The following is a 72,089-nucleotide window of genomic DNA, read 5'->3' as shown; positions in this document are numbered from 1 at the left end:
AACAGTAGTCTCGGGGACTACACCCAGTGGGTGCACTTGGCGTGCCCCCACTGGTACTCGACTTGGTCAGTCCAGTCGCTAAAAAAAGAGAGAGAGGCAACAGTTATTCTCAGACCGCAACCGACTGCCCATAGTCGACCGCAGTCTCGGGGACTACACCCAGTGGGTGCACTCAGCATGCCCCCACTGGTTCAAGTTCCACTCGACATGGTCCGCCCAAACCGAGTGGAAGAACTGAAGAACAAGATATTTTTATCAAGACCCCTGCCGAATCACACATTCGACGGTGGCCTCCGGGACTACACCCAGTGGGTGCACTCTGCGTGCCCCCACTAGTCCAAAGATACAATCGACACAACCTAGTCGAATCAATTGGAAAAACTACTCGGCGTAAATTGAAACACCCAGTGGGTGTATAGATGCGAAGTATAGACTGAAAAATGGATGCACAATAAAAGTTTTCAGGTAGCATATCCTAACAGAACAAGCGTCAAGCTAGGAGATCAGTCAGAAACCAACTAACCTGGACATTGGCTTGGAGGGCTGCACTGGCATCATAGGCAGCTTGGCTGGTCTCATAATCCATCGTCATCCGCTCCATCATCAAGCCTGCTTGGCGTATAGCTTCCTTAGCAGCACTTGCCTGGTCCTCTGGAACATGATGGGTGAAAAACAGCGGAGACGGGGGAACAGTTGCAGCAGCTTGAGGATTTGAGGCATGGTGTTGTATCGGTGAAACAGGGACTTGTGTGCAGTCGACGATGAAGGACGTTCACCCGACACTGGAACGGTAAAAGTAACAGAAGCCTAGTTGAGGTCTCCGGACTGCTGAATCACTGGTTACATCGCCGGCGTCAATTGGGACGTCTTGCTAGCTGGCGCGTTCCTGCTCGAAGTCCTGCCCCTCCTTCTAATGGGTCTCGATGGCACATCTTCATTGTCATCTGGAAGATCGATAACATTGGGCGGAGTTGCAAAGCAATCAATTGCAAGAGTTCAGTTGACCATCAAAATGGCTGGTAAAGTAAAGACAAGATGACAAGAGTTATACCTGCGTTGGAGGTGACTGCGTCTTCCATCTCCTCGTCGTCATCATCGTGGTAAATAGAAGTCCCAGAGGTAGCAGCACTGCAAATTCCAGAATTCACTCGGTCAAAACAGGAAAGTGTGTCGACCAAAGATCGAGTCATGCAAAAACTAAGAGATCGAGCACAATAATTACCTAGAAGCGATGGGGACGGCCACTTTCATCTTGGGCAAGGCCTTCCGGGGCTTTGACGGCGCGACTTTGGGCTGCTTCAGAGCTTTCTCAGTCGGCATAGGAGAAGACGTTCGAGTGCGCTTTGAGGTATGTCCAGTTGGTGGAGTCGCTTTGCCACGAACACTTGCTGGGTCCTGCCTCTACTTGGAGCGTCTTTCTGTGCGAGGTGGAGAGTCGACCTCCTCACCACTGCTCGAGTATTCACTCTCCTCGTCTCCTCCTTCGTCAGAATGCCAGTCGCCACTGTCACCCCCGCTCGCCTCTCCCTCCTGCTCCTGCTCTCCGTTGGGCATCGAATACATCTCAGTGTAGATCTGCAAGGCACGGAGTCGAGTGGATATCAATCAGTTTCAAGAACAAGTACATGTCATAACAAAAGACACTCGTAAGAAAAAAGTCAGACCCTGTCTGGTTCGTTGGAGTTGTCGAATGGAGGAATCCTCCTAGACCCCCTGGGGTTGTCCTTGTTGCCGTTGATGCCCTGCAGCCACTACGCCACCATCTCCTTGTCAATTTCCTCCAGGTGGATCCGAGTGCTATCATTAATACCCGAGTACATCCACATTGCGTGATCACGAGCTTGGAGTGGTTGGATGCGTCGACTAAGAAACACCTCTAACAAGTCCATGCCAGTCACACCGTCGCGGACAAGTTGGACTACTCGCTCAACCAACATATTCACCTCCACTTTCTCAGCTGGAGTCACTTTCAAGGGAGAAGGCTTCTCAACTCGCTCTATAGAAAATGGGGGAAGGCCAGTTGACTGACCCAGGGTCGGTTGGTCCTTACAATAGAACCAGGTCGACTGCCACCCTCTGACTGAGTTAGGAAAAATCATAGCAGGGAAAGTACTTTTACTCCTCATATGGATCCCTAGACCTCCACACATCTGGATCACGTGTGTCCTCTCATCACTCGGATTAGCCTTTTTTACAGACTAAGAACAACAAGTGAAAATGTGTTTGAACAGACCCCAGTGCGGTTGACAACCCAGAAAGTTCTCACACATGGACACGTATGCAGCAAGGCATGTGATGGTGTTGGGAGAAATGTGATGAAGTTGGACTTATAAAAAGTTCAGAAAACCCCGGAAGAAAAGATGGGGAGGCAAAGAAAAACTGCGGTCGACGTGGGTCGCGAGAAGGACGCACTCACCCTCCTGCGGCCATGGCTCAGTCTCGTCCTCCGAAAGCCTCCAAGAATCGTGAGGAATCAATCCCCCTCAACCAGATCCTCCATATCTTCCTGCTGGATCGTCGACCGAATCAAGTCGCCCTGGATCCAGCCGGGCGGCAGGCCAGTCCTCGACGAAGGCCCTCCCCGGCTCGTCTTCTTCCCCTTCGCCTTCCTCGTCACCTTCTTCACGTGCTCTAGAGTCACCGTCTTGTCCTTCCCCATCGCGGCGGGTTGAGCTCGGGCTGGGCGGCGGCGCTAAGGGCGGAGGCGAATGAAGTGGAGGAACAGAGGAGCAAGGAGGAAAATGGGGCGCACTGTGCAAATACACCGACCCAGATGCCTTATATGGTCCTATTCCCGAGTTGACTTATGGGCCCAGGAAATCCTGTCAACACGCAACAGACGTGCGCTGGATACATAGCAGAAAAGGTGGCGTGAGAATCAAGGCGCCTCTGCCTAATCCGCACCGCTTACTACGGCTCTCTCCGTCCCGCACGCTTCCCCAAATTTCGAATCCCGTGAGATCCGAGAATGGCAGTGCAGTCGATCACGCCGAAGATTTTATGCCATATCAGCATTTGAAGCTTATCAGCTAAGTTCCCTCGACAACCTCTGAATGGATCAAGGCGACTGAAAATGAAGTCAGAATTTTTGCATGGTTCGCCAATCCAAGTAAAATGCTTCCGAAGCATGAACATTGGGTCGGAACCATCTTCAACTCCATATCCACTCGGACCCAGAACCATTCGGGGGCTAATGACGATGACATATACCTCGGGTAGGGCAATAGACCTGATCTAAGCACCCTTCCCAAGGACACTGCCTTACAGTCAAAGACATTCAAAGGACGGCAAATTCTACCGACTGGAATAACCTCAAAATGCAACTCACTCGACCATGGTTTCCACTCGGAGAACCCAATTCTATTCGACCAGGATATAATCATTCGACCACATCAGAAACCACTCAAAGTACAGAAGATCTGAGGTCACTCTGGATGGCAACGGTCAGGCGTTCACTCCGTAGTCTTAATGATCATTTGTCCCACTTTAATGCTGACGTTACCAGTAACGTCTCCTCTTTATGTACATTGAACCTTATGTAACAGGGGATGGCTGGGGTCCTGGCGCACTCTATATAAGCCACCCCCTCCTCTGGGACAAGGGTTCACACCCCCTGTAAATTCACGCATAATCCAATCGATCAGCCTCTAGGCACCAAGACGTAGGGCTGTTACTTCCTCTGAGAAGGGCCTGAACTCGTAAATCTTGCGTGCACAACTTTATGATAGCTAGGATCTTGCCTCCTCATACCTACCCCCATTCTACTGTTAGACTTAGAACCACAACACCCCCCTTCCTAGTCCAATTCGGACTCCCTATAGGGAGGGGGCGCGGCTGCCCCTTGTGGGCTGCCTCCCCTCTTCCCTATGGCCCATGAAGGCCCAACTTTCCCCGGGGAGAGGGGGGTTCCGGTAACCCTCCGGCACTCCAGTTTTCTCCGAAATGACCCGGAACACTTCCAGTGTCCGAATATAGCCGTCCAATATATCAATCTTTATGTCTCAACCATTTCGTGACTCCTTGTCATGTCCGCGATCATATCCGGGACTCTGAACTACCTTCGGTACATCAAAACATATAAACTCATAATACCAATCGTCACTGAACGTTAAGCGTGCGGACCCTACGGGTTCGAGAACTATGTAGACATGACCGAGGCACGTCTCCGGCTAATAACCAATAGCGGAACCTGGATGTTCATATTGGCTCCCACATATTCTACGAAGATCTTTATCGGTCAAACCGCATAACGATATACGTTGTTCCCTTTGTCATCGGTATGTTACTTGCCCGAGATTCGATCGTCGGTATCTCAATACCTAGTTCAATCTCATTACCAGCAAGTCTCTTTACTCATTCCGTAATGCAACATCCTGTAACTAACTCATTAGTCACATTGCTTGCAAGGCTTATAGTGATGTGCATTACCGGGAGGGCTAAGAGATACCTCTCCGATACACGGAGTGACAAATGCTAATCTCGATCTATGACAACTCAACAAACACCATCAGAGACACCTGTAGAGCATATTTATAGTCACCCAGTTACGTTGTGACGTTTGATAGCACACTAAGTGTTCCTCCGGTATCCGAGAGTTGCATAATCTCATAGTCATAGGAACATGTATAAGTTATGAAGAAAGCAATAGCAACAAACTAAATGATCATCGTGCTAAGCTAATGGATGGGTCAAGTCAATCACATCATTCTCTAATGATGTGATCTCATTAATCAAATGACAAATCATGTCTATGGTTAGGAAACATAACCATCATTGATTCAACGAGCTAGTCAAGTAGAGGCATACTAGTGATATTATGTTTGTTTATGTATTCACACATGTACTAAGTTTCTGGTTAATACAATTCTAGCATGAATAATAAACATTTATCATGATATAAGGAAATATATATATATATATATAACAACTTTATTATTGCCTCTAGGGCATATTTCCTTCAGTCTCCCACTTGCACTAGAGTCAATAATCTAGTTCGCATCGTCATGTGATTTAACATCAATAGTTCACATCTTTATGTGATTAGTTCACATCTCCATGTGACTAATACCCAAAGGGTTTACTAGAGTCAATAATCTAGTTCACATCGCTATGTGATTAACACCAAAAGAGTGATCATGTTTTGCTTGTGAGAGAAGTTTAGTCTATGGGTCTGCAACATTCAGATCCGTATGTATTTCGCAAATTTCTATGTCTACTGTACTCTACATGGAGCTACTCTAGCTAATTGCTCCCACTTTCAATATGTATCCAGATCAAGACTTAGAGTCATCTAGATCGATGTAAAAAGCTTGTGTCGACGTAACTTTTTACAACGAACTCTTTTATCACCTCCATAACCGAGAAATATTTCCTTAGTCCTCTAAGGATAATTTTTGACCGATGTCCAGTGATCTACTCCTAGATCACTATTCTACTCCCTTGCCAGAATCATGCTAAGGTATATGATAAGACTGGTACACAGCATAGCATACTTTATAGAACCTATGACTGAGGCATAGGGAATGACTTTTCATTCTCTTTCTATTTTTCGTTGTGGTCGGGTTTTGAGTCTTTACTCAACTTCACACCTTGCAACACAGGCAAGAACTCCTTCTTTGACTGTTGCATTTTGAACTATTTCAAAATCTTGTCAAGGTATGTACTCATTGAAAAAACTTATCAAGCGTCTTGATCTATCTCTATAGATCTTGATGCTCAATGTGTAAGCAGCTTCACCGAGGTCTTTCTTTGAAAAATTCTTGTTCAAGTATCCTTTTATGCTATTCAAAAATTCAGTATCATTTCTGAACAACAATATGTCATCCATAGGCTTCCACTCACTTTCTTGTAAATACAGGCTTCTCCAAAAGTCTGTATAAAACTATATGCTTTGGTCAACTCATCAAAGCATATATTCCCACTCCGAGATGCTTGCACCAGTCCATAGATGGACCGCTGGAGCTTGCACACTTTGTTAGAACCTTTAGGATTGACAAAACTTTCTTGTTGTATCATATAAAACTCTTCTTTAAGAAATCCATTAAGGAATGCAGTTTTGACATCCATTTGCCAAATTTCATAAAATGTGGCAATTGCTAACATGATTCGTACAGACTTAAGCATCGCTACGAGTGATAAAATCTCATCGTAGTCAACACCTTGATCTTGTCGAAAACCTTTTTGCGACAATTTGAGCTTTGTAGATAGTAACACTACTATCAGCGTTCGTATTCCTCTTGAAGATTCATTTATTCTCAATGGCTTGCCGATCATTAGGCAAGTCAATCAAAGTCCATACTTTGTTCTTTATACATGGATCCCATCTCAGATTTCATGGCCTTAAGCCATTTCGCGGAATCTAGGCTCATCATCGCTTGCTCACAGTTCGTAGGTTCGTCATGGTCTAGTAACATGACTTCCGGAAAGGATTACCTTACCACTCTGGTGCGGACCATACTCTAGTTGTCCTACGAGGTTCAGTAGTAACTTGATCTGAAGTTTCATGATCATCATCATTAGCTTCCTTACTAATTGGTGTAGAAATCACTAGAACTGATATCTATGATGAACTACTTTCCAATTCGGGAGAAGGTACAATTACCTCATCAAGTTCTACATTCCTCCCACTCACTTCTTTTGAGAGAAACTTCTTCTCTAGAAAGGATCCACTCTTACCAACAAAGATCTTGCCTTTCAGATCTGTGATAGAAGGTGTACCCAACAGTTTCTTTTGGGTATCCTATGAAGACGCACTTTTCCGATTTGGGCTTGAGCTTATCAGGCTGAAACTCTTTCACGTAAGCATCACAACCCCAAACTTTAAGAAATGACAGCATAGGTTTCTAGACAAACCAGAGTTCATACAGTGTCGTCTCAACGGATTAGACGGTGCCCTATTTAACATGAATGTAGTTGTCTCTAATGCATAACCCCAAAACGATAGTGGTAAATCGGTAAGAGACATCATAGATTGCACTATATCCAATAAAGCACGGTTATGACGTTCGGACACACCATTATGTTGTGGTGTTCCAGGTGGCATGAATTTGTGAAACTATTCCACATTGTTTTAGTTGAAGATCAAACTCGTAACTCAAATATTCGTCTCCACGATCAGATTGTAGAAACTTAATTTTCTTGTTACGATGATTTTCCACTTCACTCTGAAATTCTTTGAACCTTCAAATGTTTCAGACTTATGTTTCATCATGTAGATATACCCATATCTGCTCAAATCATCTGTGAAGGTCAGAAAATAATGATACCCGCCACGAGCCTCAACACTCATCGGACTGCACACATCAGTATGTATTATTTCCAATAAGTCAATTGCTCGCTCCATTATTCAGGAGAAGGGAGTCTTAGTCATCTTGCCCATGAGGCATGGTTCGCCAGCATCAAGTGATTCATAATCAAGTGATTCCAAAAGCCCAGCAGCATGGAGTTTCTTCATGCGCTTTACACCAATATGACCTAAACGGCAGTGCCACAAATAAGTTGCACTATCATTATTAACTTTGCATCTTTTGACTTCAATATTATGAATATGTGTATCACTACGATCGAGATTCAATAAAAGATTTATATTGGGTGTATGCCCATAGAAGGTTTTATTCATGTAAATAGAACAACAATTATTCTTTGACTTAAATGAATAACATTATTGCAATAAACATGATCCAATCATATTCATGCTCAACGCAAACACCAAATAACATTTATTTTAGGTTCAACACTAATCCCGAAGGTAAAGGGAGTGTGCGATGGTGATCTTATCAACATTGGAATCACTTCCAACACACATCATCACCTCGCCCTTAACTAGTCTATGTTTATTTTGCAACTCTCGTTTCGAGTTACTACTCTTAGTAACTGAACCACTGTCAAATACCAAGGGGTTGTGATAAACACTAGTAAAGTACACATCAATAACATGTATATCCAATATACCTTTGTTTAGTATGCCATTCTTCTTATCCGCCAAGTATCTAGGGCAGTTCCACTTCCAGTGACCATTTCCTTTACAGTAGAAGCACTCAGTTTCAGGCTTGGGTCTAGCTTTGGGCTTCTTCATGGGAGTGGCAACTTGCTTGCCATTCTTCTTGAAGTTCCCTTTCTTTCCCTTGCCCTTTTACTTGAAACTAGTGGTCTTGTCAACCATCAACACTTGATGCTTTTCTTGATTTCTACCTTCGCTGATTTCAGCATCGCGAAGATCTTGAGAATTACTTTCGTCATCCCTTGCATATTATAGTTTATCACGAAGTTCCAGTAACTTGGTGATAGTGACTAGAGAACTCTGTCAATCACTATTTTATCTAGAAGATTAACTCCCACTTGATTCAAGCTATTGTAGTACCCAAACAATTTGAGCACATGCTCACTGGTTGAGCTATTCTCCTCCATCTTGTAGGCAAAGTACTGTCAGAGGTCTCATACCTTTCGACACGGGCATGAGCATGAAATACCAATTTCAACTCTTGGAACATATCATATGCTCCATGTCGTTCAAAACATTTTTGAAGTCCCGGTTCTAAGCCGTAAAGCGTGGTGCACTAAACTATAAAGTAGTCATCATACCAAGCTTGTCAAACGTTCATAACATCTGCATCTGCTCCTGCTACAGTTCTATCACCTTGTGGTGCATCAAGGACATAATACTTCTATGCAGCATTGAGGATAATCCTCAGATCACGGAGCTAGTCCGCATCATTGCTACTAACATCTTTCAACTTATTTTTCTCTAGGAACATATCAAAAATAAATGGGGAGCTACATTGTGAGCTATTGATCTACAACATAGTTATGCAAATACTATCAGGACTAAGTTCATGATAAATTAAAGTTCAATCAATCAAATTATTTTAGAACTCCCACTTAGATAGACATCTCTCTAATCATCTAAGTGATCACGTGATCCATATCAACTAAACCATGTCCGATCATCACGTGAGATGGAGTAGTTTTCAATGGTGAACATCACTATGTTGATCATATCTACTATATGATTCACGCTCGACCTTTCGGTCTCAGTGTTCCGAGGCCATATCTGCATATGCTAGGCTCGTCAAGTTTAACCCGAGTATTCTGCATGTGCAAAACTGGCTTGCACCCGTTGTATGTGAACGTAGAGCTTATCACACCCGATCATCACATGGTGTCTCGGCACGACAAACTGTAGCAACGGTGCATACTCAAGGAGAACACTTATACCTTGAAATTTAGTGAGAGATCATCTTATAATGCTACCGCCGAACTAAGAAAAATAAGATGCATAAAGGATAAACATCACATCCAGTCAATATAAGTGATATGATATGCCCATCATCATCTTGTGCCTTTGATCTCCATCTCCAAAGCACCGTCATGATCACCATCGTCACCGACTTGACACCTTGATCTCCATCGAAGCATCGTTGTCATCTCGCCAACTATTTCTTCTACGACTATCGCTACCGCTTAGTGATAAAGTAAAGCAATTACATGGCGATTGCATTTCATACAATAAAGCAACAACCATATGGCTCCTGCCAGTTGATGTCTACTACACAACCTTCTTCTTGTAGACGTTGTTGGGCCTCCAAGTGCAGAGGTTTGTAGGACAGTAGCAAATTTCCCTCAAGTGGATGACCTAAGGTTTATCAATCCGTAGGAGGTGTAGGATGAAGATGGTCTCTCTCAAGCAACCCTGCAACCAAATAACAAAGAGTCTCTTGTGTCCCTGACACACCCAATACAATGGTAAATTGTATAGGTGCACTAGTTCGGCGAAGAGATGGCGATACAAGTGGTATATGGATAGTAGATAATAGTTTTTGTAATCTGAAAATATAAAAACAGCAAGGTAGCAAGTGATAAAAGTGAGCGTAAACGGTATTGCAATGTGTTGAAACAAGGCCTAGGGTTCATACTTTCGCTAGTGTAAGTTCCCTCAACAATACTAACATAATTGGATCACATAACTATCCCTCAACATGCAACAAAGAGTCACTCCAAAGTCACTAATAGCGGAGAACGAACGAAGAGATTATGGTAGGGTACAAAACCACCTCAAAGTTATTCTTTCCAATCAATCCGTTGGGCTATTCCTATAAGTGTCACAAACAGCCCTAGAGTTCGTACTAGAATAACACCTTAAGACACAAATCAACCAAAACCCTAATGTCACCTAGATACTCCAATGTCACCTCAAGTATCTGTGGGCATGATTATACGATATGCATCACACAATCTCAATTCATCTATTCAACCAACACATAGAACCTCAAAGAGTGCCCCAAAGTTTCTACCGGAGAATCACGACGAAAACGTGTGCCAACCCCTATGCATAGGTTCATGGGCGGAACCCGCAAGTTAGTCACCAAAACATACATCAAGTGGCACGTGGTATCCCATTGTCACCACAGATATCCACGGCAAGACATACATCAAGTGTTCTCAAATCTTTAAAGACTCAATCCGATAAGATTACTTCAAAGGGGAAACTCAATTCATTACAAGAGAGTAGAGGGGGAGGAGAAACATAAGATCCAACTATAATAGAAAAGCTCGCGATACATTAAGATCGTGCCAAATCAAGAACACGAGAGAGAGAGAGAGATCAAACACATAGCTACTGGTACATACCCTCAGCCCCGAGGGAGAACTACTCCCTCCTCGTCATGGAGAGCACCGGGATGATGAAGATGGCCATCGGAGAAGGATTGCCCCCTCCGGCAGGGTGCCGAAACGGGTCTAGATTGGTTTTTGGTGGCTACGGAGACTTCTGGCGGCGGAACTTCCGATCTATTGTGTGTTCTGGAAGTTTTAGGGTATATGGAGTTATATAGGCAGAAGAAGCACGTCAGGGGAGCCACGAGGGCCCCACGAGGCAGGGGGCACGCCCCCCACCCTTGTGGGAAGCTCCCGTATCTTCTGACGTGGGGTCCAAGTCCATCAGGTGTGTTTCCTTCCAAAAATAACTTCTCCAGTTGATTTCGTTCCGTTTCGACTCCGTCTGATATTCCTTTTCTTCAAAACACTGAAATAGGCATAAAACAGCAAATCTGGGCTGGGCCTCCGGTTAATAGGTTAGTCCCAAAAATAATATAAAAGTGGATAATAAAGCCCAATATTGCCCAAAACAGTAGATAATATAGCATGGAGCAATCAAAAATTATAGATACGTTGGAGACGTATCACCAGTTGCCGATAACTGTGATACAAAACATGATCATCTCATACAATAAATTTAGCATCATGTCTTGACCATATCACATCACAACATGCCCTGCAAAAACAAGTTAGACGTCCTCTACTTTGTTGTTGCAAGTTTTACGTGGCTGCTACGGGCTGAGCAAGAACCGTTCTTACCTAGGCATCAAAAACCACAACGCGGTATAGTGATTTCCTTTTGATCTTCAGAAAGAACCCTGTTCATTGAATCCGATTCAAGGAAAGTTGGAGAAACTGACACCCACCAGCCACCTATGTGCGAAGCACGTCGGTAGAACCAGTCTCGCGTAAGCGTACGCGTAATGTCGGTCTGGACCGCTTCATCCAACAATACCGCCGAATCAAGAATCAACTAGTGACGGCAAGCAATATGTATATACCCACGCCGACAACTCCTTTGTGTTCTACTCGTGCATATAACATCTATGCATAGACCTAGCTCTGATACCACTATTGGGGAACGCAGTAATTTCAAAAAAAATTCTACGCACACGCAAGATCTATCATGGTGATGCATAGCAACGAGAGGGGAAGAGTGTTGTCCACGTACCCTCGTAGACCGTAAGAGGAAGCGTGATGACAACGTGGTTGATGTAGTCGTACGTCTTCACGATCCGATCGATCCTAGTACTGGAAGTACGGAACCTCCGCGATCTACACACGTTCGGCTCGGTGAAGTCCCATGAACTCTCAATCCAGCTGAGTGTCGAGGAAGAGCTTCGTCAGCACGACAGCATGATGACGGTAATAATGAAGCTACCGGTGCAGGGCTTCGCCTAAGCACTACGATGATATGACCGAGGTGGATTATGGTGGAGGGGGCACCGCACACGGCTAAGGGATCAATGATCAACTTGTGTGTACTAGGGTGCCCCCTGCCCCCGTATATAAACGAGCAAGGGGAAAGGTCGGCCGGCCCTAGTGGCGCGCCAAGGGAGGAGAAATCCTCCTCCTAGTAGGAGTAGGATTCCTCCTTTCCTAGTCCTACTAGGAGGAGAAGGGGAATGAAGGAAGGGAGAGGAAGAGGAGAAAGAAAAAGGGGGGCGCGCCCCCCTCCCTAGTCCAATTCGGACTGCCTATAGGTAGTGGCGCGGATGCCCCTTGTGGGCTGCCTCCCCTCTTCCCTATGGCCCATGAAGGCCCAACTTTCCTCGGGGGGGGGGGGGGGGTCCGGTAACCCTCCAGCACTCCGGTTTTCTCCGAAATCACACGGAACACTTTCGGTGTCCGAATATAGCCGTCCAATATATCAATCTTTATTTCTCTACCATTTCGAGACTCCTCGTCATGTCCGTGATCATATCCGGGACTCCGAACTACCTTCGGTACATCAAAACATATAAACTCATAATACCGATCGTCACCGAACGTTAAGCGTGCGGACCCTACGGGTTCGAGAACTATGTAGACATGACCGATACACATCTCCAGTCAATAATCAATAGCGGAACCTGGATTTTCATATTGGCTCCCACATATTCTACGAAGATCTTTATCGGTCAAACCGCATAACGATATACGTTGTTCACTTTGTCATCGGTATGTTACTTGCCCGAGATTCGATCGTCGGTATCTCAATACCTAGTTCAATCTCGTTACCGGCAAGTCTCTTTACTCGTTCCGTAATGCAACATCCCGTAACTAACTCATTAGTCACATTGCTTGCAAGGCTTATAGTGATGTGCATTACCGAGAGGGCCCAGAGATACCTCTTCGATACACGGAGTAACAAATCCTAATCTCGATCTATGCCAACTCAACAAACACCATCGGAGACACCTGTAGAGCATCTTTATAGTCACCCAGTTACGTTGTGACGTTTGATAGCACACTAAGTGTTCCTACGGTATCCGGGAGTTGCATAATCTCATAGTCATACGAACATGTATAAGTTATGAAGAAAGCAATAGCAACAAACTAAACGATCATTGTGCTAAGCTAACGGATGGGTCAAGTCAATCACATCATTCTCTAATGATGTGATCCTGTTAATCAAATGACAACTCATGTCTATGGTTAGGAAACATAACCATCATTGATTCAATGAGCTAGTCAAGTAGAGGCATACTAGTGGCATTCTGTTTGTCTATGTATTCACACATGTACTAAGTTTTCGGTTAATACAATTCTAGCATGAATAACAAACATTTATCATGATATAAGGAAATATAAATAAAAACTTTATTATTGCCCCTAGGGCATATTTCCTTCAGCTGGCAAGTATGGCTTGTGTGTGTCAAGGCAACATAGAGTGGTCATGAATGTATTAGCAATCATATCATTATTAGTTATGAACGTAGAGGGCGTATGATAACTGGAACCGAAGCACGTCCATCTAGGCATCTAGCTAACTGAAATACTCAACATAAGCCACTTGGTCCAATGTTATTTTGTTGACTGTTCCATTTTACATAATCCAATCAAAGAACTGAATTTTATGGGCACAAATGTCCTATGTGCAGAGAATTCTACTACATAAGCAGATTCGGTAAATGAATACCGAGGCATATGCCCTACATGAAAAGAAGGATCAAAATAAATTTTCCCCTTAATCGATATATGGCCGTAGCAAATAGTGAATTTTGGGGACATCAATGGCTAGTATAAACACTGACATGTGCAAGATTTCCACCTGAAAATAACTATGGGTTTGTGTATCTGTGCATCAGAGTACAACATCTCCAATAATTATCCAACAGACTACTACAAATATATACTTGTCCATATGATGGCTTTTGTCACATATATATTAAGTTATACCAATCCATGCACCATATGTACTCCAAAACTAAGCCTGGTGTTTGTAATGTTTATTAGCATACAGATGTTCTCACGTACTCACAAGTATCTATGCTAGGTTGTGGTAGTGGGCTGGTAGCAGCGGGCTATTGGCAGCTTGTTACATCCGTGCGAATGTGCACTCCTTGTTCCAGCTCTGAGGTTGGTGTTGACACAATTGCTGACAGAAAAAAATAATCATGAAGATGCGTTAGACACACGACAGTTCAAGTCCTACAGAGCACGTCAACATATTGCTCATTGGTGGATGAATACAAAGGTACAAATTGTATGCATATTAAGAACGATGTATACATTATGGATACTGTGGCAACAACAAGTACTTTGTCGCCTCCCAGTACAGGGTCCCTTGCAACGACTGGGCATGACTTCACATGTTTTGTACTGTAGAATCAAGACACTGGTTGCCCTCTAATGATTTACACAGCCACCAACACATCACCATCCTAGACCAAGCAGGAAATGCTCATGTTGTTTCCACACAGATCTTATGAAAACATAAAAGCGATATCGAAAAGAAGATATAAGGAAAGAAGAGTTTTGAATATAAACCCTAGCCAGATAGATTAAACGACATGTGCATCTACAAATTTGTGTTGCGACTTGGAGAGGCAATGCATCGTCTTTACCTCTAATAAAAAAACAAATACTGAAAAGTGCAGTTGCACTTTTTGGTGAAACCGAGTGCATGCACGCCGGCCATCCAATTTGTGCATGTGATGATGCATGTGTCTATTTAACACAACGTGTGTGGGGATGATATCTGCATGAATGTGGACAGTCAGTGCTTGTGCGTATGCATGTACTGACGTTACCCACTTATTGCATTTTTTTCAAAAAGCTACAACTTTTGAACCGAGTATCAGAACGAAGAACCGTTTTCACCGTTGGGTTTCTCGTGACAAACTATTGAAAACTAGATCTCATGTGGATATGGTTTGATGATTTTATTTCTGAAGGCAACTTTAGTGCTAGATGAGGCAACTTTAGTCCTAAACAGGAGCAACTTTGATGTTAGATGAATTGCACCATGTGTATTAGTGAATTCTCCTATTAGCTTCCTAATTAGGTATTTGCAATAGTGTAATAGATGGTTACCATGGTTGTTAAGTTGCATACATAGAAAACTAAGTTCTAAATAGTTTAGTTTGCTACCATACTGTAAAAGTTGCTTACGGTAGAGTGAAATGTTGTCTAACATGACTTCTAAGTTGTCTACCTCAAAAACCAAGTTGCCTACGGGTGATCCTCAATTGCCTACAATACTATGGAAGTTTTCCATCAAGGGACCTAAGTTGCCTACAACATCGAATTTTTTTGTGTGATCTAAGTTTTCTATCATGATTTCAAATTCCAAAACTATGTGGGGATAGATGGTATGAAAGCCTTATGTTTTTCTTTTCTGGGGTAGTCTGCCCACCAACGCTACTGAGCGTGTGGGTGTTGGCTAGCCAGATCGCAACGAGCTTTTCAAAACTAAACCCCACATAGATATGTTTTGATAATTTTTTAAAAAGCAACTTTGATGATAGATGAGGCAACTTTAGTGCTAAATAGAAGCAACTTCACTCTATTAAAAGAAACTAATTAGATATAATAAGAAACTAACTACTAACAGTGAAAAACTTCGAAACAGGGGTAGATAACATCACATCACCTTCATGAGAAACTTTTCTTCTACTAGAGGCAACTTTAGTTCTAAAAATAGGCCACTACATTTTGTGTCTTACTTAATTTTATCTAACATTCTCCTAACTTCCTCACCGGTACTTCTAAGTTGCCTATTTGTTCATGCTTGTATATCGTTGTTTCTAAATATTATGAAGTCACCTATCGTTGATGCTCTGTTGCCTGCTATTGCTAGTTATGGTAGATAACTTGGTGGTGAATCTAGGAAAGTTCAAAGTGTTTGTAGGCAACATAGAAAGATAATGGTAAGCAACTTCACAATATTGTAGGCAACTATTTTTTAAAGTTAGAAAACTGAGTAACAATGGTAAGAACTAATTACCAATAGCATGCAACTGCGCATTAATGGTAGGCAATTTAGGCAATTGAGCATCAATCGTATGCAATTGAGCATCAATCATAGGAAACTGACCATCAACAATAGGCAACTAAGTGGCCATCATAGGCAAGTTAGGATAATGTTAGCAAAATTTCACAGGTACGCATAGTGCAATGAAGTTGCTTGTGTGTAGCCCTAAAGGTGCCTCATGTTTTGTGTGGCTTTTCTCCTTTTATGCAAACCAACCTAATAGGTTGTCTTACTAGATCAAAAAGAAGAAGTTGCTTCCCTATAGCACTAAAATTGCCTCCATTGCACCCAAAGTTGCTCAAGAAAAAAAAGTTCAACGTAACCTACCCATATGGGATATAGTTTTGAAGAACTCCTCGAGGGAAATCCAATGGTGAAAACGGATTTGAATTCCGACAAGCGAATCAAAAGTTATGGCTTTTTAAATTTTTGGAAACTCCAAACAAATGCATGTTAGACAAGATATTGACTATTGCTTGGTAGGCGAGCATAACGGGGGCAATGGTGTAGGTTTTTTCCAAATTGTGTTAACCATGTGGGACAACTGGTACTGAAAAAGTTAGACTTTCTAAATATGGGAGGTATGTTCATTATTGTCATGGAGCGCAAGGGCGCTCCCTAGTCAGGTCCATAAAAAATGAGATTAATACAGAAATGTCAATCGCTGGTAGGTATAGCCGATGGTCCCGTGTTACAATTTGTCATCCACGGTAGAATTGGTGGAGGCAGTAGACGACAATTTCAACCTGTGTACTTCTCAACCTTGCTTTTTCCGAGATAAAATCAACACATAGTGGAGAGACTAATGTCAATGGGATGAAGAGGAGGCATCTCCCCTTGCTACCAGATCAATTGGTGGAGTATTCATGAGACGCACATGTTTTACTGCCAGATTGAACTCGCCGCCATGACCGGATCAATAAAAAGGCTTGGATCGTAAGTTCATGACGACCGATGAAGGTGAGAAAGGGTTGTGGCCGTGTGGCGAAGAGGATTGTCCATGAGGGGAGGAGGCTCTACCGTGTGGAATCTAAATAGTTAGCTAGATTAGATTGGATCTATTTCTTCTTCCTTTTTTTCATAGTAAAATCAGAAAAAAAAATTCCAATTAAAACATCCAAGGGGATTATTAATAGATCTGAACCATAATAATTCAGGCCCACAAAATCAATTGTGCCTATTTTTCCTGTTTTCTACGATTAATGTGGGAATTTCTAGGAAGTCCATAATTAGTATAAGTATTTTTAATTCCAGGGTTTCTCTGAATTTGGAAGTTACCACTTAGCAGGTTTGCATACCAGATTTAAAGGTTGAAGAGGAAGAAAACAGGCAGTGGTTGGTTGCATCGTCTCCTGGATTGATGCGTGGAAGAAGTGAAGGGAGGATGAGCGATTCTAAGGGATTATAGACGCGACCTTGAAGCCTCGTTGGGGCAATGGACTCTTGAATAGGTTTGCACGTGGGACAGCAACAGAGGACTCTTTCATGCACCTCGTCCAATGGTTCTAATTACCTTATATAGAGATTGGATGGACAATTAAGAGACCGTTGAGAGAAAAAAAATCTTACATGAATGGATCTCTACTGTAATAACACGATTCTATCAGATTAACGGCTCGTAAAATCTAATTAACGTGGGTATTTCTTGAGAGTCTAGAATTAGTAGATAGATAGATATAGATATAGATAGATAGATAGATAGATAGATAGATAGATAGATATAGATATAGATAGAAAGATTTTTTTTCGACAAATGGCATTTTTTATTAACTCATAATATCGCATCAAGTGGATACAAACATACTTAAGTATACATCCGGCCTCTGCACAATTAGGATACACACAACCAAAAAGAAAAAAAAAGAAAAAAAAGACCCATAGTGGTCAAGGCAAGGGGAACGACCCACTGCAGCAAAATCTCAACTACTACCACTTATCTCTCCCTAATAATAATAAAGGACGGATTGAGTCTCCGGGTTCACCGTCGCGCACGTTTTTCAAAAAGCCTCATATGGTATTAAGTAATTAACCCGCAGTCCAGTAAATAAGTGAAAAAAACGTTTCGTAATTTTGCCCCACCCGTGGACACATTTGACAAGAAAAACACCCCCAAGTAGAGCGCATGCGCGTCCCAGCCCCACCTGGATCCGTCGCTTCCGCACCGCCGGCCCGCATCCGTCGCCGCGCCGTCCTCCCCGCACCCCCACCTGCCTCCTCTCCTCCGCGCCCTCCTTCTCGCGCCGACCGAGTCCTCCGCGCGCGGTCCGCCAACGGCGAGGCCCGGGTCGCCGCGCTCCGGGCCCGCACCGGCCGGCTCGAGCGCGCGCCGCCGACCACGACGGGTTGTTCAACATGCTCCTAGCCACCACAGGCAACACCCAGGAGGAGGAGGAGGACGCGCGGGATGCAGGGCAGCGTTAGAATCAACGCGCGTCGAATCCGGCCAGTGTTACGGCAACACGAACGCGGAGGCTCTGGCCGCGGCCGCCGTGCTCTATGCCCCGCCCCTGCTCGCCGATTATCAAGTTGAATCCACACCATTCCCACATATAAAGTCCCTCGATCTGGTCAGGGCGTGCTCCAGGCGTCAATCTCGGCGTAGGCAGGGCCGAGGCTCGGGCTGGGCCGGCCGGGGGTTGGGATGGTGTGCCTCAATCTGGTTGCGGCATGCTTGGGACCTCGATCTCGGTGCAAGAGGGGGCTCATGCCTACCTCGATTCCCTGCCACCTGACGGCAATGCTGCTCCTCCGTGCAGAAGCTGAGCTTCTCCGTTCGCTGACCCAATTCCTCTTTGCAACCCGGGTGCTCCGCAACTGCCCCAACATGTGCTCCTGCGCCACATATTATATCTACCTGAGCAGAATGCTTACTCTCTCACGGACGTAGTGCCGCGGCCACGGATGCGTGCTGATTGACTGTGTTTTTACTGTTGAGTTGTTGCCACTTCCACCCAATGTTCAGAGCTACAAAATTTTTCTGTTTAGGCATCGCTTCAGTCTTTGCTCCCCGTGGACTGTCCTTGTCTCTTGTTTAGGCGTAATGTTCAGTCGGATCTTATGGCTGATGCATGCAGCTGTGGTGGCTTAGTTTCTTGGATGGATGGAAGTCTCGTGTTATGCCAGATTCAACAAATGTCAAGATCCAGGAGCCATGGACCAGGGCCGTGTCCTCACGCTCCAGTTCGATGAAGCTGTGGAGCTCATGCGGTGGTGGTCATGCAATCGGCGTACGTACTGCGCATCTGAAGAACACCGGGGGAGCATGCTGCGCCTACATGGATCCATCACTTCTGAGTCGAGGTTCTCTGTCCCCATCCTTGTGGCTCCAGAATTCGGTAGCCTGCTGCTCAGTTTGCGTGTTCTAGATGTTTTTCCAACATAAGTCGAGACATTACATAGTGCTAATGCTTCCATCTGGAGCCAAACTATGTACTTTTTCTTTGAGGTAACCTGAAGTTCTTAATGATTTAACCAATCTGTAGTCAAAGGGGACTTATGAGCACACTGGAAATCTCAACAAGTTCTGACATGATATCAGTAACATTGATGCGTGCAGTTACACATTAACATGATGATCTTCTATGGCTTTCAAGGGATGTCCAAAACTTCTCCCCGGAGAGTGTGCTGTGTGCAAGAATTCTGACAAAGCTGGTGACTGTATTTAGCATGGGAAGTATCACTTCAGTCACCGAGTTGAACTCCAAGTTGAAAGCGGGCCTGGATTGCAAACTGCTAAGAATGGTTCCCCTGTGTGTATTAGACGATTAATTAGTGATTCTGATTTAGTATAAATAATAGTATAATTTAATTGGTCACTTTTCAACTTTTTGTGCTAGATTAAACAAAAAGTTGAAGCTTGACAGGTTTGTGTCAATTTTCAGGATGACGGTTGCGGACGTCTGGTCGGTAGTAGCCACGTTGGCTACCCACACCGATTATAGCCATGTAGGAGGTGCTGGTCGATAGTTACCATGGGAGTTAAGGACATCAGAGTCAAATAACAAAGTTCAACCGTAGCAACGCACGGGCATTTGTGTTAGTATTGACAATACGTGGACGACGTGAAGGTTCCCCCAACAGCGACACTTTCAACAAAGAAATGATGCATGGACATTGACATCGTCGAATCCAAACATATATGTCAGATCATGAATTTTCACCCAGAAGAAAAGGACCGAGTAAGCTCCAGACAGTGCCTTCAACAAGGAAGTATAAACCGCCACTGCCAGGTATACCCAGAGAAGGTCAGACCTAGGGTTTTCACCCAAAAACTCGAGACCCGGTATTCGGAGACACCACCATAGACGAAGTCCTCTATATTGCCGCCACCAACTTGCCCGTGGAGAAGTCATGCAGCAATCTCCCGAACAACACGGGAATCGCGGATCAATGTGAACACTACATATCAATTGCTGAGACGACAGATCTAACAATGCAGACAACGGTCATGCATGCTACCATTTGCGCCAATGTGGGGCACACCCTGACCATCACCGGAGCACGACAGATATCCAGTGAAGACGAACCATCACGAGGGCGGGAGCCATGCGGTAGGCTTGCACGCGAAGCCGGACGGCCAGGTCACATGCAGCACCACCGAGCATGCAGTGCAATGCGTGGACCAAAACGCGAAGAGGTAACTGCAATAGCGCATCATATCATGTTCAGTTTCTCTTATTTTTTCTCGCTCGATCGCAATCTCGGTCATCATGGACACACAATTAAGAGTGGCTAAAGAAAAGAAAAGGATCTTGTTTGATTACTGCTGCCATTGTTGAAAGATCTCCTTCCTATCCTGCATTGCTTCTGCTTGATTACTGTTGCATTGCTTCGCTCTCGCCTCGTGCTCTATATCTCGTCCGAATTCCAGTAGATACTAACTGCCGCGTTCGTCCTCTTCCTATCCTGCCGATCAACAAGTGTGATACATATGCGCAGCCCAAGCGAAGGCAACCGACCTAGGCTTGCACATATCTTCTTCTTGTTCCAGCGGCATTCGTGCGTGTGCGTCTTGGTGACTTGGTGTACTCTACTACGGTGGTGGTATAGCGCGAGACAGAATAGAGAGAGCGATATGGGGAGCGGCGGGTTGTTGTTGCCGACGGTGGTGATGCTGGCGCTCAACGTGTTGTCGGCGGTGATGGTGGCGCTGGTGAAGGTGGCCATGGCCGGCGGCCTCGACCCGCTCGTGCTCGTCACGCTGCAGCAGCTCGCCGCCGCCATCTTCCTCGGCCCCATCGCGCACTTCACAGAGGGGTGAGTGAGTCCACACGACGTCCATTTCGATTGCATATTCATTGCATGAAGCTATATATAGCCTTGTTCTGATTATACTGGTTTCGATTTCATACTTTCATATCCATCAGCAAGTCGAGGCCCAAGATGACGCTCGAGATCTTCGCCTACCTCTTCGTCAGCGCCGCGCTCGGGTACGTATTCTTTCCTTGATCAAATCTTCTCAGTTTGATCTTCCAATCAACGACGGTTGGATCATATAGTGTACACAATCGATCTTGCATGGTGGCAGGGCGGCGATGAGGCAGTACATGGTCTTCGTGGGGCTGCGCTACACCACGGCGACCTTCGTCAGCGCCTTTTCCAACATCGCGCCCGTGCTCACCTTCGTGCTCGCCGTCGCCACCCGCGCCGAGTCGCTCCACCTCAGGTCCGCCACCGGCGCCGCCAAGCTCGCCGGCACGCTCGTCTCGCTCGCCGGCGCCATGCTGCTCACCTTCTACAGAGGCGTGGCCCTCACCCACCCAAACAGCGCCCACCAGCTCCACCGCTCCCCTTCATCCCCGCTGTCGCCAGGAGCGGACTCCGGCAGGCGGTGGACGCTGGGCACGGTGGCGATCCTCGGCAATTGCGTCTGCCTCGCCTGCTGGTACCTGCTCCAGGGCAGGATCGCCAGGAAGTACCCCTACGTCTACTCCTGCAACGCCTTCCTGTCCACCTTCAGCTTCCTCCAGGTCGCCGTCGTCGGCCTCTGCGTGAAGCGCAACCTCGCCGCCTGGATCATCACCAACAAGTTCCAGATCCTCACCGTCCTCTACTCAGTAAGCTTCTGAATTACTTGCAACGGTATGCCGCTGATTGATTAATTGTGCCTGGATAAATTCAGGGCGTGGTGGCGACCGGCATGTCCTTCGTGCTGCTGACGTGGTGCATCCAGAAGCGGGGGGCTGTGTTCGTCGCTGCCTTCATCCCGGTGTCGCAGGTCATCGCCTGCATCATGGATTTCACCGTCCTGCATGAACCGCTCTACCTTGGAAGGTGCAAACACACCTATAGAAATTCATGCGTGTATCTGTTTACCCATGGCATGATTGCCATCTGAAACTTATGCTTTGCAAACGTGTATGCATGCATGCAGTGTGGTGGGATCTGTGATTGTGATAGCTGGCCTGTATCTTCTGCTGTGGGGCAAGAGGCAGGAGGCCTTGCAACAGCATCCAAGAGTTGCTAAAGATGACCAAGAACAACAGCAGCAGCAGCAAGTGCAGTCGCAGCCATGACTGAAGATTGAAAAACAGAGATCCTCCATTCGGTGATCTGTTAACATGTGCAGCAAATCAGTTCTCCAATAATTTTTCCATGTTCTAGTAATTATTATGATCACAATTCTGGCGCAAATTAGGCTTCAGGATGCTATCATTCATGAAGCTGTTTAGGCTCTAATCCAAACAACAGTAGGGTGACAATCTGTACACTATTACCATGTTTCTGGAGAAGCGTAGTTTGTGGGGACATATATATGTAAAAGTTAACTTTATTTCTGGCTATACATGTATTTTGGGGGTAAAAGACGGCTGTTTTTTTTTTTGGCAACCAGCCCACGGGAGATACATACATACATCTTGATCGCACGAGTAGGCATGCACACAGTGCAACAGAAAGTGTTGAGAATAAAAATCCAAGAATTAGTAGACATCGTCATTCAATTGCTCGGATTTCTTACTTGCTTCAAGTAATCCTACTAATTTCTATCATTGAAACAATCTAAATTTCAGTACAACTTGCATTTATTGAATTAAACTGCTTAAAAGATTGGATAGACACAAATTCATAACTATATACTGTAGTATTGTGCAAAAAATATCATATACTGTAGCGATATTTTTAGAAATTTCGTGTGGTCAGTGTAAGTTATCATGTGACTACAATTAGAAGATATGTCGTGATGGTTGCTGAATGCAATAGATTTGAATTGTGGGTTTTAAATCCTTATCTTCTCTCTATTTTTTTTAAGTTATCCTCTCCCGATATTAATCATCATATCTATATCTATATCTATATCTATATCTATATCTATACAAAGGGGCTATGGGCGAACCAACCTGTGGTTGGATGGTTAGAGGGACTGTGGTATCTCCACCCCATCAGGGTTCAAATCCTGATACTCGCATTTATTCCTATATTTATTTCAGGATTTCTGGCGATACACATTTAATGGGAGGAGACGTTCCCGTCGACAACGAGGCACCTACGGTGACTTCGTAAATCTCAACATGATATGCTGGCTCAGTCTTTCAGAGGTGCTCATAGGGGTAGGGTGTGCGTTCATAGGGGTGAGTGTATGCGCGTGTATATGAGCGCTTGTGTCTATACTGATGTTCAAAAAAATAAAGGGGCTATTGTTTCTGGCGGTACATTATTAAAATTGCTCCAAAAGTATCAAAATATTATCCAACAATGCCACCTATAAGTGACAAAAAAAACGTTTTCCAGGGAGTCCCCTGCCTGGGCCGGCCCAAGCAGAGGGACCTACTATCCTGTACTCTGCGTGTTCGAGAAGACCCGGCACGCCCATTTGGCCGGCCCATGTGCGGGGCCTGTTTTTTGTTTCGTTTTTTTTCTACTTTAAATAATTTGGAACTTCAAAAAACTTTTGAAATTTAGAAAACTAAGAATTTTGATATAAAATGTTCAGGAAAACATAAAATGTTTGTGAATTAAAAATGCTCAGGATTTTTATAAAAATGTACACATATTCAAAACAATGTTTGCAATTTTGAAAAAATGGTTATAAAATAAAAAAAAAGTCCATGATTTTGAAAAAAAAGTCAGTGTGTTAAAAAATATTAATGAAATTGAGGAAAAATGTTTGCTAATTCAAAAAATGTTCATGCATTTTAAAAAATGTCCTAAAATTTTAGAACAGTTCGTGAATTACAAAAGAGTTTATTGATTCAGAAAATGTTTGCTGATTCAGAAAATGTTCATGCATTTGAATTTTTTAAATTTCCAAAAAAGCCACAATTTCGAGAGAAATGTTCATCTATTCTAGAATTGTTCGCCGATTGAAAAGAAAAGGCTTAAAAACCGTTTGTAATATAAAATAATGTTCACAATTTTTAAAAATGCTTGTAAGTAATAAAAAATGTTCTTGTAACAATGTTCACGAATTGTCGAAGGTCTGTAGTTAAACAATAATGCTTCTGAGTCTTTGTGACTATATACCCGCATGAATTTTGAAGAATTAACTACCGGGGTGGATCGGAATATTATAGTATGTTTTTAAAAAAAACATTTCTTGAAACTCGGAATAATTCTTTTAATTGACAAGCTTTTTTACAACCATGATATTTTTTTGAAAATGTGAACATTGCTTCTATTTGTGAATAGATTTTAAAAAATAACCATTTCCTTGCATTTGTGAACCAATTTTCAAAATCATGCGATGAGATGTGAACAAAATGTGGTCGCTGCCATTGGAGATTATGCCTTTTTTTCTCCAGTTGCAACGCACGGACCCTTTTGCTACTATAAGATAAGATATAGTGTATGTGTATGTGTTTGTGTGAGAGAAATCAACATTGGCTTGCAAGCAATATTGTGGGCTTGCTACCTCCTTCCTAGGCTTTCGCTGTCGTTTCTTGGGCGTGAGTTGTGGGCTTTGTGATGCTATTATCTTTAACCTTTCCCTACCTTGGTCTCCCTTTACAAGGAGCATAATTTAAATGTTCTGCTGCCACATACGGTCTGTCAGAGCTAGCAATGTTGGAGGCCAAACCGGGCATCGCCATCCCAGGATGCAGTACCGGTGTTGCACGTATGGAGTTCAGTCCCGAACCCCAAACAGACCGTGGCCGGGGGCCATGCCCATTTTGGCCCTCTCCATTTCATGGTTGAAAACAACATCAAAATTCAAAGCAAGGGCGATAAGTGAAAAAAGACCTTCTTCTGAGAAGGTACAAGAGCCCAGAGTACGATGATTACACACACCAGAATGGATCAATCGGTATTGTCGGTGTTCTGGGATTGGGGTCCCCAGACTTGCCTGCTTGCAGCCCATGACGTGACTGCGAGCGGGCCCGTACGGCTCATCTTCACCAACAAGTTTTTAAGACCCTCGCGAGGCGGACGACACAAGACCTTTTTAGGAGCGGTCTCATCAGGCTGGCTCGCGAGGGGCGGAGAGTTCAAGGCCAAGCAAACCTCGCGAGGTTCTAGTGACATGAGTCATGACGACCAAGGCTAGACGGGCGTCAGGCGGGCGCCAGCGCGCATAATGTCCTTATTTCCTCTTTGGTGCTAAGGAAGCAAACGCTGGCGCGGAATACCGATGCGTCAAGTAAAGGTTCCCATATCGGTGCAACGAGACCAAGACCAGCAGGACGGCAACATGAAGGTCACCATGGAGCCCAAGGCGGCGTCACCACCAGAGTCTTTTGCAGGCGAAGACTGCTTTTGTCAGGATAAGCTGTATTAGCTGTCACCTTTCGAATTGGCCGTTGTTGGCTCCCTTCCCGCTCAATATTCGGGGAGAGTAACAGAGCCTCTATAAATAGGACTAGTCATCACCATAGATAGGGGAGAGAGATCAGAACGACCATAAGTTCACCGAGCACAAGAACACCTCTCCTCAGGAGTCTATTCTTCCCCTTGTACTGTTCATCCTTGGCCCAAGTGGCAATCCACCACACCACACTGGAGTAGGGTATTACACCACAACGATGGCCCGAACCAGTATAAATCTTATGTCTTTTGTATTTGCGAGTTTGTTGAGTTAACCCGTGAGATCTTAGCGAAGTTAGGATGTGGATCGGTAGGAGCAGGTCTTCGCGCGCACCCCAGTGTTCGAACCTTAAGGGTTTTGCTACAACCCGTGATCCGACAGGTACATAAATCGTGTTTTGGACATGTATTCTGTGTGTACATGCTAAATTCTCCCGATCGGTCGATCGATCATCAAATTTTGCTCTCATCTTTTTATGTTTCAGTTTTAGTGGTAGTACGTTTTCTCTTTTCTTCATTACGTTTTTCTATCCTGGCACCTGAATGCGCGCTGGGACTGTATTAGGCATGGCCTGCTTTGGGAGAGTGTGCTCTGCTTCGGCCTTAATGGAAGAGCAGAACAACTTTACACTAGTTGTTGAGGGCGACACAACATTGCAAATATATGGTTGTTTGCAACTGCAACACTTTCCTTCCTTGTTGAAAACTAATATCCCCTCCCTTTTTATTTGTTCACCATCGTGGATGCACTACTACTGCTCGGCATAGTGTGTTGCCCGTAGTTCGCTTTAACACTCGGCTGGGTTGTAGCTATTCTGTGCATGCCTGCGAGAGATAGACGGAGATAGATGAGTTTGGCCCAATAGGTTCTAGATTTAGGTTTAATCATAGAGTTACTTTTATTTTCTTGAATCTTAGATCAAAATCAGTATATATGTAATTGTTGTGAGTAAGAATAAAGTTACATGTTTCTAAAAAAACGAGTTTTGATTTTTAAATATTATTATATATCAAACATTTTCCTTAAAATATATATAAATCACATTATATCAAAATATATACGTTGGAAAAAATTATTTCCAGACTAGAAACGTTTCCACAAATATTTGTCTACCTTGCAAATAACTCATTTAGGAATTTATAAATTTCACAAAATTAATTCGAGGATTTAATATTTTTTTTGAAATATCCCAAAATTCGAGGATTATGTTTGTTGGGCAATTAGTCATCCTAGTCTCACAACATGGTTTGGAGAATTTAATTATGAACCCTAAAAGTTTTAGATCCTTTTGGAAATCAAAAGCAACCCATAAGAATTACTTAATTATTTTACATGCAAAATTTTGGAAAAATCGGAATGTTACACTCGTCTCGAGTTATGATGTAAGAATTCGTTGCTTCTCAAAAAAAAATTGCAAGTTTTTTTCTCAAAAATAATTTAATACTATGTTTAGTAGAAAACTTGATAAACTAGAAGATACCCCATGTGTTTGCTACGGGAATCCATTGCAATATATTTTCAGTGTTTCGATTGTATGAAACATGAATAGTTGAACTAATAATATGTGAACTATAAAACTAAAAATACATGGTACATAACATTGTCATTGAAGATCAATTCCGTACTACGTCAAGTTAGAAAACTCGCAATACAGTACAATGTGTACATGCGTTTTAAGTGGTACTCTTCTCTCTGCTACCACTCCCTTCAATTAAATCCAACGCCTTCTCAGCCAAGGACCTCGATAACTCTGCCCTCTAGCAATTCAGACTCCGAATAAATCTCATCTAATATATCCAACTCTCCATTTGTGATTGTAACACGTGTTTTGATTTGTGTCCTATATTTCTTGACTGTTTTGATAAATCCAAGTCATCAATTTAGAATTTTTAACCTTTCAGTCTATCGTAACTTTGGCCTGGGTTGCGGGCTTTTTGATGATCTTTTTTTCCTCCTCCTGTTATCTTGGTCTCCATCCCTTGGTGAATTTTTGCAAGGAGCAGAACCTTCTACTAAGAAAAGAAATAAATGTTTTTTTTGGAGAAAAGAAAAACCAAAGATCACTTGGAATGTTCTGCTGCCACGTACGTCTGTAAGAGCCAGTTAGCTAGCTGGCCACTTGGAATGGATGCAGTACCACTGCAGGCATGCAATGCATCTCAGCCCCGAACCCCAAACTGGCGTCATGCCCATTTTGGCATTCTCCATTGCAAGATTGGAAACACCACTAAAATTCAGCTCAGTGGTATAGGAGCTGCACGTACAGCCGAGCCGGGTTAACGTGCGCGCATGATGCCTGGAATAGTGCCATGCTAGTGTACCACCAATTGACAAACACAGCATATATGGTCATCAGCCATCCAACTGTAGTCTGATCTTTTCTTTTCGAATGGTAAGTTCCTCTGATCTGGGTGATAGAGAAAGTACAGCTCTGCATATATAGCCAGCACATATGTGTAAACCCGGTTTTTTTTCTTGGTTTTTTTTCCTTTCCTGTCACCTGCATATACGCGCAGGGGTTTGAATTAGGCACGTCCTGCTTTGGGACACTCTGCTCTGCCTGGGTCTTAATTGGAAAGGAGAACAACTTTACACTAGTTGTTGAGATAAAATTAGTACTATGTAATATGGGACTCATCCACCCATTGCATTACATATATGATCGTTTGCAACTGCGCTGCACGAATGCTGAATTGGGTCTTCTTTCCTGAGGCAAGAAATTCAGAATTAGATAAGCAGGCAATAACATTCGACGGATTTAAAAAAAAATGAAATTGAGGGGGTGTACATTTGATGGAGTGATGGAGGCCAAACGGGCGGGCCACCATGTTTCAAAGGAAAAATAAGCATTAATCTATGATGTGAACCAAATGATTTTTTTTTCCTATCTTACTCATAGGATTTGAGACACAACATCTCATTTCGTACAAGTTTTCTATTCGTATGATATTTCTATCTATGAGCCAAAGGAGGCCTAAGACCTGTTAATGCTTATGAAAGTAATTCTATATGAGGACTTTAGCAAAAGAAATGTTCTGCTGCCACGTATCGTCTGCAAGAGCTACTAGTAAGCTAGCTGGCCACTGGAAAATGAAATGGATGCAGTACCACTGCGGGCATGCAGCTCAGCCCCGAACCCCAAACTGGCCATGGCCGCCTGGCCGGTGCGGTGCCATGCCCATCTTGGCAATTGGCATTCTCTTGGAAACACCATTAAAATTCAGCTCAGTAGTATAGCCTAGCCGGGTTAACGTGGGTGATGCCATATATAGCCATCAGCTCAATAGTTCTATGCTAGTGTACTACATTACTAATTGACGAACACATCATATATAGCCATCAGCCATCCAACTTTGCTCTGATCTTTTCTTTTCGAATGGTACGATTCTCTGATCTGAGTGAGAGAGAGAAAGTACAGCTCTGCATATATAGCCCAGCACATATATGTAAACCCGGTTTTTCTTTTCTTGTTTGGTTTTTTCCCTTTCCTGGCACCTGCATATACGCGCAGGGGTTTGAAGTAGGCACCTCCTGCTTTGGGACACTCTGCTCTGCCTGGGTCTTAATGGAAAAGCAGACCAATTTTACACTAGTTGTTGAGATAAAACTAGCATGTGAGATGGGGTGGATGACTCATCCGCACCTTGCATTGCATATATGATCGTTTGCAACTGCGCTGCGGGAATGCTGAATTGGTTTGTTTTTTAGGCAAGAAATGCAGAATTAGATGAGCAGGCTACAACATTTGACGGAGTCTTTTTTAAAACTTTTTTGAGGGGTATACACCTTTTTAGCAAATCGATGGGTATAAATTTGATAGAGTGGTGGAGGCCAAACCAGGCAGGTGACCATGTTTCATAGGAAGAATAAAACATTAGTCTAGTGATATGAATCAAAGGGCGTCTCTTTTTCAACACTACTTACAAGATTTGAGATACATGACATCTTATTTCGTATAAGTTTTCCATTCCTATGATATTCTTATCCTATGAGCCAAAGGAGGCCTAAGACCTGCTAATTCCTATGATAGTAATTCTATATGAGGACCACACTCGCTACTATTCTTTGCATGGCACATGCTAAAGTCCTTCAACCGCCACACAGATCCCTACATAGCACATCACTTTCATCGGTACATTCCATGCATGCATGGCCACTCACGGGACCATTTCCCTTGCGGGTGTTTCCGGTTCGTTCTATCCCCACGTCCGCCCGCTGGAATGATGTTATCAAATAAGTATGCATTGCTCCAATCAGGGCCATATTTTCTCGTTCAACAGTAGCTTTCGCCTTTCGTGGCAAAGAACGAAGCTAATCTTGCCGAGGGAAAAACACCAAAGGGAAGCAGCCATGGAAGCGCAACTGAAACCAGCGGCCAGTGACACGCATTGCTCTCCGGCACATGCATGGCCTCCGTTAGTTTGCTCAATGATTTGGCATGGAACCGCGAAGGCACACGGCTTCTTCTGCAGAGTGCAAGTGCAAGTGACTCGGCAGCAAAGAGGTCCAGAGAGTGCTGGTGTTCTACAAGAGCAGTTGATGTGAACTGAGATCTTGTGCGAATAATTTGTCCATACTACTTCCTTCGTTCACCAATATAAGATGTTCTAACTTTTTTCTGACCCGAATGATAATGCATTTAGCGTGTTTGCTCAGCCATTTCAGTCCGTATTTAATTCATATTGAAATATCCAAAACATCTTATATTTATGAATGGAGGGAGTGCTTATCTGTCAATTTAAGCATTTTTTTTGAAGGACCAGCCTAGGCTGGTGTTTCATTGATATAAAGCAGGGAGCAGATGACAAAATGACAAGGCGGGGATCCGAAGATCAAGGACAGAAGGAAGAAGAATCAAAGAAAAGTGCCCAGGGCACCAAAAACAGCTAGCCTACTCTCCCGGCGGATCCCCGAAGGGGCTCTGGATGATCTTGGCGCCGCCTTGCTGCCAAAGGCTTAGGCCTCGTCTGATCGCAGAAATCACATCATCCACGTTGGCCACTTTTTCCCTAAAAATGCAATTGTTCCTCTCCTGCCAGATCTCCCAAAGGACAAGCATCGCGAGTGCCTTGGCTCCCTTTCTGAAAATTGGTGGCGAGGCCTCAACCATAGCCTGTACCCTGTCGACGGAGCTTTGTTTGTCGATCCAAGTCTCCTGGCGCATGGCTTGGCAGCACTGCCAGGTAGAGATTTTGGCCCAGGTGGTAGCCGCAAAACGGCATTGCCAGAACAGATGGTCGGAGCTTTCCAGGTTACGGAGGCAAAGCTGACAGAAATAGCTATTAATCCAACCTCTATGTGCAGCCTGTCATTGCACCAGAGACGGTCTTGGTGGAGCAGCCATGCAAAAATTTTCAGCTTTGAAGGCGCCCAAGTGTCCCAGATCACCGTGCGGAGACGGGATTCTACGCGGCCCTGGAACTGAGCAGCATATGCCGATCGCATGGAGTACCGCCTGGAGGCCGTGATCTGCCATGTGATATCGTCCCTGCTGGCTTCTTGGAGGGCCAGACGCCGCGGGTGAAGCCGCCTGTGCAGGTTGAGCACCTCCGGGGCGATCGCGCTGGCGTCACCGTGAGCTAAGTCGGTGATCCAGCGATCGTCGATGAGAGCCTGCGCAACTGACCAGTTCTTCCGTCTGGATAGCTTGAAAAGGGTGGGGTGGAGATCCTTCAGCGGCGTTGCGTCGATGCAGGCCGAATGCCAGAAGCTGGCCAATTGGCCGTTGCCAACCACAACCTTGGTCACCGCACTGAAGAGGGCGTGGTCGGAGGCGTCGCAGGGAGGCTCCGTCCCCGCCCACGGCCGTTCCGGGCTTTTCCAGGCGTGCCAGAGCCAGCGGAGTCGGAGCGCGCGGCTGAATTTCTTGAGGTCAAGGATGCCAAGCCCCCCATGCTTGATCGGTGAGCAGACCCGTTCCCAGCTGACTTTACAGCTGCCGCCGGAGAGCTCCTGATCCTGGCCCCAGAGGAAGCGCCGTCTGCACTTGTCAATTTCCTTGAGAATCTTTGCGAGGAACCGCAGCGCCGTAAGGGCGAAAGTTGGCATGGCCGTAAGGACACATCTGACAAGAACACGGCGGCCGGCGATGGATAGCATCTTCCCTTTCCATCCTGCGAGCCGAGCCCTAATACGGTCGAGGATGAATTGAAGGTGGACGAGTCGGAGACGGCCAGTCGTTAGAGGGAGCCCTAAGTATCTAATTGGGAACTGCGTAGTTGGTCCTCCAAAAGACTGTAACACTGTGTTGAGGTCGACGTTGCTGTAGCAAATCGGGGTCGCTGTAGATTTGGCGTTGTTGATCTTCAGGCCAGTTGCATCGCCAAAGCTACTGAGGATGTCCATGAGGTGGTCGATCTCCTCCTTGATCGGGTTGGCAAAGATGACGGCGTCGTCTGCGTATAGGCTTACTCTGAACTTGATTTCCCTGCCAGGCACCGGTGCGATCACAAGCTCCTCCTCAGCCGCTTTGAACAAGCGGTGGATAGGATCTATGGCTAGGATGAAGAGAAGTGGCGACAGAGGATCGCCCTGACAAAGGCCGCGTCGATGCAGGATGGATTTGCCGGGGATGCCGTTTAGTAGGAAGGAAGATGAGGAAGTGACAAGCAACAGGGAGATCCAATCACGCCATCTAGCGCTAAACCCTAAAGTAACCATGAGCTCGAGAAGGTATTCCCATGAAACATTGTCAAAGGCTCTAGAGATATCTAGTTTGAGGAGAACCGTCGGCGTTTTCCGACGATGCAAAGCCCTAACACAGTTCTGCACGTAGACGAAACTGTCATGGAGACATCTGGATTTTAGAAAAGCTGTATGGGCCGGCGATATGATGTTCTGGATAACTGGAGCCAGCCTGATTGATAGAACTTTGGAGACAAGCTTGGCGATGGAGTGGATCAGGCTAATCGGGCGATAGTCGCCGATGCCGCTCGCGCCGTCCTTTTTAGGGATCAGGGCAACGATCGCAGAGTTGAGCAGGCCGAAATTGTTGCCGGCCAAGCTGTAGAATTGGTTGAACACCTGCAGCACATCTTCTTTGATAATCCCCCAGCACGATCTGAAGAACTGCCCGCTGAAGCCGTCTGGCCCTGGCGATTTTTCTGCAGGCATGGCTTGGATTTCCGCCCATACCTCTTGCTCAGAAAAGGGGTTGTCCAGTCCCCCTCCTTGGATCGTTGGCATGTTGATTTGGCTCCAGTTGATCGTAGATGTTCTCGGGCTTGCAGTCCCAAGAATGGCGTCGAAATGGTTGTGGATGGCCGTTTCTTTGTCGCTATGGGCCGTAGTAACCGTCCCGTTGATGTTGAGGGCGGGAATGAAATTCTTCCTTCTCTGCGAGCAGATCTTGGCCATGAAGAATTTTGTTGGGGCATCACCAGCACGTATCTAGGTAAGTCTAGATGCCTGTCGCTTTCTGCAGCGTTCGATCGCCGCCATCCCTAGCAGCCTGAGCTTGAGGCCCTTCCGCAGTTCCCGCTCGGCCGGCGATAGTTGTCGTCTTTCCTGGGCTACATCGAGGCGCAAAATGACCTCGCAAACTATGTGGAACTGCAGCTTCGCGTCGCCAAAGAGACTCTGACTCCAAATGCGAAGATCTTTGGCCGTGCGGGCAAGCTTGACGTGGAGACGAGTGAACGCACAGGAGGTTGCAACTGGCCGCGTCCAGGCTGCGGTCACCGTGTCTAGGAAGCGCGGGAAGCGGGGCCAGAACGGCTCGAATTTGAAAGGCCTGCGTCGGCGAGGGCCCGCTGCGTCAGAGAGCAGTAGCGGGCAGTGGTCGGAGCACGCTGTGGAAGCAGCTAGCAGCATTGTTTGGGGGAGCAAAGTTTCCCACGGCACATTGCAGAAGAACTTGTCGATGCCCACCATTGTTGGGTTGTCGCGCTCGTTGCTCCAGGTGAATTTGCGGTTTGCGCATTTGATTTGGCGTAGTCCGGCTCTGTCTAAGGCGGCCCGAAAGCGTCCCATGAGTCTCCTATTTAAGTTGAGGTTGTTCTTCTCCCTATCCTCGTAAATTTGGTTGAAGTCGCCGTTGATTAGCCATGGGTCAGATCAAGGCGGGGCAGAGTTTGTGATCTCGGCTAGGAAGGCCTCCTTGCCTGCGTCGTCGGTCGGGCCATAGACAGAAGTAAGCCAGAACGAGGTCTGGTGAGAAGCTAAGCTAACTTTGACAGTGATTGCAAACTGTCCAACGGCGTGGGTGGCTACGTCGACAAGGTACTGATTCCACAGGATGGCAATGCCGCCGCGAGTGCCAGAGGCGGGTAGCACCGCGCATCCCCGCAGGGTTTGGCCACCGATGTCGCGTACGAGGGCCGGCGTCCATTCGTCGATCTTGGTCTCTTGCAAGCACAAGATGGCTGTGCGGTGCGCAGCGACAACCTCACGAATTGTTTCACGCTTCGCCGGTGAGTTTAGGCCTCGAACATTCCAGCTCATGATCGGGGGTGTGGTTGGTTCGTCATTCATGGGGACATAGGTTGTTTCTCCGGCGACTACACATACTAAGAAAACACCGGGGAATGCCGTCGCCCACCAATAGGCCCCAAACTACGACGGCGCCAGCTCGACCTCACACTACTACCAACACAGGGGGGAAGCAACCCTATCTCAGACCAGCCGATCGCTGGCCGCCACCGGAGACTACAACTACTACTAAAACAGAGAGAACTAGCTAACATGACTACACCATGGCCTCCTCGGCGACTCCTTCAGGCCCGTTGAGGCCGGCAGCGATACACAGGGCCTCCGTGCCCATTCTGGTGAGCTTGGCGATGACGGCGATATCTTCTTCAGAGAGTGGTTCGTCGAACCTGCGCACTAGCGCCTCGGCCGCCTTCTTCGTCATCTTCTCTTTTGGACCAAGAAGGCCAAGGCCCTGAACCAGGCGGAGCGTGCCGCGCTGGGCAACGGGCACCTTGCAGTTCTGGGCTGCCTGGTGGGCGCTCTGTCGCGGCGGAGGAACAGATGTGGCACGCGTCTTGGGTGGAGCAGAGCTGCGCTTGGACGGGGGAAGACCGAGCAGGGGAGCCGGTTTGTCGCAGAAGAGGCGTCGGGGCGCAGCTGAGGACTCAGCGATCTCCAGGAGTTGAACTTGCTACGTGACTGCCCCCAGCTCGACCGCAACCGTTGTCGCAGCCGTCGGGGTCTGGCAGCTGAGCAGCGCTGGGCTGTGACATGAGCCAGAGAGCGTTGGGCTGAAAACGTCCGGGATGTCCACCGATTCCTTGCCCTTGGTCTTCATTGCTTCTTCTTCGAATTCAAGCGGCACCGCCGCCGAGGCCGCGATCACCTCATCAAGCTGAGCCGCGACGTCGTCGCCAGGAGCCGTGGGAGCGATCAGCACCTTGCCTGCCGTGGTGAAGAACTCGTCGACGTCGTCGGGGGCGGGGGTGGTGGCAGGAGCGGGCAGACGCACGGCCGTGGGCGGGGTGGGCACGTGCACCCGGCTGGCCAAGCGCTGCTTGTCGGTCTTCTTTTGGCATGGGAACACTTGGCCGGAGGAGCGGACGCGCCCCCCGTGCCGGCCACTGCTTGAGCGCCGAGGCGGGGGGGGGAGCGGCTACGGTGGCGCACTCTGCTTGTTGCCCCGTCCGCACCTGACGAGGCGTTGGAGGCGCGCCCGCGTCCCAACAGCGTGTCCTTCCAAGAGCGACGGCCGCCGCCGCCCCGCCCATCATCATCGCGGCGCTGGTCACCGCGGGGGAGGCCCCGGCAGCCAGTGTCGACCACCGGAGCGCGTTGCTGACGGCGATGGCGCTCTTCGGGTTGTCCGTCCTCAACGTGCATGACCCAAGTGCCGGGGAAGATGCGCGGCAGGTCGTCGTCGTGGTCCGAGTCGGAGGAGGGCAAGCCGCTCTGGGCGGAGTGCGAGGAGCACGGCGAGCGGGGGGACCAGTCCTCCATCCTGTCGACGTGGATGAGCAGATCGTAGCGTTCGGCGCCGGGTGGCAGGGCGACCCGCCGGTCAGGCGGCGAGTAGCCCTCCATCTCCTCGACGCGCCCCGCGCCCTGGGGGAGCTTCCAGTAGGTGTGACTGGTGGGGATGAAGGCCATGTCCCAGACCCACACCCAGCAGGCGAAATGCTTGGTGTGGTCACGCTCAAGCGTGCAGCTGTCGAGGCGGTCAATGCGCACCTTGTTGCCGAACACTTCCTGGACGCCTTCCAGGGTCCAGTATTGTTGCGGCGGATGCTCGATGACGCAGCGGACGTGGAGGTTGAAGGTACCGTGGTCGGCGTGGTCATTTTCTCTCCATGGCGCGATGATGAAGTTGACGCCGTCGACGCGCAGGGTGCCGCGGCGCACCACATTGTCGTGGTGGGCAGGCTGGGTGAAGACGACGAAGAAATCCTTCGGGTTGTGCGCCATCACACGCAGGTGGTGCGGTGGAACGCAGAGCTGCGCCTCAAACGCGCGGCCCACAACCATGGGCGAGGTGGCGCTGACCCCGTCGAGCGCGCGCAGCGTAACAGCATGTCGCCGGAGGAAGAAGATGCTCTGCTCAATGGCCGGGGTGGATTCGCCGATCTTGTGGCTCGAGCGCGGGCGCCTTGCCGGGTCGACCAGGCTGAGTTCAGCCATGTCAGCCTCGGGTGCTGCTTGGGGTGGCGTTGGCGGAGGTGGTGGTGTAGGGAAGTGGAGGCGAGCGTGAGCCGGCGTGCGAGGAGGAAGCGGGCCTATCCTACTGGAGGCAGGGCCGCCATGGCCGTTGCGAGGGTTCTGGGGGCACTCCCTAGCAAAATGGCCGAAGAGCTCGCAGATTACGCAGCGAAGGGGGTCACGGCAGTCCTTTCTACGGTGGTGCTTGCTGAGGCAGCGAAAGCAACGGCCGCGGAAGCGGCTTAAGAAGGCCTCCCGGCCACCCCCTGCATTGAATCCCGGCCGGCGGTCCGAGCGAGGAGCTGTGCTCGACCTTGGAGAGACCGGCATATCCAGGGAGGCCTTGCGGTTTTTGCGCGAGGAGACCTCGGTCCAGCCACCGTCCATTCCCGAAGAGGAATGGTCGACCGCAGGGGATGGGACGACGATGATGGACTGCAGTCGTTGGGGTGGGGGAGGGGAGAGATCCGCCGGATCTTCAAAGGCCGCCGTCGTGGCGCATTGACCACGCAGCAGCAGGCGCGGCGGGGCCGCCGGATTCGGGATTGAATGCGCCATAGGGCCCGGGATCTCGGACGGGGCGGGGGGAGGGAGTGGATTCTCCCCCGGTCCAGAGCCAGCCGGCGCACAGCCCAGCGGATCTGAGACAGAGGCGGCAGCGCGTCGGGGTTGCGCGCCCATGCTGGACGCGAGGGAGGTGCCAGCGGCGCGGGAGAGGGCTGGAGGCTACCTAGCGGGAGGGGCGCGTAATACTTCCGTGTTACCACATATGCCGTACCTGATCCCCAGTACCGTCAATTTAAGCATGGACCGGATGCACATATGGCATTGCTTTAAAAAAATACCAAGTTTAAGTAAACTTCGAAAGAGTACACGTTAGATGTAGTCAAACCAGTCACTTTGTGGGCCATGGTTTACGGTTCATAATTGTTCAGAATATTCTGAATCCAGCCAGACCAAGCAAATGGAAGCGGAAAGGAGCGGAGAGATATACAAGGGAATCAAGGAATTGTCTCTGACCTTTAGCGCACCAAGAGGAAGATGCCGGCCGCGAGGCTGGCTTCTGACTCTCTTCATTCCTGCTAAAGCTAAACGTACAGGAGGCATGGGCAATGCAGCGTTCATCATGAAATGTGCTTTTCAGAATCCATTGAGGATGTTGTGGCTTTTGATTGCAAAGTGTAGCTGGAGCCACAACAGACTTTGCACCAAAACTGAAATGTTCTCTGAATGTGGTTTCTGGACAAGGATCAATCGGCATGCCGGAAGAGAACAGAACTGATAGACATACTACTCGTCAACCTTGTCTCGGGAATTCATTAATTATGACGAGAAAAAAACTGTTTTTCCTTGAGTTAATGTTTTATTTCCTTGTTTAGCACATTTAGCTGTGGCGCCACGAGAAACAAGCAGAGAGGGTTGCCATGTAGCAAGCATGATGTCAGGGTGACCTGTTCTAGCCTAGATAATTGGTGACCACAAACCCGATTTCCTTTGTTCAGCATGATGAAGTTTTCATGGAAGAATGATGCATATAGCTATTAGAAGTTTTCTTCTTCTGAAGCAGGGAATCGTTGCTGGTGGTATGTGTCATGCAAATGGTTTCCTTTCAGAAGCAGGTGCAAGATGTACTAGGCGTGTGACCACAGGTCCACATAGTAAGTTGTTCAGAGTTCACACATGCAATTACTATCATAATCAATGCTGGGCAGGACGGAAACCTACAAGGTTTGGAATTCTCTGACCATGGATTGCAACCACATATTGCCACACTTTGCCACATCTCATCTTAGACAAGTTCTTAAGTAAGTTTGATCAAATTAGATGGGTGTTTGATTCTAGCCACACCTAAGGCAAGAATTTTCTCATGAGAAGTGAACCCCACATGTTATAGACACAAAAAAGTATGGCAAGGTTCCCTTAGACAAGCCAAAGTATGGCTAACAATTTAAGCAACTCAAGTTAGGCAAGTGTGGTAAAAAGTAATGTGACAACATAAGGCAAACATAATCACAATCCAAACAGCCCCTAAGCTTGAAATGGTTACCACTCAGTGATACTACTCCCTCCGCCCCTAGTGTGAGGCAGCCAAGGACAAAGCACACGGTTTGGAGCATCATTAGCTGGCGTCACAAGCCCTCGTTTTGACCTCTTCTTCTTCCTTCTTCATGTGATGCACAACACTCTGGCCATTAACTCTTACCAACTCTCGGGCATTAATTGTTATTTCTTTGCCCCAAGGCAACCATATGTGGCATTTTATTTACTTAGAACAAGTATAATAGGATACAGTCAGCAGGCTGTAAGGATTAAAATATTGTATGTTTTCTAAGTTGGATAAGAGAGAAGGGAAGCGGGCTACAGATTAACAGCGAAACAATGTGCTAGTGTAAGGTGGGCCATCTATTAATAAAGTGATACTACTTAGTAACTAGCTACTATACATGTTGGCTATTAGGTTGGCTATAGATGATATGACAACTTTATATAGTTGATTGTTGGCTATACTATTAATCATGCTCTTAAGTCTATTGAACTCGAATGATGAACTTTGTATAATCAATAAAAGGCTGTGTGCATCACTCCATGCAATGGCTGAGGACGTTCCTCTCCTTTCAAAGAAAAACTGTTGCCAGCTCTTGGGCCAACAAATGTGGAGTCATCTGTTAGAATATTTGGGCATGGGTAGCTAATTCCACTCAAAGGCCCATGTATATGGCAGAAAAAAGTGGAGTTGCAATATTTAGTCCACCCAACTAGTGGAAGTGAAGTTTGACCTCCTTATATAAGGAAGTCTCTGCACTTCACTAAGTGATGGGTATGAATGCAGAGGCAGAGGGTCATCCTTCTTTTCGGAAAAAAGTGATGGGTATGAGGACAGAAAGAGAACCCACAAGCATGTGTTCGCCTCGCCTTACCGAGCTCAGGATGGGGCACGCGACATGCGTGAATTGTCCACCAAAATACGGTACATGACTTGGCATGAGTGCAGCTTCCTCTCATTGTTTTTTTTTTTCTATTTTCTGACCGTTAAGTTTGCGGGTTGGAAACCTATTTGGGTTAGACCGTGATTGTGACACGTCGGTTCTCCTTTATAAGTGACATATCGGCCACCATCGAAGATACATCAAATTGAGCTAGGGTTTTGCTTTTTGTTGCTTTTGTGTCGTCATCGTAGTCTACTCCATCCCGATCACATGCATGCACCGATGAACGTGGGAGCGGTCTCGCTCCAGTGACTGCACAAAGAGAGGGCGAATAAGGATTTTGAGAAGCGCTTCATGCGGCTGCTCGTGTTTCTTCACCACAGGTTGTCTTCCTCTCAAGAGAGGCGGCGATACGCATCACCGTCTCCATCGTTGTCCACTTCGAACAGTATTTGGCAATATCTTCATCAACAACATCACCTCTGCAATAGTCACAACTATTTCATGTGCAAATGAACAATGCATGCAACATATTTCAATCTACTCTTTAATTATGGCTGATGCATGTATGATGTTGTTGACTAATTAGTATGATGGAGATATACATGCCAATAGTTGCTTTAATCATGATTTATGTTCTTGAATTCATCATGAATTGTCTAATCATCCAACGATTCAAATAGCTTAATGTAGGCAATTTTCTGAATTAACCATGGCTGATTTTTCGGATGCACCAAGGCTGCATAAATTCACCACCATTGACTTAGGCTTTGAAAGCATCCTTAGTTAGTAATGGCGAGACTGAAGGAACGATCTTTGACAATGATCAGAGAAAATTCAAGGAACCCAATACTATCTTTGTGGAATGTGTCCTATTTATTCAATGGCTCGACGCTTGAGGTCAATCAACTTAACCGATGAAACTGGCTCTTTTTGATGGCAGTTGCATCCTTGATGTGTTTTCTTGGTAAGAGCGGATTCTGTCTTTTGCAGACGACACATTTGAAAAACAAAGGTTCCGCTCAAGGTTAAGATTTTAATGTGGCTTGCAAAACAATAAGAATGTCATTTGCGATAGCCATCATGGCCATGCAAGGAAGAGTGCGGCCATCTTCACAAAACATCACAATTTTAGGCCCTGTTGAGCAGTAATAAGCCAAGGCTTAATCACTTGCCATCTGCCCGGGGAGGCAATGCCACGAGCGGATCACTGTTAAACCACCATTGTGCAGGGGCACTAAACAACAGAGGCTACGACAACAACCACCCCCAGGCTCTGCACGAGCCCATTTGTTTTGTTTTTACCTGCCCTCTGCACCACATAAAAACGCAGGCACGGGAGTGATCCAGGGGGCTTATCTTGTGCCCTGATACGTGTCACCTGCCACAGAGAAGCGGCACTGCAGTGAGCATGAGCATTGCAAATCCAGGAGGATCATTTTCCCATTATTCTGAGAGCAGTGACATGCAATGCGCGCGCGCGCGCACGATCGATCGATCGATCATTATGAGATCACTGGAAGCTGCCTTTTCGCCGCCCATGTCGATCACACCAGGAATCCAAACATCGTTTTTAATCATGAACACGATGGACAAAAAATGAAAAGGGACTTCGGTCAGCTCAGCTCAGCTCACACTTTTTTTAGGGGAGCTCAGCTCACACTTTCTTTTAACACTTTGTTCTTTTTTGGACAATGGTCCACACGCAAGTGAGAAGACCACTCGTAATGAGCACTTGGTAAATGTAGTACTACTTGTCTTGGTTTGGCTTAAGCACAGACGAGGCAATGCAGCATCAGTTCTCGGACGGGTTTAAACCCATTAATATCGAACAATACGACGGGACAACCGACCTAGCTGTGTGGATTGAAGATTTCCTCCTTCATATTCACATGGATCACGAAGACGACCTACCTGCCGCACAAACTTAAAGGATCGGCTAGGCACTGGCTCAATAGCCCGCCCCCTCACTCCATCAGGAGCTGGGAGGCGCTCGAGGACGCCTTTAGGGGAAATTTTCAGGGCATATATGTTCGGCCCCCGAATGCCGATGATCTCAGTCACAACATTCAACAACCCGGTGAATCAGCAAGGAAATTCTGGAACCGGTTCTTGACTAAGAAGAACCAGATTGTCGATTCGCCTGATTCAGAGGCAATTTCCGCCTTCCGGCATAGTATCCGAGACAGATGACATGTTGCAAAACAATGTCCACGGCGGAGCTTCTAGCGGTGGCACGAGGAGCTGCAACCAGTTCTTATCATGGTCTCCGCCTTTGGGTGAAATTTTACAAGGAGCATAGCCTAAATGTTCTGCTGCTACGTACCGTGTTTCAGAGCTATTCCTTCCGTTACAAAATACATGACGTTTAGGAAGTCTAATTTGAAAGTTCATCCTGCTTTGGGGGAGTGTGCTCTACTTCGGTCTTTTTTTTTGGAAAGGCATCATGGCTAGCTTTATTGATTTCAAATAGGAATTACATCGTCTACGAGTTTGGAAACCAGACAAGCCGGGGGCTCATCAGTCCATGAACTACAAATCTTATTACAAAAACAGTAACTAGCTAGCACATGCGCCGCTTGATTCGAAGAACGAGCACAATGTTTAAAGATAACCTTCCCGATTGATAAAGACACGGCAATGCATTCTGCAAATACTGCTGCAGCCAAGTCCCACCATTCTGTCTGTCCCAAGCAATAGTCAATAACAATTGAAGAATCTGACTCTGCCTCCACCCTGTTGAATCCTAATGAGCTTGCAAAGATCAATCCATCTCTCATCGCCATAGCTTCCGAGGTAACTACATCAGATGCATACTGAATATATTTGCACTGAGCTGCGAAAAAATTACCCTTCTCATCTCTAAGGATTGCCGCCGATGCTCCAGCACCCTCATCCGCATAGAAGGAGGCATCTACATTTAACTTAACAAATTTTGGACCGGGTTTCAACCATCTTTGTTCCTTTGTCACCCTGTTCTTCTCATTTGCTTGATGAAAATTGTTCGCAATTGCTAGAACAGACATAGGCCATCTCATTGTCGGGGGTGTTGCTCCATCATGAGTGTGTTGGCGACGAGTCCACCAGAGGTACCAACTACCAACAGCAAGAATTTGCTTAATATCCAAGTTCGGCTTCATCGGAACCGGCTTATCCTCTGCCAACAGTAAATGCTCCAATATTACCGAACCGGAGCGATCCACCGTTGCAGCTTTGTCAAGAATTTCCAATATGCACAGGCCTCTCCAAAGTTCTCTGGCCGTCACACATTCAAAAAGAAGATGTTTTATATCCTCAGCAACTCCATGACAAACTGGACAAGCACCATCCGATCCCACATGCCTGTTCATTAGTATGGATTTTAGAGGGATGATTCCATGAAGAGCACGCCAGCAAAATATCAAAACTTTACGTGGTATATTTAGTTTCCAGAGTCTAGTCCACACTTCCGGAGCTTGGGATTTCCTTGGGCATTCAGCCATGTTTGTGTGTGTTCCGAAAGTCCGATACCACTGTATTTTGTATGCTGATCGTACTGTGAATATCCCTCTGTGGTCAGGATGCCATGCAATAAAATCATCAAATGCATTGTGACTCGGCGGTATTTGCATAATTCGCCTAACATCCACCGGATTCAGAATTGTTCGAAGCAGTGCTTCATCCCATGTCCCTGATATAGGATCGATTAAGTCACTAACAGAATTGAGCAGAGTATGACCACGACCTGAAATAATCTTCCTATCCGGGCTCCCTGGGATCCATGGATCAGTCCATATATTCACCTTCTCACCGTTTCCAATCCTCCAAATGTATCCCAATTTGAAAGTTTCCAATTCTTTCATGATACTTTGCCAAGTGAAGGAGGATCCATTTTTCAATGTAGCATGGAGCAGACTATAATTGGGAAAATATTTCGCTTTTAGTACCCTCGCACAAAGAGACTCTAGATTGGTTATGAGACGCCAGCATTGTTTCGATAGCATAGCAAGATTAAAAGGAGTGGAGATCCCTAAAGCCCATCCCTCCTTCATTTTTTGGGTAACAAAGCTTCCACCAGGTGTACCAATGCATTTTTTTGTAGTCCTCATGCTCTACTTCGGTCTTAATGGAGAAAGGAGACCAACTTTACACTAGTTGAGACAAAACTGTCATATGAGATGGGGTGGATGAGCTGGTGGACTATGCACATGTATCGTCGTTTTGCAACCGCAGCGCTTGCCTCACTTGGAAACTAAGAAGTTGTTCGATATCCCTCCGTTTTGCAACTCGCCGCGGAGTGGAGCAGATATGCAGTTATATTTGGACGAGCCCCTAAGAGCAACTGTAGCAGACCCCGCATCCGACGCAAACCCGCATAATTCCGGCGATTATATGGGCTCGGCCCATTTTTCTGGCAAGACCAGAGCCCGCATCGGTGTCTGGCCCGTAAATTTTTTTGCCGCAGCCCGCAAACGCAACCCCCGAGCTACTATAATTGCGGGTTTGCGGGGCAGATGCGGGTCGAAACCCTATCCTCCCGCCGCCGCGTTCCCCTTCAATTCCCCATCGCGCCGCTCGGTTTCTCGCCGCCGGCAAGCCTTGAACCACCATGTCCGACTCGGGGGATGAGGCGGAGCGCCGCCGCCGCGCCAGATCTGACGCCGCGCGCAAGCGGGGGACGCGTCGGTGGCTCAACCAGGGTGCTCGGCCGCCGCCGGCATTCGACCGGCGCGAGCTCGACGAGTTCGAGCTCGAGCGCGCCCGTCGCCGCCGCGCCTCCTCCGGCAACTGGTCCGCGGGGAGCTCATCCGGCCACGGGTCTGCGGGGTGCTCATTCGTGGGCGCATCGAGCTCGCGCCTCGTTCCGGTGAAGAGGGAGCCGGAGGAGGCCGTGCCCGATGCACCGCCGCGCCGAGGCGTCATCGCACCCGAGGACTACCTCCCACCGAGGCAGGAGGAGCTCCTCGAGCGCGTCGTCCTCGAGCGGTCGGCGAGGGATCAGGAGGAGATGGAAGAGCGCATCCGGCGCGAGCTCGAGTACGAGCGGCTCTTCCTCGAGACGGGCCTCACGGCATCGCAGACGCACGCATTGAAGGAGGCCGACCTGCGCGTAATGAAGGAGGAGCAGGTGAAGCTCTTCGTCGACCTCGACTCCGACTCCTCCGACTCCGACTGATCGCCGCCCGTGGGCAGATACCGCAGGAGCTTCGGTGAGCTCAATTTTGTTGCAGTGGTGCGGTAGCATAGGAGCTGTCTACCATATCTAACATTTATGTATGTATGTGGCTTGTATGAACTTATATGCGAAGAAGAACCGTCTATGCGAGTGAGCTCCGACGAGCTGTTGCTTAAATTTCTCGCGCGAAACAATTTTTTTTAAAATTTAGGGGTTTGTTTGCTGTTTCTAGTCTGCCGCCGCAAATTCCAGCTTGCATAACCGCTCCTGTGCGACCTGCAAACACATTTTACAGGTTGACAAAATGCGGGGTCTATTAGAGTTACTCTAACAGGGTGATCCGCACGCTCTGCTCCGTAGCGAAGGAGCAGAGGGTTGCCGAACACAACCTAGATTAATGCACCGAAGCCAACACAGAATTACAAGAGCAGATTTTTTTTTAAGGGATAGTGCACTCCGCGCAACTCCCTTGATCTCCGGGCTAAGTTGCCACTCCGTGCGCGCGGGCAAGAGATAGAGGGACATAAATGGGTTCGGCCAATAGGTTCAAGGTTTAGTGTCTATTTCCAAATAAACAGAAAATGTTTTGATTTTCAAATGTTATCACACCTTTTTCCCAGAAAATCCAGAAAAATCACATTGAATCAGAACAACTACGATAGTCCTATAAAAAATATTTCCGGACTAAACTCATTTTCATAAAGATTTTTAATAGCTCACTTAGACATTTATGTATCCCCTTCAATTAATTCTAGGTTTTTACAAATACCAAAAATGTTTTCAAATATACCAAATTGCAAGGGTCCTGTCTGGAGAAGTCCTTTCATCTCCTCTCTTTATATCAAACAGAAACAAAAATCAAGATGAACTCCGACTAAGATATGTATCCACCATATTTGAGAAACACATTTCATTCTCACTCTTTGTTTGAGTATGGTTGTATTTTTTTTAAAATGCAAACCACTCTTGAGTTTGAAACAGATATTTCCTAACAAAAAAATTATATTAAGTCGATAATTAGTTATCCAGGTCTCACGACATGGTTTGGAGAAATTTGAATATGACATCAAAAAGTTTTAGATCCTTCTAGACATCAAAGCAACCGACATAATAATAATATGTACTCCCTCTGTAAATTAATATAAGAGCGTTTAGATCACTACTTTAATATTCTAAACGCTCTTATATTAGTTTACGGAGGGAGTACTTATTTAACATTCTGAAAATCATGCAAGAGGAAAGTACAAAATTGTGGTCAGAGTATATTTTTAGCTGAAACACACTGGGTCATCATTAATGGTCTCTACCTCTACGGACCTGCAGCATTCATGACGCGTAAATGCGTCTTCCTCTGCCCGCCTTGTTCAAATTTCGTACTCGCTCGGTGCGAGTCACAGTTTCACACTCCCTCCATTCCCACTCTCACTCTGCTTCCTTCACTATTAATCTCTCTTCCCCTCCAGCTCCAATCCCCCAACCCCCAAACCTCCCTCCTGGCCTCCGATGGCTTCTCCTCCCCGCCCCGTCCTCGCCACCCCGCTCCTAGTCCTCCTCCTGCTGCTCCCTGGCAATGCCGCCGCGTCCTCGCCGGTGAACCCGTTCACGGCCAAGGCGGCCTTCATCCGGTACTGGAACCGCAAGGTGCCCAACAACCGCCCCCACCCGGCCTTCTTCGTCTCCAAGCTCTCCCCTTTGCCCGCCGCGGACGCTGCCTCCTTCCCCTCCTCGCTCCCCGACATCCGCGCCCGCCTGCCCACGCTCTGCTCCAAGGCCGCTCTGCTATGCCCGTCCTCCTCTGACTCTGATTCTGAATCTGATGTGGCGGCAAGAAAGGGCCCGTTCACGAGCTACAGGGACGCCAACTTCACCAACTACGGCTCCGGCGCCGGCGCCGGCACCGACGGCTTCAAGAACTACTCCCCGGACGTCAACATCGCCGCCGACTCATTCCGCCGCTACGGCCGGGACTCGTCGGCGCGGGCCGACTCGTTCACCAGCTACGAGGCCAACGGCAACGTGGTGACGGCCAACTTCACCTCCTACGCCGGCGGCGCCACGGGCGGGTCGGGCTCCTTCACCGCCTACGCCGCTAACACCAACTTGCCGGACTCCAGGTTCACCAACTACGACGCCGGGGCCAACGGGCGGAGCCGCGGGTTCACGTCCTACGCCCAGGAGTCCAACGGCGGGGAGAGCAGCTTCGCCGGCTACGGCAAGAGCGGCAACAGCCTGCGGGAGAGCTTCGCGTCGTACGGCAACGACACCAACACGCTCAGCTCCGGCTTCGCCAACTACGGCGAGTCGGCCAACGGCGCCACGGACACGTTCACGGGGTACGGCGTGGAGGGGAACGTGCCGGAGAACACGTTCCGGAGCTACGGGGCCGGCGCCAACGCCGGGGTGGACTCGTTCAAGGGGTACCGCGACGGCGCCAACGTCGGGGACGACAGCTTCGCGTCCTACGTCAAGGGCGCCAACGGCGGGGCCGCCGAGTTCGAGAGCTACGGCGGGTCGGCCAACGCCGGCAGCGTCGACTTCAAAGGCTACGGGCAAGGCAGCAACCGCAACCACGAGATCGGGTTCAAGGCGTACGCCGGAGACAACACCACGTTCAAGGCGTACGCCGAGACCGGCGTCGACTTCAAGGAGTACCACAACACGTCGTCGGCGACGGCGACGACATCCGCATCCGAGGAGCATCGGCAGCATCTGAAGACTAAGTGGTCTCCGGAGCCGGGCAAGTTCTTCCGGGAGAGGGAGCTGGTTGCCGGCAACCGGATGCCGATGCCGGACATCAGGGACAAGATGCCGCCGAGGGCGTTCCTGCCGAGGGACATCGCCAGGAAGATCTCGTTCGAGGCGAGTGCCGTGTCGGAGGCCTTCAGGGCGGCGCCGGACACGGCGCTGGGCAAGGCGGTGGCGTCGACGGTGGCGGAGTGCGAGCGCGCGCCGAGCCGGGGCGAGACCAAGCGGTGCGCGACGTCGGCCGAGGACGTGGTGGACTTCGCCGTGGAGATGCTGGGCGACGACATCGTGGTGCGCAGCACGGCCTCGACGGCGGGCAGCGGCGCGGAGGTCAGGCTGGGCAGCGTCACCGGCGGCGAGGCGGCGCCGGCGCGGGCCGTGTCGTGCCACCAGAGCCTGTTCCCGTACCTGGTGTACTACTGCCACTCGGTGCCCAGGGCGCGGGTGTACGAGGCCGACATCATGTCCGCCGCCGGCGACGGTCGGAAGATCAACCGCGGGGTGGCCATCTGTCACCTTGACACGTCCGACTGGAGCCCGAGCCACGGCGCGTTCGTGCTCCTTGGCGGCGAGCCCGGCAAGACAGAGGTCTGCCATTGGATCTTCGAGGGCGACATGACATGGACAGTGGCAGATTGATCGATGCCATGGCAAGTGCTTAAGCCAAAACTAAGACAAGTAGCAGTACATTTACCAAGTTCCCATTCATCAGTGGTGGTCTTCACTTGTGTATGGACCATCGTCCAAAAAGAACAAAGTGTTGATGAAAGAAAGTGTGAGCCGAGCTGACAGAGGTCCCATTTATTTTTTTGTCTACCGTGTTCATCATGAAAAGTGCTGGTGCGATCGACATGGGCGGCCAAAAGGCAGCTTCCGGTGATCTCACCATGATCGATCGACCTTGGGCGCGCGCATTGCATGTCAGTCCTTGAGGATCTGAGAACGGTGAGTAGAAAATGATCCTCTTGGATTTGCAACGCTCATTCATGCTCGGTGCATGTGCAACAGCAGTGCTTCTAACCTAATAGGAGTAGTAATCTGCTTCTTCCTGGTGGTTACTACTAAGCCATGCACTCCCGTCCCCCGTGCCTGCGTTTTTATGCGGCGCAGAGGGCAGGTAAAAACGAAACAATGGGCTCCTGCAGAGCCTGGAGGTGGTTGTTGTCGTAGCCCCTGTTATGTAGTGCACCTGCACAACAGTGGTCCGCTTTCGGCATGCAAGTGAGTCTTCGATTATTACTACTGCTCAACGGGGCCTAGGATTCTGCAAATGCCCAACTTTTTCTTACATATTCGATGCTTATTGTTTTACAGTGCTGAGAATGCTAATTTGTACTTAGTTCCCCATCCTGCCAGCTGCTAATGATGAAATGATGACCCAAACCATGTTTTTGTCGTTCTTGGCTGGCCGGTTTGGTGAACCGTTTTAATCTTCTCATCCATGTTCACCAGCGAGAGAGAACCTTATCTTCAAATATCTGTAGGTCACGTCATTCATGGGAGGCTGAAGCCACAACGTGCAGAGCAACCAACGACCAGATTTTTGACAGCGCCGTAAAACCGTATGAGCGTGGTAGATCGAGCGAACCAGGTTGCTTGCGCACTGCGATGCCTCCAGATGAGCGGGTACTCTAGCGTGATTTATATGTTCAATTGCATGTCTGAACTTTGAGCAATTACTATACCATCCAGCTGTGTCCACAGACATAGCGCAGCTTGCATCTGCTTCGGAAATGAAACCACTTGCATGGCAGATGGCAACGATTCAGGACTAGTAGTAGTAGTTCCTCTAGCTTCCAGCTATGCATCATTCTTCCATCCAGGGACGTAGCTCCCTTGTAGGCATTGGGGTCAACTGACCCCAATGAAATTAAGAAATTCTTCACTGACTTAGTACCAATCACTATCTATTTGCAGAAGATGACCCACTGTCATAGACACAACCCCATCAAACATTTTTTCTAGCTTCGTCCCTGCTTCCATCAAAACTTTATCTTTTCCTCTAGCAATTACTAGCCCGCAAAAGCTGATCAAAGCCCAAGATACATCTCTGTAAAAAAGCGACAGAGGAAAGCAGTTTTGTGTTCACCATTATACTCTAGGTCAGCACAGGTCATCCTAACGTCATGCTTGCAACTTTGGGTTAAAGTTTGTCCATATAGTATTTTATTAGCAAAATGTTAATGCATGTCACCAAAAAATACGTTGTTGGATTTTTATTTGAATGTAGTTTTCACTGGTATTATTTTTGCTGCATGTAATTTATATTTCTTAGTAAAAATCATGGTCAAAAACGAACCGAAATACACGGGGCCTAGTAAACCAGGACGGATACAGTAGATGGCAAATCTATTTGCATGTCTGTGATAGTGCCACAGCTATATGTGCTAAACACCATTAACTCAAGTCTCGAAAGAAAAAATGGTCATGATGTTAAATTATAATCCTAACCTAAATGTTTTTTCATGTCCTAATTAGTTAATTAGTTCCTGAAACAAGCTTGACAAGTATGGGGTATGTCACCAGTTTTTTTTTGCGGGTGAATAATTAGTTTATCCCACTATAATAGTGTTACAGTCTGCTAATACAAAACTAGACACGCTGTCTGGAACACGGTGCAACCAACAGACGGTGCAACCTCCAGAACGACCAATATTAGCAAGACAGTGAGCAACACTATTTTGATGCCGATCTAATTTCTGTGGAATAAACTCATGCTGTTCCAGGAGCTTCTTCATTTCCAAGATTAGATGTCTATGAGCAGATTTGTTCAATGAGTCATCCGTTAAAACCGTCACCAGAACAGAGCAATCAGATTGAATGATGATTGGTAGCTCTGATCTTTGAAGGCTAAAAGAGATACCTTCCAGCATTGCACTGACCTCGGCTTCAAGAGCATTCTTGCAATATAATAGGAATATGTAGGCGGAGAAAATTACTTTGCCGATCGAGTCCCGCAGAACCATACCCGCTCCGGCCCGTCCTGTGTCCTCAATGTAGGAGCCATCAATTGAAAGGGCCACCCATCCTGCAGGGGGTTTCGGCCAAAGTAAACTAACCTTTCCCACACGGGTAGGACTAATAGGGAGATCCACCACCAGCATCTTCCCCTTCAGAATGTCCTCAATGCCAAAATTTTGTGCTTGGTTATATGATGAAAGTAACTGCATAAGAAGGTATGTGTAATCTGTAGAGGGGGGTTCCCCTTATGATGTAGCAAGTCATTCCTCAGGTTCCAAATCCTCCACAGAAGCATGATGACCATTGCTCTTACTTCCTCATTCTCATTCATCGGGATATTGAACAACCATTCCTCTCCACAATGGTGCAACTTTTCATTTGGTGGAAGCGGCCAGATCTGTCGCAGCACGTTCCAGACCTCCACTGATCGTGGGCAGGTAATGAGTGCGTGAAAGGAATCATCACGGGTAGCTCCGCAGAGCCGACAATCCTCAAAAATAGCGATGTGACGGCTCTTTTTATAGGCCCCAGTCGGCAGTGCGCCCACCACTACCTTCCAGGCAAAAGAACACATTTTCGGGGGAACCTTCGCCCGCCAAATAAGATTCCAACTAGAGTGCTCGCCATCGGGTTTTGATCTGCATGCACCAGGTACATGTGCATGTACATGATCCTGCAAGGCCAGTTGGTATGCACTCTTCACTGAAAAAAGGCCGAACCTTCCTCGGAACCAAGCCATGAAATCTGAACCCTGGCTAGGGCTCGTCCGAATGCTACTGATCACCTGTACATACGCTGGCCAGAAGAAGCGGTTTAGTAATTCCATGTTCCATACACCACTAAGGCTTAAAAAATCGGCCACTCTATTTAGTCCGCACCTTCCTTTCGGTGTGATAGGCCTAAGGGAAGGACCACTCGTAACCCACGGATCCCTCCTTGTTCTGATCGTTGTTCCATTGCCTACACGCCAAATCATGCCCTTCTTCACTAGCTCCAATCCATGTTCAATGCCATGCCACACAGCTGATGCATTCCCAGATAACACGGTGTCCATCAGGTTCCCCGTAGGATAATATTTAGCACTAAGCAATCTGGCCACCAAACTATCTGGGTGCACGATTAGTCGACAAGCTTGTTTAGCAAGTAGTGCTTGGTTAAACGCATGCATGTCTCTGAACCCCATGCCACCCATAGATTTTGGTAGGATCATCTTGTCCCAAGCTAGCGAGGCCATCTCTCTTTTTCCATCTTCTACTCCCCACTAATATTGTCTAATGAGTTTAGACAATTCTGAAAGGATCGAGAAGAGGTGTCTAGAGGGGGGGGGGGTGTGATTAGACACTAAGTGCCAAAAGTTGCAGTTTTTAATTTCTTTATGTTGAAGTGGAGTTTAGGCACTAGTTTAACAAACACAATACATATCAAGTTAGCATGCAAAGAGTATATGAGCAGCTGAAAGCGAAGCATGCAACTTGCAAGAATATAAAGGGAAGGGCTTGGAGAATTCAAATGCAATTGGAGACACGGATGTTTTTGTCGTGGTTCCGATGGGTGGTGCTATCGTACATCCACGTTGATGGAGACTTCAACCCACGGAGGGTAACGGTTGCGCGAGTCCACGGAGGGCTCCACCCACGAAGGGTCCACAAAGAATCAACCTTGTCTATCCCATCATGGCCATCGCCCACGAAGGACTTGCCTCACTAGCGGTAGATCTTCATGAAAAGGCGATCTACTTGCCCTTACAAACTCCTTGGTTCAACTCCACAATCTTTGTCGGATGCTTCCAAGTGACACCTAGCCAATCTAGGAGACACCACTCTCCAAGAAGTAACAAATGGTGTGTTGATGATGAACTCCTTGCTCTTGTGCTTCAAGTGATAGTCTCCCCAACACTCAACTCTCTCTCACGGGATATGGATTTGGTGGAAAGGAGATTTAAGTGTAAAGCAACTTGGGGAAGGCTAGAGTTCAAGATTCATATGGTAGGAATGGAATATCTTGGCCTCAACACATGAGTAGGTGGTTCTCTCTCAGAAAATGTGTATTGGAAGTGTAGATAAGTTCTGATGGCTCTCTCCATGAATGAAGAGTGGGTGGAGGGGTATATATAGCCTCCACACAAAAACTAACCGTTACACACAATTTACCAATCTCAGTGAGACCGAAGTGAAAACTCGGTCAGACTGATTTAGCAAACCTAGTGACCGTTAGGTTTTGCCGTGGGACCGACTAGATCAACTCAGTGGAACCGATGTGCTAGGGTTAGGGTAAAACCAAAACTCGGTTTGACCGATTACTCAGACTTGGTGGGACCGATTTGGGTAATAAGCGAAACAGAGAGTTGGCCAAGCAAACTCGGTGGGGCCGATTGCATATCTCGGTGGGACCAAAAATATTGCAACAGGTAACAGAGAGTTTGCAAGCCCATCTCGGTGAGACCGAGATCCCATCGGTGAGATCGAACTGATTAGGGTTTATGGCAGTGGCTATTTCAACTGAACTCGGTGGCTCCGGATAGAAAGAATCGGTGGGGCCGAGTTTGACTTTTGTTTTAGGACATATTTGGAAGTGAGAAAGTGGTTGAGGGCTTTGGAGCATATCACTAAGCACTTTGAGCAAACAAGCCATTAAGCAACACCTCATCCCTTCTTAATAGTATTGGCTTTCCTATAGAATCAATGTGATCTTGGATCACTAAGATATAAAGTGTAGAGTCTTGAGCTTGGAACTTGGGCCAATCCTTTGTCCTTAGCATTTTGAAGGGGTTCCACATCCTCTAGTCCATGCTACTTGATTGTTGAACTCATCTGAAACATACTAGGTAAAAGTGTTAGTCCAACAAGAGATATGTTGTCATTAATTACCAAAATCACCTAGGGAACACTTGTGCTTTCAATCTCCCCCTTTTTGGTAATTGATGACAACATACATCAAAGCTTTAGATAAAGATATATAGAATAGCAAGTAAAGCTTTGGAAAGACGTGTAACAAGCATAGGCTCCCCCTACATGTATGCAATCATGTGAATATGGTATATAGAAGCATGTGAGAGCATAACCATGACAGAGTAGCAATGTGTTTCATGTATCTTGGCTATATGCATCAGAGTAAGTGATGAAAACATGAGAAATGTACCTTCATGCCCATGAGTCCTTCTTGCAAACAGTATGTACATCAGCAAGAATTTCTCATACACATGACCATGATGCATATACTTACCTTGTGGTCTTGGGTTGGCTAGGATGTGATGAACCTGCGTAAACAAGGTTAGATAACACATATGCACCTACTAGCTAGAGCAAACAAAAGAAACCACAAGAGTACCAAGACTGGGATGGCATGTAGAGTGAGTACAGAGTACCACGATATGTATTGACATGTCCCCAAAGATAAGGATATGCAATGAATTTAAGAATTTTCTTTCCCTTGGATGTCTTGCTCCCCCTGAATCTAGCATGGGATACTGGGAGAAGATAGGGAACAGAAAAACAGAGCTCAAAGAAACAAATGAACAGAGCTAATGCAAATAAGCACATATGAACATGTCTTTCCCCCAAGAAGACATGTTGCATCTCTCCTCTTGAACATCAAGCATCTGGGATCCTTGAAGATTACTCTTTCCTGGAGTATTCCCTCCCCTAGAGATCTCTCCCCCTAGAGATATGATTAAGCTTTGATGTGATCTCTCTCTCTCCCCCTTTGACATCAATTTCCAAGAAGGGTCTTCTGGAATTTGTTGTGAATGGGTTCGGTCCTTGAATCACAGTACAAAGCATTAAGGTAAATGTGATGCTTGCAGAGGAAAAGATTCATTGAGTGGAGCTGGATCAAGAATAAAGCAGGAATAAATGGCAAAATGTTTTTCCTATAGTGAAATCGGTGTCACCGAGTTGTATGCTTCGGTTGCTCCGAAAATCTTCGGTTAGACCGGAAACATGAAACCGGTGGAACCGAGTTCATCACAGAAAAACACTTGTCACCTCAGCTCACTAGAAAAATAAGATCTCACAAAGATTTGCAATGAATTGGATGCAGAAAAATGCAAAACAAAGAACAAAGAAAAGAAACTAAAAGGTCTAGATGAAGTTTGAAAGGGGAAACAAATATGCATGAGACAAGTGCAAGAACACAGAAAAGAACACAAGAGAACTTCATCTAGAGTTGGGCGGTGACAAAGTCACCTATGTTAGAGTACATTGACTTAGGAGTCAAGTGAGATCACTTGATCATAGGTCGTACTCATCGTTTAAGATCAAAATGGGGTTACCATTTTTCGTTTAAGTATCTTGATGTATTCACATCTTGTCGAGTTGCTTTGACTCATGACTTGGAGTAAAGCTACTCTAAGATGGAATAACATACCTTGGGTGGCGGTGTTGATCTTGATCATGTAGTTGAACTTGTGTGGGTTGCTCAAGGTTGATGTAGCCCATCAAGAGTTGGGAGCACCCTTTGGATTTTGAGTTCATCTACCTACATGGGTTAGTTTTCTCAAGGAAGAGCACTCGTGTATCCAACATGACAATCATGAAACTCAACATAGAATTTGTCAAAGGATATGTTTGAAAGGTTTCGTGCTTCCTTGTCATCAATCACCATTGTGTAGAGACTTGATGATGTAGAGATTGCTCAAGATGTGAGTGAATTGCAATCTCATAGAATTATATTCATCCAAGTACCTACAAGGGTTAGATAACATGCAAGATGCAAATTCTCAAGACATAAGATAATCATCATAGGAGAGATATCAAGAGATTAGTCATAAGCTCAAGTCTTGCATGTATCCAATGGAGTTCCTACTCCAAGTTTGAAGCGTCAATGATGTTCAATTCACCTCTTAACCTGCAAAACACTTTCTCATCAAGTGGTTTGGTGAATATATCCGCTAATTGCTTATCGGTGTGAACATGCTTAAGGTTTATGTCACCCTTAGCAACATGATCTCGAATAAAACGATGACGAACTTCGATATGCTTAGTTCGAGAGTGTTGCACGGGATTGTGAGCAATCTTGATAGCACTTTCATTGTCACAAAGTAATGGAACATGTTTCACATATATCCCATAATCTTTAAGAGTTTGGGTCATCCAATGTAATTGAGCACAACATGAACCAGCGGCAATATATTCCGCTTCAGTGGTGGATAAGGATACCGAGTTTTGTTTCTTGGAAGACCAAGACACAAGAGATCTACCAAGGAATTGACAAGGACCCGAAGTGGACTTTCTATCAACCTTGTCACCGGCATAGTCCGAGTCGGAGTAGCCAACAAGATCAAAGGAAGCTCTCTTTGGATACCAAATGCCAAAATTTGGTGTATGTATTAAGTATCTCACTATCCTTTTCACGGCCTTAAGATGACATTCCTTAGGAGCAGCTTGATATCGTGCACACATGCACACACTCAACATGATATCGGGACATGAAGCACATAGATATAATAATGAACCAATCATAGAGCGATAAACTTTTTGATCAACCGGTTCACCATCTTTGGTCAAATCAAGATGTCCACTAGTAGGCATGGGTGTAGTCATACCTTTGCATTCTTGCATATTGAACTTCTTGAATAAGTCCTTGGTGTATTTCGTTTGAGAGACAAAGGTGCCTTCCTTAGTTTGCTTGATTTGCAAACCAAGAAAGAATTTGAGTTCACTCATCATAGACATCTCAAACTTCTCCGACATTAGCTTCCCAAACTTTTCACTAAAATGAGGGTTAGTTGATCCAAATATAATATCATCAACATAAATTTGGCATACAAATAGTTCTCCATTAACCCTTTTAGTAAAAAGAGTAGAATCTATTTTTCCAATCTCAAAGCCTTTTTCAATAAGGAACTTGGTCAAGCATTTATACCATGCTCTAGGAGCTTGTTTAAGACCATAAAGGGCTTTGTGAAGTTTGTAAACATGATTAGGTTTCTTAGGGTTGACAAAGCCGGGAGGTTGTTAACATAAACTTCCTCTTCAATTTCACCATTTAGAAAAGCACTTTTAATGTCCATTTGGTACAAGGTGATATTATGGTGATTAGCATAGGCAAGTAAGATGCGAATGGACTCAAGTCTAGCAACGGGAGCATATGTCTCACCATAGTCCATACCTTCGACTTGTGTGTAGCCTTGGGCGACGAGACGCGCTTTGTTGCGAACCACTTGTCCATCTTCATCTTGCTTGTTGCGAAATACCCATTTGGCACCGATGATGTTGTGGTTGTTGTTGGGATTTTCAACCAATGTCCACACTTGATTTCTCTTAAAGTTGTGTAGCTCTTCATGCATAGCGTTTATCCAATCCGGATCTTCCAATGCTTCTTCAACCTTCATAGGTTCAATACAAGAGATGAATGAATAGTGTTCACAAAAGTTAGCTAAACGAGTTTTTGAGTGAGTGATTCTCCCGGTTTGGATATCATTGTAGATTTGCTCCACGGGATGATCTTTAGCAATTCTTGCTCGAACTTGTGAAAGCTTTTGCTTGGGTCTTTGTTGAGCATCTTCTTCATCTTGTTCTTCTTCTTGGCCTTCTTCATTGTTGGCGTTGTCGTTCTCTTATCGTGGTGGATAAGGAGGTTGTTGACGTTCGTCTTGGTGCACTTCCTAGTTTTCTTCTTCTTGGTGTGTCCCACTCGTGGATGCTTCCGTATCAACTCTTGGTTCACCTTGTCGTAAGGTAGAAGCTTCCACTTGGACGGACGAGGTACTCTCCTTCACCTCCATTGGACGAATCTTGCCGATTGACAAGTCTTGGATTGCTTCCGAGGGAACTTTGTCTCCTACATCAATTGGCAATTGCTCTACTTGTGAGCCGTTAGATTCATCAAACTTCACATCTACCGTTTCTTCAACCTTTCGGGTGAAATTGTTGTAGACACGGTATGTGTGAGAGTTTGAGCCATAACCAAGTAGGAAACCTTCATGAGACTTCGGAGCAAATTTAGAACGACGATGCTTATCAAGAATGTAGCACTTTGAGCCGAATACTCGAAAGTATCCAACTTGGGGTTTGTTACCAGTGAGGAGCTCGTATGCCGTCTTGCCGAGTAGTTTGTGAAGATACAAACGATTTGTTGCATGACAAGCTGTCTCAACTGCTTCCACCCAAAAGTGTTTTGGCGTCTTGTACTCATCAAGCATCGTTCTCGCCATCTCGATAAGAGTCCGATTCTTCCTATCAACTACTCCATTTTGTTGAGGTGTGTACGTAGCCGAGAACTCATATGAGATCCCTTCTTCGTCAAGAAAGGTGTCTACATTTGCGTTCTTAAACTCCGTTCCGTTGTCGCTCCGAACCTTCTTGATCTTCACGTCGAATTGATTTTGGGCCTTCCTAGCAAAGTTTTTGAAGATCTTTTGGACCTGCGATTTGTCATCAAGAAAGAACACCCACGTAAATCTTGAAAAATCATCAACTATGACCAGACCAAATGAGTTACCACCGAGACTCTTGTAGGCATTTGGACCAAAGAGATCCATGTGAAGTAGCTCGAGTGGTCTTCTTGTGGTCATGATGTTCTTAGCGCGATGACTTCCTCCAACTTGTTTCCCTGCTTGACAAGCACTACAAAGTCTATCCTTGTCAAATATGACATCGTTAACGCCAAGGATATGATTTCCTTTAATGAGTTTGTCAAGGTTTCGCATGCCCACATGGCCTAGCCTTCTATGCCACAACCAGCCTTTAGAAGATTTAGCAATTAAGCAAGTTTTAGGTTGAGCCTTTTTAGTGAAATCAACAATGTAAAGATCTCTTCTACGTATACCGGTAAAGACCATTTTATGATTATCTCTACGAAACACTTGGCAGTCTACTTCAGTAAATAGGACATTGAAACCGAAATCAGCAAGTCTAGATACTGAAAGTAAGTTGTAGACAAGAGATTCAACAAGCATGACATTTTGTATGGAGCTATCATGTGAGATGTCCACCTTGCCAAGGCCAACCACCTTACCCTTTGAATTATCACCAAAAGTGACATACTTTCGAGGGCCGTCATTTTCAGCAAGCTCAGAGAACATGTCTTTATCTTTGGTCATATGATCAGTACATCCACTATCAAGGACCCATTCATTTCCTCCAACCATGTAGCCGTGAAGATTTGCCATAAGACCAAAGTGTCTCATCGCATCATCGAGATCATAGTCACTATCATCATCATCCTCATCCGAGTATTCATGTTCAACATCATCTTGTGATTGATCAATTCCTAGAGAGGGCAATTCATTAGATAAATGATCATTTCTATAGTTATCCTTATGCATTCTAATAGCTCTAGAGATGATATTGCTAATGATTCCAACATCTCCTTTGGCACTCGTAAGATTAGTAAGCTCAATTAAGCAGTCGCCAAATTTGGGATCATTGGAACTCATCTTAATCAAGGCAATAGACTTATGGAGGATTTCATCTAGAGCTTTCAAGGAATAATTAGGAAAGAGTTCCTCAAGAAATTTCCATATGGTGTAGGCACACTTAAGAGTAGGCAGACATCCAATCAAGTTTCTAGGCAAGCCTCTAGTGGTAAGATTAACAGTTCGAAGATTGCGAATCATGTCAATTGACTGCTCAAGGGTAGGATGCATGGGATCAACATGAGGTGCACAAGGGCTAGCAATATACTTGTTCAAGTGATATTCATTGAAAATCTCAAGCATTTCATTTTTCCACTCATGAAAATATTCTCCATCAAGAATAGGCACTCTACGCCTAAGACTCCCCAAAGTAGACTCATCCATCTTCCTCCAATGGTTTTTAAACCAAGGCAATGGAGACCAAAGCTCTGATACCAATTGAAAGGATCGAGAAGAGGTGTCTAGAGGGGGGGTGATTAGGCGCTAAGTGCCAAAAGTTACAGTTTTTAATTTCTTTATGTTGAAGTGGAGTTTAGGCACTAGTTTAACAAACACAATACATATCAAGCAAGCATGCAAAGAGTATATGAGCAGCGGAAAGTAAAGCATGCAACTTGCAAGAATATAAAGGGAAGGGTTTGGAGAATTCAAACGCAATTGGAGACACGAATGTTTTTGTCGTGGTTTCGATAGTTGGTGCTATCGTACATCCACGTTGATGGAGACTTCAACCCACGGAGGGTAACGGTTGCGCGAGTCCACGGAGGGCTCCACCCACGAAGGGTCCACGAAGAAGCAACCTTTTCTATCCCATCATGGCCATCGCCCACGAAGGACTTGCCTGACTAGCGGTAGATCTTCACGAAGTAGGCGATCTCCTTGCCCTTACAAACTCCTTGGTTCAACTCCACAATCTTTGTCGGAGGCTCCCAAGTGACACCTAGCCAATCTAGGAGACACCACTCTCCAAGAAGTAACAAATGGTGTGTTGATGATGAACTCCTTGCTCTTGTGCTTCAAATGATAGTCTCCCCAACACTCAACTCTCTCTCATGGGATATGGATTTGGTGGAAAGAAGATTTGAGTGGAAAGCAACTTGAGGAAGGCTAGAGATCAAGATCCATATGGTAGGAATGGAATATCTTGGCCTCAACACATGAGTAGGTGGTTCTCTCTCAGAAAATGTGTATTGGAAGTGTAGGTAAGTTCTGATGGCTCTCTTCACGAATGAAGAGTGGGTGGAGGGGTATATATAGCCTCCACACAAAAACTAACCGTTACACACAATTTACCAATCTCGGTGAGACCGAAGTGAAAAACTCGGTCGGACCGATTTAGCAAACCTAGTGACCGTTAGGGTTTTCTGTGGGACCGACTAGATCAACTCGGTGGAACCGATGTGCTGGGTTTAGGGTAAAACCAAAACTCGGTTTGACCGATTACTCAGACTCGGTGGGACTGATTTGGGTAATAAGCGAAACAGAGAGTTGGCCAAGCAAACTCGGTGGGGCCGATTGCATATCTCGGTGGGACCGAAAATATTGCAACAGGTAACAGAGAGTTTGCAAGCCCATCTCGGTGAGACCGAGATCCCATCGGTGAGACCGAACTGATTAGGGTTTATGGCAGTGGCTATTTCAACTGAACTCGGTGGCTCCGGATAGAAAGAATCGGTGGGGCCAAGTTTGACTTTTGGTTTAGGACATATTTGGAAGTGAGAAAGTGGTTGAGGGCTTTGGATCATATCACTAAGCACTTTGAGCAAGCAAGCCATTAAGCAACACCTCATCCCTTCTTAATAGTATTGGCTTTCCTATAGACTCAATGTGATCTTGGATCACTAAGATATAAAATGTAGAGTCTTGAGCTTGGAGCTTGGGCCAATCCTTTGTACTTAGCATTTTGAAGGGGTTCCACATCCTCTAGTCCATGCCACTTGATTGTTGAACTCATCTGAAACATACTAGGTAAAAGTGTTAGTCCAACAAGAGATATGTTGTCATTAATTACCAAAATCACCTAGGGAGCACTTGTGCTTTCAAATTCATCACAAACTGACATCGGCAACTTTAACACACTCATGATATAAGTTGGGATTGCTTGTGCCACTGCCTTATTAAGATTTCCTTACTCGCCATGGTCATGTATTTCTCACTCCAATCAACCAACCTTTTAGCAAGTTTCTCAACCAAAGATTGTAAATTTCCTTTGTTCATTCTGCCCTCTGGAATAGGCAAACCTAAATATTTTGCCTCAAATACTTCCTGAGTGATATCCAATATACTCTTAATTTCATTGGACACCGTACCATAACAATTGTCAGCAAACAATATGGAACACTTGGCCGGGTTTATAAGTTGTCCCATCGCAGCAACGTACGTGTTCAACACCTCTCTAACAATGATGGCTTGGTCAGGTCTCGCTCGAAAAAATAGAAGTGTATCATCTGCGAATAGAAGATGAGAGATCGTCGGAGCTCTTCTGCAAATATTTAGAGCCTCCAAACCATCTTCATTCATAGCTTTATGTAACAAGGCAGACATGCCATCAGCTACAAATAGGAATAAAAAGGGAGAGAGCGGATTGCTACCTCTTGAGCACTGCGTTGGTTTTCCTTGAATAGGAAAGGATGATGCAGCAAAGTAGCGTAAGTATTTCCCTCGGTTTTTGAGAACCAAGGTATCAATCCAGTAGGAGGCTACACGCGAGTCCCTCGTACCTGCACAAAACAAGTAACTCCTCGCAACCAACACGATAAGGGGTTGTCAATCCCTTCACGGTCACTTACGAGAGTGAGATCTGATAGATATGATAGAATAATATTTTTGGTATTTTTGTGATAAAGATTCAAAGTAAAAATAAAAGCAAAGTAAATAACTAAGTATTGGAAGATTAATATGATGAAGATAGACCCGGGGGCCATAGGTTTCACTAGTGGCTTCTCTCAAGAGCATAAGTATTTTACGGTGGGTGAACGAATTACTGTTGAGAAATTGACAGAATTGAGCATAGTTATGAGAATATCTAGGTATGATCATGTATATAGGCATCACGTCCGAGACAAGTAGACCGACTCCTGCCTGCATCTACTACTATTACTCCACTCATCGACCGCTATCCAGCATGCATCTAGAGTATTAAGTTCACGAAAACAGAGTAACGCCTTAAGCAAGATGACATGATGTAGAGGGATAAATTCATGCAATATGATAAAAACCCCATCTTTTTATCCTCGATGGCAACAATACAATACGTGCCTTGCTACCCCTACTGTCACCGGGAAAGGACACCACAAGATTGAACCCAAAGCTAAGCACTTCTCCCATTGCAAGAAAGATCAATCTAGTAGGCCAAACCAAACTGATAATTCGAAGAGACTTGCAAAGAAAACCAATCATACATAAAAGAATTCAGAGAAGATTCAAATATTGTTCATAGATAATCTTGATCATAAACCCACAATTCATCGATCTCAACAAACACACCGCAAAAGAAGATTACATTGAATAGATCTCCACAAGAGAGGGGGAGAACATTGTATTGAGATCCAAAAAGAGAGAAGAAGCCATCTAGCTAATAACTATGGACCCGAAGGTTTGAGGTAAACTACTCACACTTCATCGGAGAGGCTATGGTGTTGATGTACACTAGTAGAAAAAGGGGCTTTCGTTCGGGCCTGGCCAGCCCATTAGTCCCGGTTCTTCCACAAACCGGGACCAATGGATGCATTTGTCCCGGTTCGTGAGCCCAGGGGGCCGACCGGGGCCTCATGGTCATTGGTCCCGGTTCGTATGGACCCATTTGTCCCGGTTCCAGGCACGAACCAGGACCAATGGGCCTCGCTCCTGGCCCACAAACATTGGTCTCGGTTCTTGGCTCGAACCGGGACAGAAGGCTGGGCTTTAGTCCCGGTTCCATCCATGAACCGTGACAAATGAGTTGCCTATATATACCCCGTTGCTGCAGCAAAGCACTCCACAGTGCTCTGTTTTTTCTGGCCGGCGAGGAAAGGGCATTTGGGTGCTCTAGCTCACCTCCTGTGCACACGAGGTGTTCGATGAAATGCCCAAGCCACGCTAGCTAAGCTTTCTCCTCTCGAAGGTCGACCTCCAAGCTCCATTTCCCCCGAGATTTGTCTACATTTAGCGGTCCGTCACGTCCCGTCCCCGTCTTCACCGCCGTCGATCGCCCGCGCCGATCTTGTCACCTGCACCACTGTGGTGAGCCTCTTATCTTCTTCTGAAAGGAAAAAAATTTCTTACTTTAGATAGATACTTGTCTAATTTTCTTACTTTTATTATTTCTTGTGCTTATATAGTGCGATGGTTTTGGTATCCGCCCCCGTCGGCCCTCGTCCTGGCTATGATTCCGATGTGGTATATATTATCTTTTATAACTATTTGGTTCATTTGTTGTTTATGACAATTATGCCCATCAAGTTGACATAGATTTTATTTATGTAGGAGGTAGTTGAACCGGAAATTCCAATCGACCCTATTGTCGAGAGGTTAAATTTAGTTGAAGAAGAAAACAATTACTTGAAGGAAAAAATAAAAAATATTGAGGAGGAGAAGATGATATTGGAGTTGCATGTTGCGGATGTCGTCGATGATCACAAGATCAAGATGGATGCAATGCGGTTGAAGATGAGAAAGATTAGAAAATATGCCATTCATACCGAGGCTTGGTATCATTATGCCGTTGGATCAATTTTTACCTTGGTTGTGATTATGATCGCATTTATTATTGCATTGAAAGGTTTCACATAGTTTCAATGTATGGTTTAACTAGATGCTTTGGAGAGCTATATGTTGTTCAATGAGAACTATGTATGTACTTTGTTTTTAGTGTGATGGTGAACTTCTATTAATTTGGTCACTTATCTATCCATGAGAGCTATATGTACTAAATTGATGATATAGCTTTGAATGGTGCATTTTATACACGAAGTGCATCTAGTTTTTGCCGTAAGCCTCTCTACTTTCTTGCACATGCTATGTGGGTGAAATGATGATACCATGCCAACTTTCAACCTTCTCAGAGTTCATTTGTAGTGCTTTTCAATTTCAGGGTCTTATAGCTCAAAATAATCAATAAATGCATAAAAATTAACAAATGAAGTCAGAAAGGGTTGAAAATTGATGATGTGGCTTTGAATGGTGCATTTTCAACACAGAAAAAGTATGGAGTTCAAATAAGTTCAAAAAAATAAAATCCCTTTGTAACAGACGAGTTTCCGTATGAAACCCTGATACTTCGAAAGAGATTGTGCATTTTGTACACGAAGTGCATCCAGTTTTTGCCGTAAGCCTCTCTACTTTCTTGCACATGCTATGTGGTTGAAATGATGATACCATGCCAACTTTCAACCTTTTAAGAGTTCATTTGTAGTGCTTTTCAATTTCAGGGTCTTATAGCTCAAAATAATCAGTAAATGCATGAAAAATAACAAATGAAGTCAGAAAGGGTTGAAAATTGATGATATGGCTTTGAATGGTGCATTTTGAACACAGTAAAAGTATGGAGTTCAAATAAGTTCAAAAAATGAAATCCCTTTGTAACAGACGAGTTTCTGTATGAAACCCTGATACTTCGAAAGAGATTGTCCGTTTTGTACACAAAGTGCATCCAGTTTTTGCTGTAAGCCTCTCTACTTTCTTGCACATGCTATGTGGGTGAAATGAGGATACCATGCCAACTTTCAACCTTTTCAGAGTTCATTTGTAGTGCTTTTCAATTTCAGGGTCTTATAGCTCAAAATAATCAGTAAATGCATGAAAAATAACAAATGAAGTCAGAAAGGGTTGAAAATTGATGATGTGGCTTTGAATGGTGCATTTTGAACACAGAAAAAGTATGGAGTTCAAATAAGTTCAAAAAAATGAAATCCCTTTGTAACAAACGAGTTTCCGTATAAAACCCTGATACTTCGAAAGAGATTGTGCATTTTGTACACGAAGTGCATCCAGTTTTTGCAGAAAGCCTCTCTACTTTATTGCACATGTTATGCGGGTGAAATCATGATACCATGCCAACTTTCAACCTTTTCAGAGTTCATTTGTAGTGCTTTTCAATTTCAGGGTCTTATAGCTCAAAATAATCAGTAAATGCATGAAAAATAACAAATGAAGTCAGAAAGGGTTGAAAATTGATGATGTGGCTTTGAATGGTGCATTTTGAACACAGAAAAAGTATGGAGTTTAAATAAGTTCAAAAAAAATGAAATTCCTTTGTAACAGACGAGTTTCCGTATAAAACCCTGATACTTCGAAAGAGATTGTGCATTTTGTAGACGAAGTGCATCCAGTTTTTGCCGTAAGCCTCTCTACTTTCTTGCACATGCTATGTGGGTGAAATGACAATACCATGCCAACTTTCAACCTTTTCAGAGTTCATTTGTAGTGCTCTTCAATTTCAGGGTCTTATAGCTCAAAATAATCAGTAAATGCATGAAAAATAACAAATAAATTGAGAAAGGGTTGAAAATTGATGATGTGACTTTGAATGGTGCATCTTGAACACAGAAAAAGTATGGAGTTCAAATAAGTTCAAAAAAATGAAATCCCTTTGTAACAGACGAGTTTCCATATGAAACTCTCATACTTCGAAAGAGATTGTCCGTTTTGTACACGAAGTGCATCTAGTTTTTACCATAACCCTCTCTACTTTCTTAGACATGCTATGTGGATGAAATGATGATACGATGCCAATTTTAAACCTTTTCAGAGTTCATTTGAAATGCTTTTCAATTTCAGGGTCTTATAGCTCAAAATAATCAGTAAATGCATGAAAAATAACAAATGAAGTCAGAAAGGGTTGAAAATTGATGACGTGGCTTTGAATGGTGCATTTTGAACACAGAAAAACTCTGGAGTTCAAATAAGTTCAGAAAATGAAATCCCTTTGTAACAGACGAGTTTCCGTATGAAACCCTCATACTTCGAAAGAGATTATCCGTTTTGTACACGAAGTGCATCCAGTTTTTGCCGTAACCCTCTCTAATTTCTTGACATGCTATGTGGATGGAATGATGATACTTTGCAAAAAGAAAATTAACTAAAAAACTTTTATAAAACTCTAATAGCAAAACGAATGAACTAAAAAGCTTTTATAAACCTCTAGTATTTTTTAAACTAAAATTATATAAAATTCATGCCACTGAAATTATCAAAGTATTTTATGTTCAAAACATGAAAAGCAAAAAGAAACAAAATAAAAATAAAAAGTAGAAACAAAATTAAATAAATTAAAATTTAATAAAATAAATAAGTATAAACATAAAAAAATAAAATAAACTTTAATAAAATAAATAAGTAGAAACAAAATAAAACAAATTAAAATTTAATACAATAAATAAGTAGAAACAAAATAAAATAAAATAAAATAAACTTTTATAAAATAAAGAAGTAGAAACAAAATAAACTTTATAGAAGTAAAATAAATAAACTTTAATAAAGTAAATAAAATTTGGAACTGTAAGGTTTTTTGTTGTAAGTAGAAACAAAATAAAATAAATAAAGCAACAAAAAAAATAAAAAAGTGCCAACTACTGGGCCACCACGGCGTGAATACGACTAGAAACCCTACCATGGGCTAGGATTTAGGCCCGCAGAAGGCCGAGGAGGCCCATCAAGCATAGCAGTGACAATTAGGCTCGTAAGCCTGCAATCGAGAGGAGCTTGAGAGAGGTGCGACAGTGGGGCTTATAAACCACTCCGCGCCCCTCTCAACTAGCGAGGTGGGACTAAAGTTTTGGCCACGGGGAGCACGAGGCCTTTGTTCCCGGTTGGTGGCACCAACCGGTACCAAAGGGGGGCATTCGTACCGGTTTGTGCCACCAACCGGTACGAATGCCCCCCTTTGGTACCGGTTGGTGCCACCAACCGGGACCAAAGGCCTCCGCTTCCTGCCCTTTGGGCTGCTGAAAAGAGACCTTTGGTCCCGGTTGGTGGCACCAACCGGGACTAAAGGGGGCATTGGTACCGGTTTGTGCCACGAACCGGTACCAATGCCCTGGGTATATAAGAAAACACTTAGCAGTTTCGATGAAATCCATCACTTCTTCTCCCCCGATGCCCTTGCTCATCCTCGTCGCCGTTGCCGCCCGACGCCCCTGCTCCACCTTGCCGTTGCCGCCGCCACCGACGTCGTCAGGCTACTCAACGTCGTCGCCGCCGCCGCCACCGACGCCGTCAGGCTGCTCAACGTCGTCCCCGCCGCCGCCGCTGCTGACGCCCTCTGCCCCGACGCGCCATCGACCCTCGCGACCCTGCCGGCCCCGACGCGCCGCCCCCTGTGAGCACCAGCCTGCTCCCGCGCCCCTCCCCTGTCCCGCGCCCCTGCGCCCCTACCTTCCCCCGCCGGCGCCGGTGTCGGCCCCTCCACCGTGCCCGTGGATCCGCCCCTGCGCGGTGCTATTATATTTGTAGATGTTTTTATATGTCTTTTTAGAAGTTTTTAGACGCTATTCTTAGATGTTTTTACATTTTTTAGGTTATTTTAGTTTATGTTTAGTTTAGTTTTAAGAGTAGGAAAATTTCGGATGTGTAGTTATATTTATTTAGATGTCTAGTTAATTTAGATGTTGTAATTTGTTCATAAAAATTGTGCACTTTTGTATAGAAACTTTATTTTTTTTTCATATGTACGAAAATGTAGAGTGAAAAGTTTTATATATGCAAAAGTTACATTTTTAGAAAAGTTTTATATATTTAGCTAGGAAAGGAAAGAAGAAGAAAAAGAATGAGAGGAAAAAGTAAAATAAGAAGAGGAAGAAAGGAGAAGAAGAGGAGAGGAAGAAGAGGAGAAATAAATAAGAAGAGGAAAAAAAATAAAAAGAAGAGGAGAAGAAGAAGAGAAAATAGAATATTTTCTATTTTCTCTTCTTCTCCTCTATTCCTTTCTTCTTCTCCTCTTTTTTTCTTCGTTGTCGATATACCCCGTCCCGATAACTTTGTTTAGTTTTAGGATTATTTTAATTTGGGATGAAGGAAAAGAAAAAGGAGAAGAAGAGGAGAGGAAGAAGAGGAGAAATAAATAAGAAGAGGAAAAAAGGGAAAAAAGAGGAGAAAAAGAAAGGAATAGAGGAGAAGAAGAGAAAATAGAAATTTCTCCTCTTTTTTTCTTCGATCTTCTCCTTTATTCCTTTCTTCTTCTCCTCTTTTTATTTCTTCTTCGTCTTCTTATTTTTTATCGGATATGTCGTTGTCGATATACCCCGTCCTCGATAACTTTGACATGAGGGGGGGGGGGAGGGGGGAGTGGTCGCCGAGCGTTTGCGGGGCGAGGGGCGGGAACTAGCTAGGGTAGAGGGTCGAGGGTCGCCGAGGGTTCGAGGGTCGAGGGGTTGTCGTATGTTGTCGTTGTCGATATACCCGCTCTCGACCGTGATAACTTATACCACGGGAGCATCCCCCGGCCCTCTCGCTCGACCAAAACTCTCGAGGACACCCAAACCCTAGAAAAAAACCATGTCGGTCTCCTACCCCCTCCCGCCGCGCCCCTACCCGATCGACAAACTCTCTTGAGGCCACCCAATTTTACCAAGTTAAAAGAGCGTTGTCGTCGAGGCCACCCCAAACCCTAGAGAAGCGTCGAGGCCAGGCCACTAATAAGATTCCTTATTGTGCTTAGCTAGCTAGTTCAACGTTTGCCACTAATATATCCATCTGTCATGTTTGAATAATAATTGCGATGTTGTGAATATTTGCAGAAACTATGGATCCGCACCCCCGATATGAAGCACAAGAAGCGGTGTTGGGGGTGATAATCGCACATGGAAGTGATGCTGTCTTGTCGTTTCTCAACGACGCATGCACCGATGGTCTGGAAAGACAGGATGAAGAAGCAGGCTACGACGACGATGATCAAACAATGGAGGAGGAAGGACACCGTGATGACGTCTCCGGTGACCGAATGGAGGGGGAAGGACACCGTGATGACGGCTCCGGTGACCGAATGGAGGGGGAAGGACACCGTGATGACGGCTCCGGTGACCGAATGGAGGGGGAAGGACACCGTGATGACGGCTCCGGTGACCGAATGGAGGGGGAAGGACACCGTGATGACGGCTCCGGTGACCGAATGGAGGGGGAAGGACACCGTGATGACGGCTCCGGTGACCGAATGGAGGGGGAAGGACACCGTGATGACGGCTCCAGTGACCGAACGGTGTCCGGCCAGGTATATATATTAATTAATTAAGCATGTGCTGACTATACCTAATTGATGCATTAATTGTTTTTGGTATGTACACATATTAACTCTCTTCTTTTTCTTCTTTTCTAGCCCTCCAGATCGAGCAACACTTTGATAACGAGATGAGGCCCGAAGAGAAAGTTGCGCTCGGATGAAAGGTACACGATCATCGAAATTGATCGCGCTGGCCAACCGATTGAACCCCTCCGGACCAAGCAAAAATTTAATGCTCAGTGCGGGGTTCTAGTTAGGGACATGATCCCGATCAGCATCGAGCAATGGTTGAAGCCTAAGGACAAAGACTCTCAGGTGTCTTATGTCAGCGATAGGCAGAAAGCTGATCTTTGGACCGCGCTACAGGAAAATTTCACCTTCCCGCCAGAGGAGGATCTGGAGAATCTAGTTAAAAAGACAGTGATCAAGGCTTATGCTCTTAAGAAGATGGCTGAGCTATTCAGGAGGTGGAAGAATGAGCTGAAATCATTGTTTGTCGACCAAGACAAGACTCCAGAATTCATCGGCCGATTTGAGAAGATCAAAGATCAGTGACCCACATTTGTCACCAAAAAGAAATTTGAGAGAGCAGCGAAGATGTCAATGACAAACATGAAAAATGCTGCAAAGAAGAAGCATCACCATCGCATGGGGTCAGGTGGCTACCTGAAAGCCCGACCGTTGTGGATGAGAATGACCTCATTGCTAAAGGGATCAAACCAGAGACGCGCCGCTGGCCAGACCGTTGCAGGACTTGGTTCTTCGGGGTTGGGGGAAAATTGGACCCCGTAACAGGGAAGTGCGTTTGGACCAACGAGTAGCTGAACACACCCATCGAGAAGCTTCAGGAGTATATCGAAAAGGCGCAGCAAGGAACATTCGTTCCGGATAGAGAGAACGGCGAGGTCACTGAGGCCCTCCGGAATCCTGAGCACCCCGGACGGACACGAGGCACGTCAGGCTCCCTTTCGTGGAAGGCTGGATTTCCCGACGCAGGTGGTTACAAACGCCGGGAGAGGAAGAAGAAAAAGGAGTTGACCCAACTACAGGCGCTGCACGCAAGGGTACAAGCGCTAGAGGAACGAGACGAGGCCCGCAGCGCGTGACCTGCCGAAGCTGCTACACCCGAAGCTACACCGCCATCTCAGCGGAGAAGCAGTGTGGCTTCCACGGAGCTGCTTCAGGAGCCTGTCTTCACGGCTCCTGCTAGCTACCCCGTGGACTTAATCACGAAGTCTCACAATTGCCACCTTATGATGCAATGGATGAATATGAAAGTCAAGGCGGCTGTTGGCTCTGTTGCACGTCCTGAACCTGGCGCAACTTTTCACTGCCGGCCAATTCCAGAAGGATATGCTAGGGTGATGGTGGATGAAATAATGGAGGGATTTGAGGAGCTCGAGCTTGACCACCCTACCGGTGAAGGGGAGACTCGGCTGGGTTCTGCTCTGAAGACTCCATGCCTATGGCAGAAGGAGCTCATCAACCTTCCGAACTGGACGCCTCCGCCTCCTCTTCCTCCTCCGGCGAGTCAGGGCACTCCGCCTCCTCCACCGCCTCCTCCTCCGGCGAGTGATCAGGGTACTCAGCCTCCTTCTCCGGCATGTGGCGGCACTCCGCCTCCTTCTCCGCCTGCGCCGGCGCGCTCGAGCAGCCACCAGCCTCCTCCTTCTCCGGCGCGTGGTGGCACTCCACCTCCTTCTCTGCATACGCCGGCGCGCCCGAGCAGCCACCAGCCTCCTCCTTCTCCGGCGCGTGGCGGCACTCCGCCTCCTTCTCCGCCTGCGCCGGCACGCCCGAGCATCCACCAGCCTCCTCCTCCGCCTTGCCAGCAAGGGCGGAAGAGACCCGTCGCTGCCCCGGCTGCTCCAGCGCATCGTAGTCCTTCTCCTCCACCTCGTAAGCAAGCACAAAAGAAGACAGCCGCAGCCGCTCCATCTGCTCCGGTGTCTAGCAGTACAGCCAGAGGCAGGCAATACAGATTCGGTCCACCTCTCAAGCCTCTAGAGAAGTTACCATACGAGAGGACCGTGGAAGAAAACACGAATATCATGGAAAAAGATGTGAATGACTTCTTTGAAGGGGTGAAAGCAAAGAGACATCCACCTCCGGAGGAGAAGGTAGACCGGGTGAAAGCAAAGTGCACACTCGATGCCCTGAGGAAACCACCAAAGTCTCCGCCGAAAACCAACTATGAGTGCATTACTGCAAAGGTATATATCGAAGCGGAGCGGTCAGGAAATACTATCACCGATCAAAGGTTAGCAGAACGACGAGTTGGGAAAAAAATTGCCCAGCTCGGCGAACAAGCGGACCAATCGTGCCCCCCGCTCAAGGTGTCTAGCGATATCGTCGCTGATGATCCGGGGATGGTGCCCGGTTATAGCAATCTTGAAGATTACCTACCCAATGATGTACATTATGATTTCTTGGAGGTGGAAGAACACCAATACCATTACAGGAAGCCTCTTGTCGAAGATGAAAAATCTCTAACAACGATGATGCAAAGATTCCATGATTGGTACATGAAAACCTGCAGAGAGTCTGGGGGAACGAATACTTTGTATATGAGAGTTAAAGAGGAGCACGACCTCGTTGGAATTGATTTGTTGACTGTTCCATTTGAGGAGTTCTTCCAGTGGTTCAATCAAAAGGCCCTCGATAAATTAACGGTCACTTGCTACTGTCTGTAAGTACTACTTCTGTCATTAAGTCTCTATATATAGCTCAGCTCTTTCATTGCATGTATATATGATTATCCTCACTATATTATGCAGATTGAAGATCGTCGAGTGCAGAAAAGCAGAAATGTATGATATTGGGTTCATTAACACAAATCTCATAGATAAAGTTGAGGTTGAAAAGAATGCCGATGATGCTGAGGCCAACTTGCTCAAATCATTGATAGTAAATCAAAACAAAAATAAAATACTCTTTCCTTACAACTTCAAGTGAGTGTTACTATCTTGTGCATATTCGGTTTCCCTTATTACTCGAGCGAGGTTATAGTAATGTAATTGATGAGTTATGCATGCATGCGCAGCTTCCACTATATTCTCCTGGAGATTAAGCTTGAGCAGGGACTAGTAACCGTCTAAGACTCGAGACAAAAATCTCCCGAGACCTATGCAGACATGACTAAAATGCTCGAGAAGTAAGTTCAATCGATCATTATCGCACCATATCGGAAACTTTTTGTTCATTTCCTGATATCAAGTAATTGTTTTCTTTGTCTCGCAGGGTTTGGAAAGTATTCACCGCACAAGCTCCGGGACTGCCGGGGGAGCTGCGATGGACATACCCAAAAGCAAGTAGTACTATCTAGCTAGTTCCGCGCATCTCGATCCCGTTGATTCTA

General features: G+C 46.0%; 2 protein-coding genes and 1 pseudogene across 3 annotated transcripts; 2 read left to right on the top strand and 1 right to left on the bottom strand.

Annotated features, from left to right (window-relative positions):
* The first annotated feature begins 20,832 nt into the window (after positions 1-20,832).
* On the top strand, positions 20,833-22,972 carry LOC125524296 (WAT1-related protein At3g30340-like). 2 transcript variants are annotated; one of them, XM_087535228.1, is made up of 5 exons: positions 20,833-21,307; positions 21,418-21,480; positions 21,579-22,107; positions 22,173-22,324; positions 22,451-22,972. In XM_087535228.1, the coding sequence occupies exons 1-5, from the start codon at positions 20,982-20,984 to the stop codon at positions 22,515-22,517; spliced, it is 1,137 nt and encodes a 378-aa protein (XP_087391354.1). In that variant the 5' UTR covers positions 20,833-20,981; the 3' UTR covers positions 22,518-22,972. The 2 variants fall into 2 exon arrangements, with proteins under 2 accessions (XP_087391354.1, XP_048545329.2); XM_048689372.2 differs by having other exon boundaries at positions 20,839-21,307; positions 22,425-22,960.
* Positions 22,973-34,476: 11,504 nt separating this feature from the next.
* On the bottom strand, positions 34,477-36,953 carry LOC147957880 (uncharacterized; annotated as a pseudogene).
* Positions 36,954-45,875: 8,922 nt separating this feature from the next.
* On the top strand, positions 45,876-48,026 carry LOC125524147 (BURP domain-containing protein 12). Its single transcript, XM_048689220.2, has one exon. The coding sequence runs from the start codon at positions 45,981-45,983 to the stop codon at positions 47,859-47,861; it is 1,881 nt and encodes a 626-aa protein (XP_048545177.1). The 5' UTR covers positions 45,876-45,980; the 3' UTR covers positions 47,862-48,026.
* Positions 48,027-72,089: the final 24,063 nt, after the last annotated feature.

Source organism: Triticum urartu, chromosome 7A (genome assembly GCF_056163025.1).
Source record: "Triticum urartu cultivar PI428250 chromosome 7A, HENAU_Tu73, whole genome shotgun sequence".
NCBI lineage: Eukaryota > Viridiplantae > Streptophyta > Magnoliopsida > Poales > Poaceae > Triticum > Triticum urartu.
This window is presented reverse-complemented; position numbering and strand designations above follow the sequence as displayed.

Bases quoted from the DNA above. Each gene is read 5' to 3' on its own strand.
- LOC125524147 (XM_048689220.2), top strand. From the start codon at position 45,981: ATGGCTTCTCCTCCCCGCCCCGTCCTCGCCACCCCGCTCCTAGTCCTC.
- LOC125524296 (XM_048689372.2), top strand. From the start codon at position 20,982: ATGCGCAGCCCAAGCGAAGGCAACCGACCTAGGCTTGCACATATCTTC. The intron at 21,308-21,417 runs GTGAGTGAGTCC...CATATCCATCAG, and splicing joins ATCGCGCACTTCACAGAGGG to CAAGTCGAGGCCCAAGATGA. The intron at 22,108-22,172 runs GTAAGCTTCTGA...GGATAAATTCAG, and splicing joins TCCTCACCGTCCTCTACTCA to GGCGTGGTGGCGACCGGCAT.